The sequence below is a fragment of the Bombus vosnesenskii genome, unplaced genomic scaffold (genome assembly GCF_011952255.1).
Source record: "Bombus vosnesenskii isolate JDL3184/JDL3185 unplaced genomic scaffold, Bvos_JDL3184-5_v1.1 scf7180000013625, whole genome shotgun sequence".
Lineage (NCBI taxonomy): Eukaryota > Metazoa > Arthropoda > Insecta > Hymenoptera > Apidae > Bombus > Bombus vosnesenskii.
In genome coordinates this window covers 1-53,392 of record NW_022883155.1, presented here as the reverse complement: position 1 = coordinate 53,392, position 53,392 = coordinate 1, and the positions used below count along the sequence as shown (strand labels likewise).

General features: G+C 41.9%; 4 protein-coding genes across 4 annotated transcripts; 1 reads left to right on the top strand and 3 right to left on the bottom strand.

Moving 5' to 3' along the window:
• Positions 1-21,922: 21,922 nt before the first annotated feature.
• On the bottom strand, positions 21,923-22,857 carry LOC117238835. The gene is made up of 3 exons (XM_033504043.1): positions 22,556-22,857; positions 22,302-22,316; positions 21,923-22,212 (listed from the first exon to the last, which is right to left on the bottom strand). The coding sequence occupies exons 1-3, from the start codon at positions 22,824-22,826 to the stop codon at positions 22,058-22,060; spliced, it is 441 nt and encodes a 146-aa protein (XP_033359934.1). The 5' UTR covers positions 22,827-22,857; the 3' UTR covers positions 21,923-22,057.
• Positions 22,858-23,429: 572 nt separating this feature from the next.
• LOC117238832 lies at positions 23,430-23,918 on the bottom strand. Its single transcript, XM_033504041.1, has one exon. The coding sequence runs from the start codon at positions 23,916-23,918 to the stop codon at positions 23,430-23,432; it is 489 nt and encodes a 162-aa protein (XP_033359932.1).
• Positions 23,919-38,940: 15,022 nt separating this feature from the next.
• Positions 38,941-41,463, bottom strand: LOC117238831. The gene is made up of 5 exons (XM_033504040.1): positions 41,384-41,463; positions 40,887-41,134; positions 40,702-40,785; positions 39,451-39,575; positions 38,941-39,054 (listed from the first exon to the last, which is right to left on the bottom strand). Exons 2-5 carry the CDS (start codon positions 40,903-40,905, stop codon positions 38,941-38,943), a joined length of 342 nt encoding a protein of 113 aa, XP_033359931.1. The 5' UTR covers positions 40,906-41,134; positions 41,384-41,463.
• Positions 41,464-41,550: 87 nt separating this feature from the next.
• Positions 41,551-43,130, top strand: LOC117238833 (nuclear transcription factor Y subunit gamma-like). Its single transcript, XM_033504042.1, has one exon. It carries the CDS (start codon positions 42,159-42,161, stop codon positions 43,113-43,115), a length of 957 nt encoding a protein of 318 aa, XP_033359933.1. The 5' UTR covers positions 41,551-42,158; the 3' UTR covers positions 43,116-43,130.
• The last annotated feature ends 10,262 nt before the right edge of the window (positions 43,131-53,392 follow it).

The following is a 53,392-nucleotide window of genomic DNA, read 5'->3' as shown; positions in this document are numbered from 1 at the left end:
GGAACGGATCCATACTCATGCATCTCTCCATCACCAATTTTAAACATTTTTCCCATACTTTGCTTAGTGCTGATAGGTCTACACGCATTGGCTAATTTCGGATCTTTACCCGGCTTTGGTAGTAAAATCAACCTTTTTTTACGTGGAGGAAATCCTCACGGACGCCGCACCGCTTCTGGGGGAGAGAGAAGCGGCGCGGTAGTGTCGGACTCCAACCGACTAAAACCAACCTTCCCTGTTGCGATCTAGGGTGGCCCAGGAACTGTAGGTAAGCAACAAACACTGAGCCTCCACCGCGCGCGTGATGATCCATCCATTCGCTGGTGGCATGATGTGCGGTTATGTCACACCGCTGCCCGTCGCTGGGACCGCCGTGCAAGGCCGCTTGGATCCCCAACCGGCCTGCGTGGCGGTCCCTGGGCGCTGAGATTTTCAGCGCCTAAGTTTAAACCCCAGCGGGCCTCGCCGAGGTGCGTCCACGGCCTCTGTCGCCCGTCGATCCGCTCCGCGTGGGAGTCCCTCCCTCACCCGCCCCGCCGCCTCCTTCTGGAGTATAACCTGCTCGCAGAAGGAGGCGACGGCACGCCTGTCTCTCTCGCTCGTCAGTATCGCGTTGAAGATCGCCGGCGGCGAGAGGTCCGGTGCCTTTTCCACAGTGTGGGCATGGCGCGGCACAGCCCACGCAGGGCAGTGCTCCAGCGTGTGCTGCGCCGAGTCCACACCTGCGTCGCAGTGGTGGCAACGCGCGGTCGCCTCCTTCCTGATTCGATGTAGATACTCATCGAAGCACCCGTGCCCGGTGAGTACCAGCGTCACTCTGTAGTTAAGGTGAGGGGGCGCCACCGTTCAACCAAACATCCCAGATCGGAAGGACGGCTCCTAAGGCCCTTAGCCACGGCGAGGAAAATCAACCTGGCTACTTTCCATCTCTTTGGAATTTGCTCTGTTTCGTTGAACCTGTTTATCATTTCCGTTATTATGTCGTTTCTATGACCTACAATTAACTTAATGATGTTACTCCGTCAATCCCTACCGTCCTCTTAAAGCTAATTTTCTCTGCGATTTCTTTTACATCGTCCTTCTCTACTATTAAATCGTGTTCCTCTTCGTCGGTCGTGTCCATTACTACAATATCCTGCTGTAACGGTCCGTGCGTCGAATATAAATAGCTCATTTATGATTGTCCTTACCTTATTAACCGGCATATCATCTGGCGGAAATTTATTCTTGCCATAACCGTACTTTACATACATTCTTGCCATAACTCTTTCTAAGACCTCACAAAATGCCGTTTACTCTCTCTTTTTGCTTTTGCTTTTTGCTTTTCGTACTTCATCTTCCTCCTCATTTCCTTGAATTCCTTTATAAGAACATCTATTGCTATATTTACTTCTCTCTTCGTTCTCGTCACGTTCCTCCTCGCTTTGGTCACGTTTTTAGGGACTAATTTCGTTGTCCCACCAATAGTTTCTGCATTTATGCTTCGCCGCGCTACCTGCTTTTTTTCAATTTTTACTTACATGTTTTTTCTATGCACCTCCGTATTCTTACCGCTCTGTCGGCTAAGTCAGTATTATTTACAATCTCGTCTGTCAACATTTCGTCCAATTTCTCTATAAAAACATCAGGTTCGAGTTCCCTTGTCGATTACTTAAAATATTTCAACTTGCCGGTGCAAATATTAGTCTTAAATTTGTGTAAAACGTATAAATGGCCTGACGAAGAATAAATACTTAAAACTTTGCTGCCCACATGTCTTACTCTTTAACTTTACTATTACTATTTTACTACTTTATTTCAACATAGCTCTCCAGTTCCGTCCTATCAAGGGATTACCTAGAGCAGTGTAACAACGCATGCTCCGCGTCGTCTATTTCCGCGTCGCAATCGCAGCATTTGAAGTGAACCTCTTTGCTAATCGTCCTAAGATACGCGTTGAATATCCCGTGTCCGGTCAACAGTTGCATCGGCCAATGATCAGCATTTCTTTTGTACTTCTTAAAGGCACAAGCCTCACACATTAATTTCTTTATCCGATTATCTTCTCTGTACACACTCCATTTATCCCTACACCTGTCGTCTATACGTTCTTCCACCGTCCTCCTTGTTTGTACAGAACTTTCAGCAATTCCTGCTCTAGATAGAATTTTCTCTGATTCCCGTTCCCATCATATTCTCGTTGATACATCTTTAGTTCGTAGATCTCAGCCCGCAGCCGCACAATTGGCATTGTGCCCGTCAATACGCACAGCGCTGCTTGCAACACAGTTCTGTAGGCCGTAGACGATCTTATGAGTGCGGCCCTTTCTGCCCTCTTCAAGATGTTTCTGTTATTCTTGGTCAACAGCGGTTTGGCCCATACCGGGGACGCATAAAGCACCACTGGCTCTCATACTCCATAGTAACGCTTCCTGACTGAGCCAGTACCACAAACTTTCTCAAAGTGAGCCCGATACCTCCTGCCTTTATCCAACTGTACCCCAAGGTAACTGATCTCTTTCTTAGTTTTCAATTGATGGTCCTCAATGTGGATATCCATGACCTTGTAATACGTTTCCCGGTGAGCAGGATTATCTTCGTCTTTTCGTGTCCTATCACTTGTCCACTGTCAGCATACCACCTCGTCGCCATATTCATTGCCCTGCCCAAGCTTATCCCGATCTCCCCCAGGCTGGCCACGTCAAGTATCAGTGCCAGGTCGTCGGCAAAGGCTACGAGGAATATCCTGAAGCTCTATCAGGAGGCCGTCGTAGACAAGATTCCATAACAGGGGACCTATCGTGGAACCACGTGGGACTCCCGCGTAAACGTTCCTCTTCAACGTCCCTCCGCTGTTACGGACTACAATCTTCCTGTCTTCTAGGTAGCTGCCTACAAGACATGAAATTTACCGGGGCATCCCTCTCGCCTCAACCTCCAGATAAATCTTATTCCATCCGAGAGCATTGAACGCATTCCTGATATCTACCGCTGCGAGCACTCTTATCCGTTTTCTTCTCTTAGAGCTGTCCATCAATTTACCTACCCGGTAGGTACTTACTACTACCACCATAGTCTTCCTCCTACGAAATCCAAACTGATTTATATGGAAGTGTTCGAGCTCCAGCCTTTCCGCCATCAGATTCTTGAAAGTGTGTTCCCAGACATTACTGAGCGCTGGCACTATACTGATCGGCCGATACGATGATGGTAATGCGGGGTCCCTATCCGGTTTTGGAATAAGTACCACCTTCGCCACTTTCCACATCGCAGGTATCCTTCCACTGACATTTACCGCGTTCAACACTCTCAGCATCTTGTCAATCCTCTTCTCAATTAACTCCTTCACCACCATTCCCGGTATGCTGTTCACGCCTACCGCTTTATTAGGGTTTATCCCCGCTCCAGCATTTAGTTTCGCTTCCTGAGTAATCAAGCGGATGTCCTCGCCTTCGCTCATACTGATACTCCCGCCGATTCTGCAAATAAAATCTCTCGATCTCGTTAAGAAGAGCTCGTGAACAATACCTCGCACTTTGTCCATACGACGACCATCAGTTCGGGCTTTCGGGATTAATTTTTTCATGATCTCTCTGTATGGCCTTTGATCCCTGTATGGATCCCTTTCCACCATAGCACAAAACTCCTTCCAGCCCTTCCCCTTGTTGGCTCGTATCATATTCTTCGCCTCCTTCTTCTTTTCCTCCACTCCTGAGCTCACTGTGCCGCATCGCTATTTCCTCTCGCCATTGCCCTCTGAGCTCTTTTTCTCGTCATCATCGTCTCCTTTCTTAATTTTGCCAATTCCCCACTCCACCAGTAACTATTGTTAGAATTTAATCTCGAGATTAATAATCTGTGGAAGACACAATGTTTATATTGAAACAATATTATGTGATATTTATTAAACAAAAATTACAAGAAATATAAGTGAGCGTTGTGGAATGTTGACAGTTGGCTAGTTATTCTCAGACTGACTGACTTAGTGACCCATGGCCCTTGAATAGGTTTTGAACCCCACTCTCTATACAGTAATAAGTGTGCCCTGTGTGGATGCTGTGTGGGGGCACGTGCCACGGAACCTTCCAGCAGCTTCGCGAAATAAAGCGCTACGCCGCCAAAGCGCGACACCGACGTGCCCAATATTCCATATCCTTACGTTTCTTCCGCCGAATTCTCGGAAGAGCATGCACGCGCCAGTCGCCGCGGTACATCTAACGAACGTACGCTAGTGGGGATATCGCTGGGCAACGAAGGGAAGAATCCGTCAATCACCTCATCTATATGAGATTAATATCGTTGTATTCCAACAATTATGATTTTTCTTGCACATCGGCGGGTAAACCTTCTTTAATTTGACATGCTATTTCCACCGTAAACTGTAGTCTCTCCTCATATACCTTCCGTTCTAAATCCGTATTCCCTCTAAATATTTATCGTAAATTCCGTCGATTCTTAAGACAACTTTCTTTAAATAAACATCCTTCGACGTATAAGTAAAATTTTCTAGGTTACGCCTCGTCTTTTTCGTTCTAAAATCGTGCAGGGCATACATGTGGTCCGACGCTGTCCACACTTTTGGTATTTTCCCTCCCACGTATTTCTTGGCCTATCCTCTATCGGTACTTACCACGTCGATGAAGCTTGTCCCTCTGTTCCTACAGAATGTATAGCTTTCCTTCATGTTAATGGTTACAATGCCGTTCTTTATCAACATATTCATCAGGCTCGTACCCCTGTGATCAGTTCTCTGGCCACCCCACGCATTAGATTTTGCGTTAAAATAGCCGGTTGTCATCATCATTTAAATTTATTATTAGGATTTTTATCTCCTGGATGTATTTTCTCTTCTCATCCTATCCTTCACCCCTAGGCATGTCAGCGATTCCGTTATACGTCTCATGTTGGCTCTTCTCTCCGCCGCGCACATCGCACACCTTGGTTCCTTACCACATCGGTTTATAGTGTGATCGCCATCGCCACACCTCCAACTTAGCTCCTTCCCTGAACTCAATATCTTGTACCTCGTCGCGTTATGTCCCAGCATATGGCTTCAATAGCATCTGAAGACATTCGGGATAACTCTAGCTGTTGCTATCGACAACCCTATCCTAATCCTGATAGTGGGTTTCTTTCTTGGAATGCTATTCGCCGGAAGTACCACCACCGTTTCCTGGGTTCCCCAAGGTGTCATCGCAGCGATTTTATCTGAAACCAATTTTTGTCGTTAATCTCCAACTCAGTAGCTATGCCCTCAGTCAGCGACTGAGTCTAGAGTCTCCCTGTTTGCCAACGGCAAAGTGTCTATGTCCTTCTTCATGGCCGTTGTCAGTTTCTTTGCGATCTTGTCCGCCAATACCTTATTGTTTATTTCAATTAAGATGTATCCTGGTCTTTTCTGCACTAGTTGTTTCCCTGAGCACATCATTCGCTCCCGCTATTTCTTCTTCCCGCTATTCAAAACTCTTTACTAGTCGCTAAATCGGTGAAACCATTTCGCGGTTCATATCTTATTTACAATTTATCTATCTCGCAACATCGTAATCTAACCCACAAGTACCTACGAACATTTATACTCTATGTGAAACAAGTTGTCGTAATAAACTGTATATCATAACCAGTAAAATCAATGTAATATTCAATTCAACCACCTGTATTCTCATAACCTAAATAGGGGATTATTTTATAGCGTCGATTAAATAATCGTAAAGGGAAGTTACGACTCCCTTGATGCGTTTCTGTGCGATCGAAACATTTGGTCTGAGGTGATAGGGCGTGATAGTGATTGAAGGAACACTCGAATTTGTTTAACAATAAATATTTATTAACGGTAATATCCAAGGAGTGCACTTGGCGAAAACTCGCGGTTGTTACATTCGGTTCGCGGTTCGCGGATACAAGTTCAAGATGCGATAAATACGATTCGACATACGCTTTGAGTTGGGACGATGATTGCCGCAGAGGTCGAGGAACTCGGATTCAGTCTAGCTACTAACTGTCAATTCGGACAGACGACTCGCGACTGACTTTTTTCTCGTGATGATACTGCATAGGAAAACTATGATGGGGTGTTTCTCAGGATACGAGATCATCGGATTCCTTGATGAAGGCGTTAGTTCGGAAAGTGAAAGAAATGGACGTCGCTGTTAATTGGCTAAATTCTGAGCCGTTGGTTGGGAAAGGATGCTAACAATCCTTGAGAGATAGTTGCTAGCAGGAAGCGTCGCACGTGAGGAAAGCAGACTTCCAGCATCTTCTCGTAGTGGGTGATAGGTACAGGGACTGTTGAGACAAGGACTGTTTGTTCCTTTGGAGGACATTAGCTAAATAAATTCTAAGATTTATAGCGGGTCCTTAAGTTAGCTGAAAATGTTCCGAAGGAATGTATCGACATCTGGCAATCACCTTGTCCGAAGGATAAGGTCTTTGTGTAGCGAGCCACGGGACAGAAACCGTTGGAACATTTGCTGTCGAGTGCCGCTACAGGTCCTTTCAGCCAGATCCGTGCCAAGTGAAAAGAGCACTCACCAGTAACTATACAGTGCCACGTGAATCTATGAAAGTCCAACAACGTCCATATAGCAACCACAAGGTAAGGTTGCTCAGATATCGAAACCCATCATGGCTCCTAATCAGGAAGAGCGCATAAAACAATTGGTGCAGAAACGAGAAGGGTTCAGGAGAGAATTAGAGGCATTGCGCGCTGCTCTCAATAATTATGAGGAAAGGACACCTACAACTGCTATCCAACGTAATTTAGACAACTTAGTGGTAGAATCTACGGCGTTTGAGAAAAATCAAAGTGAATTAGACTATAGGGATGAGAATCAAACAATGCAGGATCGTATTGACCTACAACAGATGTTGTATACCATTATGGGACGCGCGATAGAAATCATTGATGCAAACAAGCGATAAGAGCAAATAACTCGAAATATTACAACAAACTTGTCGTGCACACCATTGTCGGATTCCGTCGAGTTGACGAAAATTCAGTTACCCACATTTTCGAAGGCTTACGAAGATTGGCCAGCATCGTTATAGGATTGTTAAGCAACGCAGCAGTTCATTACTCGGCCATTTGGGACATATTGGAACAACGATACAATAAACCGGCTAAAATCGTGAAGAAACCTTTGAAGGAGATGATTGACACGGCCCCCTTAACACGGACATCACATTGAGACTTACAGTCCTATACAACCAAGGTAGAGGCCTTGGAACCACTCGGAAAACCGACCGCCGATTCCTTGCTGCTGTATTTATTCACATCATAAGTTAGATCGTAAAACTGAGTTAATGTGGAAGAACAAAACACAATTCACACCATTCCCTACGTTCAAATAACTCCTGAAGTTTTTAAACGATCGTTGTTAGATCATAGAACCTATAAGAACGACACGCCAAACACGAGGGCATGCATTTATAACGTCGCAATCTCTGTCATTCTGTCCGATTTACCGCGGACCACATAAAATTTAAAGCTACAACACCTTCAGGATGAAACGTCTTGTAGCCGCCGAAGAAGTATCAGCGTATGGTATATCAATTGCTTGCTCACAGGAAACACGCTCCCACATTGTAACGCCGGATCCTGTCGCATATGCGGGCAATGCCATCACACGTTGTTACATGGATCCGATTCTCGGACTCTTCTTGATTTCCTCCTTAGTAGCCGATATGTCTATCACAGTCACTCTTGCTTCTGCGGCTCGGAAGGGTGTCGCCACGCGGACTTTGTTCGGATCCAAGGCCCGGGTCAGCCGTGTCGCGAGCGCAGTGGCCTTCTCCCTCTCCTGGTCCTCGGCGACCTCCAGAATGGCGCCTCCGGTAATGGTCTTTCGCATTCTCACCGCGTGGATGCAGACCGATGCGTAGGGTTAGCCCGATTTATCTCTCAGTGTGATTGTTACCGCCGATGTTCGCGATGTATGTGGAGCAGGGGGGCAGCTTGCTTCCCCCTTTTCGCGCGTTCTCCGATCCTCCCTCTGGGGCTTTCCTCGGGCTCTTCGGCCCTGTCCCGGGAGTTAGCTTCGTCGTGGTGGAGCGCGAGGCCAGCTCTTTTCGGAGCACCTCGTTCTCCGCCTCTAGTGTCGCTATGCGTCCTTGCATTATAGCGAGGGCGCCAGAGACGGGGTCTATTCTTCTCGCCATCTCTGTTGCGCCAGCAGCAGTGGTCCTCGCCGCTTCTCTCAGCGTTTTCCCCTGTGTGACCTTGAGGTTGGGAGATGTCTCTGCAACCTTGGTCACCTCAGAGGCTCGACGGATCAGTTCTGCTCCTATGTCCGCCGTAGTAGATATTCGCATCTCTTCGGCTAGGTACGTGGAGAGCTCGAGGGATCCGCCGGCCTTCCTTTTCTTCGCGCGGGGCGCTTCGCAGGCGGGGGTTTCCTCTTCCTCCGTCGTTTCTTCCGTCCGTAGGTTCCCCGCGTTCAGTGTGGAGTAGGAGAACCCCTCTTTAGGCGGGACCGCCTTCTTCATGCTTCTGGTGCTGACGTGTGTCGGCTCAGCAGCCAACTCCACTTCACCCCCTCCTCTCACGGTTTCCTCTATCTCCTTATCTTTCGCCGCGGTTGCGTCCCTTTTTCCCATTGGACACAAAATGGCCACTTGTTCCGCGCTTGTCACTCCACCAGTTACTGCCATTTTCGAATGGCCCGCGCGGCGCGCTTTCGGCGCACGTGCCAATATGGCTGCATCTGTGAAGTTCCTCGGGTAGTTCGTGTAGTGGCGCTGTTGTCACGCGTCCTAATGTGGCTACCTCACCGTCATAAGCACACACTCGGTTTAATTTCGCCTTTAACGTCTTTCTGGACCAGATTTCGTTAGTTCCTACACCCGCTTTACTTTCACAGGCACTAATCCTTCATTCCTGGTTACCTTCCTTGTCCGAATTCTCCAGTTTTTCCGGAGATTTCGATTACGCTCACGGCTCCGTCCTCTCCACATCTGCTCCAGGTGGATGCCCCAACCGTCTCCATGCCGACAGGACCTGAGGGTTTAGAAACCCCCTGCGTCGTAACTTTATTCAATGGAGATCGAAATGCATGGCATCTGCGATGCCAGCGAGAAAGCTTACCTAGCCTGTGTTTATCTCCGAACCATTAAACCTGACGGCCGCGTCTGTACACAGCTTCTAACCACATAATCAAAAGTAGCCCCGCTCAAATCTCAAACCATTCCTCGGCTCGAGCTGAGCGGAGCACTCCTTCTTACATCCCTGATATCGACGTTACAGCAGGCCCTATTGCACAACATTACTCGAACTGTCCCATTAGACTGATTTCACTATCACCTTCCACTGGATAAATACATTACCTCACACGCTCAAAACATTTGTCACTAACAGAGTCTCCGAAATCCAAACAAACACCAGTGTCCGCGATTAGCGCTATATTCCTACCAACGACAATTCCGTGGATCTAATATCGTGAGGCCAAACGCCCGACGAATTTCTACGCCCGACTATTTGGCAGCAGGTCCTGACTGGCTCCAACAGTCGGAAGACTGCTGGCCGACATGGACACTAACACCGCAAATTGAATTGCTGGAACAGAAAAGGGCGATTTATCTGTCCGCGACTTCCGCCGATTACAACTTGTTGCAGAGATCATCACTCGATAAATTAATCATAAATTCGATGATTATATTATACATACGTACATACATACGTAAATATATGTCGCGTTAAGATCGGAATTTTGGGCGCGTGACAACTCTTGGCGTGGGCTAGCCATCGTTTCACAAAGCCGAGATTATATTTACACGTATATACAAGACTATCACAAAGCATAACAAATAATAAGTGTAATGAATAATAAGTTTGATGAACAATGAAGTTAGTGAATAATAAATTGTACGAATAATTAAGTTTAACAGATAATAAGTCTAATGAATAATAAGTTTAACGAACAGTAAGTTTAATGAATAATATGATTTACGAATAATATATTTAATGAACACTATTAACAATGTTTTTGGGATTCAAACGAATCCACGGTCAACGAGTTAACTCTTTACTAAGCGTAAAAAAATAATCTAAAGCGAAAATACGATTGACGAAAATACTCGACGTGTCACTCTCCAAGACAATCGCACGAATGCCAGCCTCGTGGAGATTTTTCTCGCTGTACGATTGCCTTTTGTTTTTGTATACTCGTTTGGAAGCATCGAGAAGGTTCCAAACGCTCGTTGCTAGGAAACTTCTGCCTGGAATTTGATACGCACTCGTTGAAAGCATCGAGAAAGTTCCAACCGCCGTTGCTAGGCAGTTTCTGCCTGGAGTTTGTTTATTGATACAATGTATGTTCCATTGTATCGGCACCTCCGAGGCAACCTCACACGTGGCTAGGCCCGCTCTCGAGGCGGCACGCCGCCACAATCACACTTCTCGGAAAACCCATACAACCACTCCAGACCTCCGTTAGGCAAAACGTTTATCTCGTGACCGTGGCTACGTTCGGCGACCAATTGTCACCTCGAACCCAATCTCGCTATCACAAATTTTGAATAATTACAGCTATGATAAAATCTAGGCTAGAGTACTAGAGGATGTTCCCAAAATTTCCAAGGAAAGGCTTCGGCTTTCCTTTCATCTCCGACATATATATTTATATCTAATTAAATTATGCCTCGTACTAATAGAAATAAGTACTTTTGATGCGTTGTTCATTCCTGCGTTGGGCATTCCAAAACAGACAATCGAGAAACTTTCTTGAGGTTCTTCAAATTCTTCAGAACCTTCTTCAACCGAATCACATCAATCGTACAATGACACACCGTCCAACGTAAATCAGTTATTAAAATTAAATATTTTGTTAACTCCGTCTCTCATCCAAAATAGCATCCCTCCCTCTATCCAAAATATTTTTAACGTGAGACGTCGTATCGATATAGACCGCAACGAAGACCTACCATTTTCGCTGGCCAAGTCATAATGACCGTAAATCGTTTCGTCGCGATTGCGTTAAAACAGGCAGTTAACGATCATAAGATTAACGAGGCAGTATTCAAACAGACTGGTGATTAAATATTAATAGATATGAGTACCCGGTACGTCATTTTCCTATACTCTTCCGGTATAAATGACATTACTTCATCTACTCAAGTACGATTCAGCAAATTTGTATCCAGTAATCGGCGATCGAATGTGGGATTCCCTTAATTAGGCCGGAAATACACTATTTCATAAAAAAAATCCAAATAACTGTCCAATACTCTATAAATATATATGTCGGGTTTACATTAGAATTAGGGTTAGGGGCGTGAAACGAATCTTCGTTTGGGTTACACGTTGTCGTTATGCAATAGAGAAGACATTGACTAGTGCAAATACGATTATTATAGAACCGGACAAGTAACCGCGGTAGTTAGGTACTCGAGAAACTAATGACAATGATCCTAGGTTCAATAACGAATCCGCGGTCGACGGGATGATAGATGAACGTACTCACAAAATTCACTGGTCGTAAGGGGTTACTCTTTTCGTCGATGAGATCGCGAGAGAGAATGACTTTCCCGTCCCGATGATGCCACAGAGGAAAAATATAATGGGGTGTGTGTAAGGACACGAGATCATCGGATTCGTCGAGAAAAGCCTTCGTTCAGAAAGTAAGGGAAATTGGCGTTGCTGCTAATTGGTCAATCTCCATACCGGTGGTTACAAAGAGATGCTAGCCGCCCTCGAGGGAAAGTTGCTAGTGGAAGACGCCGCTCGTTGAAAAATGGGTCTCCCCTATTTTCCCGTAGTTGGGACAAAGACTGTTTGTCTGTTTGAAGGACTTTAGTTGACTAAATCTTAAGATTTATAACGGGCCCTCGGGCTAGCTGAACATGTACTGCGGAGACACATCGACATCTGGCAATCATCTTACTCGAAGAATAGGGTCTGCGTGTGGCGAGCTACGGGACAGAGACCGTTGGAATGTTTACTGTTGAGTGTTACAACTATTTCCTTTTCAAGGAGAGCTATAGAATTATTCCATGCCTTTGTTAGACAAAGCGTTCATCCCGTGACCGCGGCTACGTTCGGCGACTGGCTGTCGCTTTGAGCCCAAGCTCATTATCACAACTCGCGAACAATTACAATCGGATTGGATGACTACAATTGTTTAATTACAGCTATAGTAGACTCTAGGTTACAATGTTGCGGGATTAACCAAAATTCCAAAGACTCCGGTGTTCTTTCATCTCCGACATATAAAAATCTAATACTCGTTGAAAATCACAATATTCCGTTGCACAATCATTCTCCCTGCCATTGTGGAATCTTTCCAGACCAATTTCAATACAAACTAGCACTTACGGCTGTACAAAGTATATTTTCGACCGGTAAGTAATTTCAGAGAGAAAAATGACAATGTTCAAGCTTATCGTCCTGATTGTTTTCGTACTGGTACTACACTAAGTGTTTATTCCACTCGGTAATTTGCCAAATTCAAGTACACTCGACAAATATTCGAACTCGTTTTTCTTGAAAACTAAATCTCGCACGTGAGAATTTTATTTTGTTTTCTGCTAGATGCTTCCACAAGGAATTACCTCCGTATGATAGAATTACAATATTGTTTTCACAAACGAAATGAGTTACAAGATTTATTTATTATGAAAATGTTTATTTACATTTATTACAGTTCACGAAATTATAAGAATCTTAAAAAATGTTAATATAGTGATCACGATTCGTTATATCCGAGGTTATCGTTGATACAATCGCACAAAATCACTCAAAATACCAATATTGTCTAAGAAAGGTAATACACACGGCTTCCGGAATTCCGCGGCTCATTCTATTACTATTGCTTCCTACGCTTTAATTTCTCTAATTCACTCTGTTGCACTGAAGCTTCGGCAAAGATTTCTTTCACCTTGCGCTTACGTTCTTCATCGCTGTTGAGGTCATTCGATGTGTAAGCAGAGAAAACACGTGGATAAATTGTAAGGCAGAAAATATATTTAAATAGAAGTGTAATAAGTAAGAATACAATTTGAGCTGGTCCAGATCCGCACGCTAGCTGTGTTACCCAATAACTAAAAATCCCGGAGCCAACGTCGCCTGTTTACTGTTTATGACCTGACTTCGTCGCAGTCTTTTGTCTACGCGTTGTCAATGGCTTCAGTGCTTGAGAAAACTAAAAAAGGCTAGATGTAGAGTTTTCTTAGAAGTGGTAACCACTTCAACAATCGCTCTTATTCTGCTGTCATATTTGTAATTTAGTTAAGAAAGTACTGTTTCTTCGTATTTCACGCATAGTAGCTTTTATTTCTTTTTCATTCTTGTGCAACAATTTTTCTGGTTCAGCTTTCTCACTGGACACGGTCTTATGTTTCTTACCGTCCTATTTGTAAAGAACATAGGAAACTTCATAACAATTCTGAATTTATTTACACACACTGCTTCAATTCGCGGCTTGTATAGTCTTAATGGTTTTGGTTTCTTCTTTTCAACCAGAATGTATTCTAATTTTTTGATCGTGAGATCTTTCAAATCTTTTCGTAATCGCATATGTTTCTTCACGTTCGAATCGCTCGAGTGGGCAGGAATGGTGGTGACGGGTATGTACATCTTGCCCAACAGCGGACGGGCTGCATTCGAGCAATTCTTAGACAGGGTTGGCAATTGCGTAAGCCGATTCCTTCCCCACCAAGTGCTCATCCTGGGGGATTTCAAAGCTCACTCCATGGAATGGGGGAACCCCAGGACGAATGCATGCAAGCTGGCGCTGTCATAGTTAGCTGTGGAACTCGGGCTCCTGTTGGTGAACAGGGGTTCCACAGGGTGAACGACACCCGACCCGTTTACACGGGTCGCAGGCTGGAAAGTGGCTGAGGAGGTTGAGTCACTCTCGGACCATCTCTATATATTTATGTAGGTAGATGATATTTTCAGACCTGGGATGGCGTCCGCAGGTGACGACCGCAGTCCTCAGAGCGGAGGACGTGTACACTCATCATCAAGGTGGAAGGTCAAAGAGAGGGGCAGAGATCCACTCCAGGATCCAACCGCTATAGCGGTTACCTGGGGTGGATGCCGCCACGAGGGAATCAGGCATGGATGAGGAAGCTGAGAGCCTCCGTCTAAACATGGCGGTGGTATGCGACACATACATGCCGCGATCCACACCTGATGTAAGGAGGGGTGCCGTTTATTGGCGGACCCTTGATGTAGCAGAGCTGAGGATGGGATGTGTTCAGACTGAAAGGCTGTACTAGAGGGTACGCCGAAGACGCCTTCGCAACGAAGAAGAGATTTCTCACTGCTACGATGCGAATCGCGAGATGTGATGCTTGTTGTAGAGGCAGATCAAGATTGCAAAGGCCCGGGCTTAGTTGGACCTCGTCGAAGCAGTCAAGTCCGATCCGTGAGGGATCCCATATAGAGCAGTTATGAGAAAGCGTCGCCCGATCCTCCGCCCCACCCTGCGCTCCAGGTGACGGCAGAAATGGAGTCGGCGCTGCTCCTGGAAGTCATTAAGATGCTTTTCCCCCCACAAGATGACATCGCACCAGGGCAAACACGAACAACATATTGGACAGTGGAGTGAGAGGACAAATGGCAAGTCACGGAGGAAGAGCTGCAGGAGATGATCAGAAGAATGGCCTTCCGCGACGTAGCGCCGGATCCGGACAGACTCTCAAGCCGGGTCTGGGTGAAAATAGTGAGGGTTATGTCTTCCAAATTTCGTCGCCTCTATACGAGGTGTCTAAAGGAAGGAGTCTATTCCCAGGCGTGGCGGATGACTGGCCTTACTCCGTAAAGAGGGTCGGCCGATAACCTCGCCATCCACGTACCGTTCGATATATCTGCTGGACGAGGCACGATAACATCAGCTAAACGCAATAACTGTCAGTAACCGTGCCATATAAAATGTATAATATATATCTCGGAGATGAAAGGACACCGGAGCCTTCCCATTGAAATTTTGGGAAAACCCCTTCACCCTTTAACCTAGATTCTACCATAGCCGTAATTAAGCAATTTTCGTCATTCAATCCGATTGTATTTGTTCGAGATTTGTGATAATAAGCTTGAGCTCGAGGCGACAACCAGTCGCCGAACGTAGCCGCGGTCAGGGGATGAACGTTTTTACCTAATAGAGGTATAGAGTAATTGTATAGCTCTCCTTAAAAAGGAATACTTGTAGCGGCATTCGACAGTAAACATTCCAGCGGTTTTTGTCTCGTGGCACGCCACACGCAGACTCTATTCTTCGGGCAAGATGATTATCAGATGTCGATGCATCTCCACAGTACATGTTCAGTTAGCCTGAGGAGCCGCTATAAATCTTAGGATTTTGTTAACTAAGATCCTTCAATCGGACAAACAGTCTTTATCCTAACAGTCCCTGAATCTATCACCTACTGCTTTTCTCATGAACGACGTTTCCCGCTAGCAACTTTCTCTGAAGGGCAGTTAGCATCCTTCTTCAACCAAAAACATAGAAATTAACCAATTAACAGCAACGTCCATTTCCCTCACTCTCCGAACGAAGCCATCTCTCCACGAATCCGATGATCTCGTGTCCTTAGACACAACCCATTATAGTTTTCCTCTGTGACATCATCGGGACGGGAAAGGCTTTACGACCAGTGAATATTACGCGCCCGACATGGATTTTGTGAGCACGTTCATCTATCATCCCGTCGACCGCGGATTCGTTATTGAACCTAGGATCATTGCCATTAGCATTTCGAGTATCTGATTATCACGGTTACTTGTCCAATACTGTATTAATCATATTTGTACTAGTAAATATCTTCTCTATTGCATGACAGCAATGTCTAATCCAAAAGAAGATTCGTTACACGTCCCTATTTCTAATCATACTGACAACCTGATATCCATATTTTCTTATTTGGAGTTAACATCGCAAAAAGTGTCTTCTTGCTTAAATTTAATTTACGATAAGTATCTTCTGTTTGTTCTTCAGTCATAATCACAGAAATAAGTGGTGAAAGTGGTAGTGTGCATCGAAATATAATATAATATGCTCAAACATACTGCAACTGCTAAAATATTCAACAAGGTCGGTGGCAGAGACAATTGTCATCGAGAACAGATGATCAGCAACGGTCTCATCGTAAGTAGCTTGTTTTTTCTTGCTCCTTATTTTGAGATTTAGCTTCTCTTCCTTACATTCATCAATTCTTTGTATTCTCCTTATTTCCCCTTCCTTTTTCAACCACTTAGGCGATCATTTCGTCACCCGCGAACAGAGTACGTAACTGATCTTCGTCGAACAAACTTGTCCGAACGTCGCACCACTTTACGGGTACTTGAACATAACTTTAATACGCATCTTCATTCGTCACTTACTCATTGAATGGGTTTGAAAGACAGCGATCCTGGCGTGTTTTCCTTCAAACATTATCATCTTAGGAGTGTTCCTATTATAGTATATATGTTTCGTAACGGTAATAAATACACCGAGTTCGATGGACTTTCTTCATACGGTGCAAATGTCTGATACCTAGATTTACTACTATAAACTAATGCTGAGTTTAATTTAGTAGGACCGACATTTTACAGATATCTGTTAGATACGCGGGACAGCGTGCACTATATATTAGGATAGTTTAAAATGATATCTTATAGGATTCTCAAATCCAAGTCGAAACTATAGTCGTGAGCAATTGCAGTTTTCATACAGGCATGTATGTATGTTTTCACTTAAAGCCTTTTTGACTATGTGGCATCAGCGTTTTCTATGCACGTTGTCTATTGACAGTCTTGAGCGCAGTGAGATCATATTTGAAGCTCTAGAAAAATTAGTGAATAAAATAATTGCCAAACAGATTGAGAGAAAAGGAGCGTTGAATACTCCTCTTATTAAATAATCGGACGTTAAAAATTGTTTATTTTCCCCTTTTAAGATTTATATTACTTATACTATTGATGTTATATCAGTCCTTCTTTTTCGGTAAAATTGCGTAAAAGAGATCAATGTTTGCTTCTCTCCAAATATCTATTATGAGAATTATCACAATCTTCATCAAGAGAACCATCACTTTTTTTATTTCATATTGAAAAGTTTTTCGCCGTAAATCCTAGAAGTTTTGGAAGAATGGAATATTTCAGTTGCGTGAAAGATGAAGAAAGGTTGTGGAACAAAATGGCACTTGTATAATTCAATAAATGTACATAGAATCGGAATGTAAATTGGAATGAATTCTCCGGGCAACCCAATAGTAATTTCAAATGAACCTGTATTGCCTCCATCATATTTCTTGCTCTCATCACTGAAACTATCATATAATATTCGTTTGTTTTTCATTAAGGATCTTCCAGATATGAAAATTTACTTACTCATTTGTGACGGTTATGTATTATATTATGATAATATATATCCTAGACTACTTACATATCTGTTAAGCAACTTACATATCGGTTATGAAACAAAATGCCGATAGTCCGAAATAACTAAAAAACATCATATTCGCTGTTATCGGTAATTCCCAGTATTTCTATAAGAAAAAAATGACCATGTTTTAGATATGTTATTTTTTTCAGCGACAAGATATGGTTTCATCTAGACAGACATATCAACTGGTAGAATAGCCGAACATGTACCACTAACAGTCTTGGAGAAATTTGGGAGATACCAATGCATGCGACTAAGATTGATGTATGGTGCGCTATATTGCGGAAATGAACAATTGAAGGAGCACGAAAGATGTTGCTGATATTACAGACTCGGAAAGTAATAATAGTAAAAGTATAGTATAAATAGTAAAAGTAGTAAATAGTAAAAGTAGTAGTAGTAATGAAATAATAAATGTCCTGAATATCAAGGTGGGCATATTTCACAATGTTTGTAATTATTTTTAGGCATATTAATTGTAGGTAATCCATCCTTATCAAGACCACGAAATTACGCAATCAACCATTATCGAGATCGCCAAACTTCAAAACGACGAAATTTTCGGCTCTCTCGTTAAGTGCCGAAAGAACTGAGTTACAGTTAAAGGTACGCGAAATTACATTAGAGAAATTAATGCAACGTGCAAACGACAATTAGTAATTTAAGAAAATTACATCGTAATTATATTTCAAGTATGCATGAACCAAAATACTAATCATAAAAAGAAATTTGCTATATGTGGCGAAGAACCGCGTTACATCACGTGAGATAATCCTCACCCTCGTTGCCTGGCCGTCGAAGATCCACCTATCGTTATTCAGACACTCAATGAACCTAAGCATCCATTCTAAGTTACCCTCACTTTTCTAACGAAAAATGTGATCAACGAATCCGCTTTCTTTGTACTTTAAATACGCCCATAACAAGCTTCCCTCCGTAATAGCACGACAGTCGGTCAAAACTCAGTCACCAACGCGACTCTTTCCTAGACGCTAAGTTACTGAACTCAGCTTTCGGTTGATGAACGCGACGAGGGTTGTTTGCATGGTGGACAGGGAGTTAGGACGGAGATGTAGATGTGATCTAAATCTCCAGGAAAACTGGAGAATTTGGAAAAGGAAGTTAATCCGAGTGAAGTGCTAGTGCCTATGAAAAAAGTAGGTATAAGAATTAGCAGAATTCGGTCTGGAAAGGACATTACAAGTGAAATGAAATCGCGTGTGACGTTATGGCAGTAAGGAAGCCATATTTGGAATCGCAACAATAACGCCGCTGCACGAGTCACCCGGGGAACTACACGGACGCAGCCATATTGGCACGTGCGCCGAAAACGCGGGCCGTTTGAAAGTGGTAGTGACTGGTGGTAGTGATAAGTGCGGGTAGAAGTGGTCATTCTGCGCGCCCAATGGGAGAGAGGATCAGAGAACGTGCCAAGAGCAGGAGAGAAGCTACCTTCCACAAACACACCGCAAACATCGGCAGTGACGATCACGCTGAAGGATATATCGGGCCAATCCTACGCGGAGGTGTCGACCACGGACAAGGACAACATCCCTTTGGTTGAGGTCGATATCCAAGCGGTAAGGATGCGTAAAACTTTGACCGGACCTGACCTTTCAGGACCTATGAGGACCTGAAAAGGGAGAAGGCCGCCGCGCTCGCAGCACGGCTGACTCGGATCCTGGATCCGAGCCATCTCCGCGTGGCGACATCCTTTCGAGCCGCGGAAGCATGTGTGACCAGAATAGACATTCCGGCCACCAAGGAGGAAATCAGGAACACCCTGGCGAAGGAGGGTGGTTGCAAGACGGAAGACGTCCAACTGGGAGAGATCCGCTTGGCTCGAAGCGGTTTTGGATCTGTGTGGATACCAGGGCAGGGAGGGAACTGGCTCAGGCTGGGGAGGTCGCCATAGGATAGTCGATAGCGAAGGTCAAAGCCATCAAGCGGAGACTTTTGCAATGCTACAGATTCCTGGAGATTGTGTGCATAAGCAAGACATGCGCCTCCAAGGAGGATATGGGACACCTGTGCTACAGATGCGGTGACTCGGGATACCAAGACAAAAGATGCACTGCCGTGAACCCGACGTGTCTGCTGTGCGAGGCTCTCAGGGCACCATCGGTACACAGGATGGGGGGACCGGCCTTCGCTCCCCCCCTCCTCGCCGAAGAAGGAAACACGAGGAACCACCCGCGGATCTGCGGTCGCAAGTGGCAACAAAGAAGGCTGGTCGCCGCAGGGAACCCCCGACCCTAAGCACGCGAGCAAGGAGGCTGGCGCGGAGGAAGCCATGGGAGCAATCACTTAAGAGAATTAAGAGAATGTGCATCCTTCAGACCAACTTGGACAAGACAGGCGCAAGACCTGCTCTACCAAGCCATCCAGGAGAGCACGGTCGCTCGAGTGGTAGTAACAGAACCATACGGAGTTCTGGATGCTCCGGACTTGGCCGGAGACACGGAAGAAATGATCGCTGTCACCATGACATCAACACTTAACGATATTCGATGGGAAAGTTGCTCAAGATCTAACAAGTCCCAAGTCCAGCTCAATGTACATAATTCGTCATAAAAATACGAAAGATTTCGGTAATACTGGAGAAAATATGAAACAAAATTATAAATATGGTCTTTCAGCATTTATTATTATTAAAATTTATGAAATTTTTTTACATTTAGATTGCGACTTATGTTTGCGAATGGAGCTTTAGACTAAAAATAGAGGAATTAGGAATAACCCGGAAAATAAACAGAAGAGACAAGATAAGAAGCTAAGGATTTAAGATTAATTTAGGGTCCAGTTTGTTTGAATCATTGATAAACTCGCATGAGGATTTGGGTAGAATAATAATGGCAATATCGCCCGAAAATTTTTTGAATATCCAGATACAACATCAGAAATTACCGGAGTAGATATAGGAACTTTACAAAAAAATTTCGGACAATATCAAATGCACTTTTTTGCTATTTTTCAGTGAATGCAGAAAAATCTGACATACTTGAATAATCCCGTGTAAAAATTTATATGTTTATGTAAAAAAAAGATTTTTTTTACAAAAAATGTCTCAAACCAAAAAATTGGGAAAAGAATTAATGGGAGTGCTAGGTAATTAATAATTTCAATAATAACCCTGAAAATTTTGGAAAAGGTTATAATGGAAGAACGAAACGAGCTACGGCAGAGAGGGAAAGAAGGTCAATTTTGCTTAAAATTTCGAATATAGTAGTTTCCCTTAACAAGATCAAATTGGATGTCGGTACAAAAGCATCATTTTCTTGCTTATATTAATTTGTAATTTCCAAATTATTTTTATTACGCGGTGTGGAAAGCTCTCTTTTTCGAGCTTAAGGAAAGAAATCCAGCCAGAATGCGTTCAATGCCCTCTCTAAATCTTTGAATACCTAATCTACCTAATCACTCACGTCTCTTGCCCAAGAGATATATGATGAATTTTGTAATTGCATGTATCGTTGAATGTTTAAATTTTAAAGTTATGTTAATGTTATGAATGTTAAAGTTATGTTAATGTTATGAATGTTAAAGTATAAAGCCAAATTGGGTGAGCGGAATTAGGTTATTTTCAATGTATATAGTGTTATTTATCATAGATTCGGGTACTTTATTAATGTTGCGTAAGAGTCTAATTGATCGGTATAGCTGGCAGGATCACTGTTGCTTTTCCTTCTTTTTTTAATGCTACTGCCTTTCTAGTTTTCCAGAATCGAGAAGTAGTTGGCGTTTAGTCAATTGTTAAATATTATACTGCAGGAGTAGATGTGTGAAAAATGTGTAAATGTGGTAGGTAGGTTCTTTTAAATCTATCCTACCAAATTCGATAATCTTTTTTTATTGCTCATTTTTGAAGGTTAGTTCTAACTAATTTTAATTTGTGGAAATGTTAGATAGGATTAAATCTGGCTCGTCAACTGCGTATGCGTTGCTTCCGTTTGTTCGTTGTTTGTGCGATTATGCTGGTTACTTGATATATTCTTATATGGCTATTTTGTGTGTGGACTGTTTCAATGCGTGCTCTTAGTATAGACGATTAGTTTATGACTTCCCAAATTAGCCTTTTTAGGCCCTTTATTTGGAGATACTCAAGGTTTCGTCTATGTAACGCGGAGCGTGCCCATGCGGCCCAGCAGTCACGTACCCCCAAGTAGACTCTGACCGTTTTTCCCATTCGGTATATGCTGAATATTTCAGTTGGAATTCAGTCGTCTTTGCCAATATCCTAAGCTTTCTCCTTATACTTTATAACCATCCAGACAATAAATGTTATTTCTCTATGTTAGTATGTTTAGTATCTCATGGTTTTCGATAATGATTATCTTATTGTCTTCGTCGAATTGTGTGACGGTACATGTCGGCTTTCATGAGTTCCTATTTGTATCCGTTCTGGTTGTGTCAGAGTATATCACTTATGTTGTGGTTTTTTGGGCGGAAGACGCAGTTAATCGATGGTGAAAGTTCTTTGGGTTTTTATTTGGATATGTTTTGCATTCTACTTTTCCAGTAGTTTCTTATGAAGTTGTGGAAAGCTTTCCTAATTTCGTATTCACTCTCTTTGTTTCTCTGCTGTTCTTTTTCTTTTCCAGCAACGCTAGTAATTTTTCACCGTTGCGTTTGATCTTTTATTTTAATGTACTAATTCTTTGTAGGATGATTGGTTCCCCATGTTACTATCCTTTTTTCTTGTTTTTATCTTTTGTGCTTTAGATGATTTCTATAGGTATGATTTCTATAGGTAATCCGGGTATGGAATTTGATCTTTTCATGTTTTCGCTTGATTTCAAGAGTATTTTCATGCACTGTATTACTTCCACTTCGTTTAATTCTTCTGTTATCCGTTTAGTCATTGGTGTTAATCCTATGTGAGAAAACATTTGCGTTATAAAAACTAGGACTTTATTTGAATATAACAGAATTTTTGGTCAAAATCCAGGAAAACGTATTTACTTTTGCTACGTTTATGTAGTATCGTGGAGAAAAGGCCTGTGGTGGTACTCGATAGCAAATACCACCACTTGACGCTAACTAGTGTCGGACGACGGCAGCGCAGTGGTTAGCGCCATAGGTTGCGAACGTTCGGAAACCGGGTTCGAATCCCGGCGACCGGAGTCCGATTTTTCTTCCACAATACAAAAAATGAGAAAAAAGCGTACCCAGCAGCGGCATCTACAGCGCTAAGCAGCTCACGATACTACATTTATGACTCCTTTCATATTCTTGCACGGTGTAGTATTTTTCGAAGCAATTGCGTGTATGCAGGGCCGGTTTAACCAAACGAGTGGCATAATAGTACATCGATTCTCTTCTTCTACCTTTGATTTTCCGATTGCAATATACCACACGATCTTTACTTCCTTCTGTATCATCTCGCCGAATGACATGTAAAAGGCCGTTTAGTCTTTCTGCTGTTCCAGAAGTTAATGAAGTATTCTTGGGGTCGGCGTCACGAAAATGCCCAATTAATTGACCCATCAAGCGACGTACGAATTGCAAATGCGTTACTTTGTTTTTTTCTTTTTCTCCTGGTTTGCGTTATATAATAAGTAAGAATTTATTGTTGATCTTTCCAATTCGCAAAAAAGTAATTTCCGCCACCATTTTTGGGACTTTCGTATAAAACAGTATGTAGCTGTATACTGGTCTGCTTTGTCGACACCGCCTATATATTTGTAGCGGCACTCGACGACGGAACTCCTTCCGACAGCGGACTCCTTCGCGACACAAAGCGTTATACCATGAAAGTGTAAGGCCGACATGCCTAATGTACCATCGATATACCTACGGTCCTTCCGTCGAATATTTGGAAGAAGACGTACGTGGCAACGGTCGCGAACACCTAACGAACGCGTGCGTAGTGTGGATATCGAAGGGGAAGAAAAGAAAAGAATCTGTCCAAAGATTCATTAGGTCTTGAACAGCGAAGTACGAAGGGTCCAGTGTAACAGCGAAGCAAACATAGTGGAAAAACATGGAGCGTTGATTGTAGACTGTTGGTTATTAAATAAACTATATTGCTGAATATCTAGAGCATTTCTTGAGCACTTGCATATTAAACCACCTCATATTTATTGTAATTTATCCGACATTTGGCTTCACTATATTGGTTCCTTTTCTTCGTGTACTTTTAGTGATGTTTTTCATAGTTGTGGTAGTACAAGTGCTACAACATTGATTCGTTTGTCTCTCCAAGCCAGTAGTAATATGTCTGCATCTGTAGGCAACGATATCATTTTCCGCAATTTTTCGATTTTTGATATTGTTCGGAATAAATTTTCCATTAGTTTGAATAGGTCCAGTTATGTGACATTTCGTGCTTAATAATGCATCAGCCAAGGGAATACAAATAAAATAATGGTCGGTATAAATATGGTATCCTGCAGCTTCAGGGTTTGATTGTGATAAGTTTTGGCACAACTGTAAAACTATTCTTGTACTTATTGGGAGATTAGGTCTGACTAATTTCTCAGTCGTGAAAATGCCATAACATGGCAAAATGGTTTGTATGTAACCAATATTGGTATCCGCAATGAACATAAATTTAGTTTTTGTGCTTTTGTGCTTCATTTGTTATATCATTTACACGAAGCATCCAAAATATTTGTAAAAGTCGGTCTTTTCTAACGGACAAAACACAAGATTCATTGCAAACAAAATTAATCGAATCTATATCAAAACTCTTAGAAGTCCTTTTACATGCAAATGAATATGCAACAAAATATTAAAGTTAGAATTATTATAAGGAAATAATATAGAAATAATATAAGGAAATATATATAATATTATAAGGAAATTTTATTGTATTATGTATGATCCATTTTGTTCTAACTGTAGAATAAAAAATAGAATAAGAAGATATGTAGAAATAACTGTAGAACAAAGTAGATCAGACATAATAGAAACTTTTTGGATAACCTAATACAACCTAATCTGTATTCTGTTGATGATATAGTCATCAGCCGTTTTGTAACTATATAAGTGTACGTTTCGTTCTGAATAAAGCGTATCTTAAACCTTTCTTTGCATCTTGAAAGATAAAAGGTAAAAAAAGCGATATATCATGCTTTAAAAAAAGGCAACAGTGTTAAAGGCATTGCATATGACTTATATCATGTCAATAAATGTTTAGGAAAAATACAGTATAAAAGAAGATTTGATTGTACGGGAGTGCCTTTCATCCCTGTCGTTGATATAGCAAAACGTAGGAGAAGTTGTGAAGTTGCTAAGTAAGCTTTATGATTTTGTTTAGGTAGCATTAATGCGAAAAATTCGTACCGATAATTAATAATTTTGGGTTTCAATGAACATGATGCTTTAGGGAGAAGCTTTGTAAAATTGTAAATCTTGTTTCAACGTAACTTCGAAAAGCAGAAATCGATGTTAAAATCATTGTTTGTGTCCAAGATAGCAAAAAACAAAAACTATTTAATCTCATAAATGTAACGTTGAAGCGTTCTCGTTTATTCAATGACCTCGTCTTATGAAAATCTGGTAGCTGAATTGAGATCTTGCGATTAGATATGTGTATATAAATAACGAAATTATAATTCTTTCCAAAGATATACTACAAACTGGAGAACTCGATAAATCTTCTAGCACACCGAATTTATTAGACCGCTTAACAGATAATCAATGATTTTAATCTTAATCTTCGGTGATTGTTTTTATCGATGCCACGTCAGCCGTGGCGGCGAGTCCTTTCGTCGATAGTCGGGTTGTTGTGTCGAGGAGCCCTTTGTTGCAAGGGTCTTGCACATCGGCCACTACAAAACGCCATTTGGAAGCTCGGCGTAGCGATAAATTGAGGGGAACTGTAATGGTACCGTATGTCGCGATCCGCGTTCCGTTGGCCGCGAACAGTTCGTAGTCGGTTTTGTTCGTGTGTCCGCGGATCTTACTACGTGGATAAACACAAGTGTCAGCACCGGTGTCCACTAAATACGAGGTGAAAATATTTCAAAACAGGAATTTTTATTCCAATTAGCTACGGAACTCGCGGTTGAGTATACAGAATCGTGGGAAGAAAATCATGCTATAAAACTATCAACAAGTTCAGATACATTATCACGAAAAACTTGTTAAGTAAGAAATTGTAAAGTTTACAAAACTACAGATTTGAAAATCTGTTCAACATGCGGGAAATATGTATGCGGCAAATGTACATTTGATAATAAGATAATTTGTAAAAAATGCAGCGGAGTTGAATAAGATATCTCTATATAAATTAAAGTGTAATTTTATTTAAGTCTATAATTGAAATTAAATAAAAGTGAATTTGGACGATATTTTCTGACAGATCATCATTTTATATACATTCGGTTATAAATTAACCATTATTTAAGTTAAATTATAAAAACAATTACTTTTTAAATCAGCGGTCATTTTAACCGCGCCTGGTAGGAATAGGTAACACGAAATGTCGGTAGGTTTAGTGTTAAATCTATCGATTGTAACTAAGATTATCTTCTAGTTATTATTCATTATAACTAACGCATCTGCATATGGATGGCGAGCACGAACTCACGTTGTTATTTTCAACAGGAAATTTATCTGTTGAAGATATCGTTTCCATTGCTCGTTCAATGAGACCGAGGTCTATGGCAAAGTACCTTAGTGGTACTGTTGAAGTCGCCCTTGGTTTAGTAAGATTCTATTTTCTGTAAGACACGCCATGTCTTTCATTCTTCCGCTCTCGATTCTACCGTTTGTACCGTTTGCGAACTATATGTGGTTGCACGTTCTTTCTCTTTAATATGGTCTATACGGTATTATTGCTGACATCCTCCTCCGCGGCAATAATCCGGGTGATTAGCGTATGGTTTTCTTCAATACGCTGTAATATCCTGTCCTCAAAGTTCGGATCGTCTTGTTGTATGCGATCGGGAGATTGCGTGGGTTCTGACTGCATGGTAGAAGCTGAGTGCAATCGATGGTGTTGGTTGGATGTCCTCCTCTGGTTAGCTTAATACCTTGATAATCTTATAAGATTTATATATGTCGGAGAAGGGTCAGGAATAAGGGCATTGTGGGCATTTGATGAATCTTCATTGAAATCGGCCATCGTCGTGTTATAACGAAGGTACGGTCTGTTAATACGAGTATGGATGCTACCGACACCGCAATCAATCGCGGCGATTGGACACTCGCGATACTAGTGATGTTGGTCTTAGGGTCAATAACGAATCCGCGGACAACGGGAAGATAGATGTACGTGCTCACAAAAATCTAAGTCGGACTCTTTGCGAAAACGTGGAATATCCACCGAGCGTACAGACTCTACGAGACTCACTAATACAACCTCACGAGAGAATGACTCTCCGTCGCGATGATGCTGCAGAGGAAAACTATGATGGGGTGTGTCTGAGGGCACAAGATCATCGGATTCGTCGAGGGTAACCTTCGTTCAGAAGGTGAGGGAATTTGGCGTTGCTGCTAATTGGTCAATCTCCATATCGGTGGTTAGAAAAAGATGCTAGCCGCCCTCGAGGGAAAGTTGCTAGTGGGAGACGCCGTTCGTTGAAAAATGGGTCTCTCCTATCTTCCCGTAGCTGGGACAAAGACTGTTTGTTTGAAGGACTTTAGTCAACTAAATTCTAAGATTTATGACGGGCCCTCAGGCTAGCTGAACATCTACTCCGGAGACGCAATTGACATCTGGCAATCATCTTGCTCGAAGAATAGGGTCTGCGTGTGGCGAGCCACGGGACAGAAACCGTTGGAATGTTTACTGTCGCGTGTCGCCATGAATATTTCTTTTAAGGAGAGCTATAGAATTACTCCATACCTTTGTTAGGCAAAGCGTTCATCCCGTGACCGCGGCTACGTTCGGCGACTGACTGTCGCCTCGAGCCCAAGCTCATTATCACAACTCTCGAACAATTACAATCGAATTGAATAACTACAATTGTTCAATTACAGCTATAGTAGACTCTAGGTTACAATGTTGCGGGATTATCCAAAATTCCAAAGGCTCCGGTGTTCTTTCATTTCCGACATATATATACATATACATAACTGTGTGCGTATATATATAATATACGTATATCAGCCAAAGTTCAGCTCTCAAGTGTACGCAAAACTGTTATGTTCATTTTACGCTATACCAGTATGTTTCATGAATTTGTTTGCTAACAGTATCGAAACAAATAACAAGCAGAGGACGAGCTATTCATGAATTGTTTTGCCAGCGTGTACGCTCCCAATATTTTCTATTTGAGAAAACATACTTGTTGCTATTGCAACTACAAATATTTTTACAGTCGACGCTTTTGCCGTGAATCATTGGCTAACATGTAAAATCGAGAAAAAACATGGTTTATTGTGATGGAAGTGTGGAAAACCGCAAAACCGATATAGAAGGGAAAATAAAGGAAAGGAAGGTAGGGATAAGTAGAAGCTTGGGGCCAAGTTTAATTCACTGAAACCGAGCTGCTTGTATTATCACAAAACAAAATTGCCAGTACGTCATTTCCGTACTCTCGTCCTCGCGAAAGTGGTTTTGCTCGTTAAGAAAAAACGAAGAGACAGGGAAGAGAGGAAAAAGCAAACGGAGGGCGCTTTTAAAAAGCTGGCGAACCGCGTGTTACCACAACGAGACACGCGGTGCTATTTGTCGCTTTAAATTGTGTCGCAACTCGTTTTTGACATCTTTGCCAGAGACGCGTTAAAACACGCTGCAAATATATTTCTGACTTTTCTGGGGTTTAACTGAAATATGACAAATAACGTTGTAAAACATATGTACTTATGACTTACAGAGTAATTGAGTGTACAAAATATAATAGCCAGCGATTTAGGGCTTTAAAAGATCAAAAGAAAAGAAAAGAAAAGAAAAGAAGAAAGATAATATGTTGCGGCAGTTTAAGTCGATCTAAGAAAATAGATAACGGGAGGGGGGGAGGGCAAAGCTAGTTAATCTGGAAAGAATCCAAGCGTCAATTTCAAGCATTTACAGAGAATCAAGCGGGCTGGTTAAGGTCGTGAGTTGAGCAATTATCCCGCGTTAGGTTCAATCAGGTTAGTCCCACGCGAAATTGATCCAACCATGCGAAAACGAGTGTATTCTGATTTCTGTCGCAGATACTTCTGGCTAGTGCACTTCTTTTACGCTTCTCATCGCGACTTCTGACGACTAACGAAGATGTTCGGCATTTTGACACTCTACATGAAGATGATGATAATTGCGGTCTGTGTACCGCCTACCCTTCTTTCTATTCTTCCGTTAAAAACTGGTAAGTTGATACTGATTAATTATGCGATCGAAATCCTATATAATGGCTACAAAAAATATTTGCATCATTATTCTCGTTTCCTAATGAATCGCTGTTTTAATCAAGTTTTATATTGCATCAAATTTCTGTAGTTACACGAAAGTACTAAATTATAGAAAACTTGATATACACGGATTTAATTAATTGATAAATTAGTCAATATATAGGCATTATTATTTATTATATTATATATTATAGGCATTATATATTAGTAATGTATATATACACTTTTGAATTTTAGCTTTCTATTATTCTTATATCCTTTAAACGTCATTTCAAGCTACAAGCGACTTTAACTCAAATAGCTCGATTTCAAGTTCTAACGTATACTGTAAAGCACACTTGCGAAGTGAAACAGTAAACACGATATGAAAACTCTCTCCCCAGTAAGAAATCGAATATCCAATTTCAATCGTGCTTCATCGATGAAGCATCAATGCTACGTAGAAGCATCGTGGCAGCCGCAATGCGGATCCGTTGCGGATCCGAACAAAAATTTCCTGGCACGATCGTTTTCGTAACGCTATTAACCGTTTCAGTATCAGGGATGTTTTAAAAATCCGTATCGGATTGTACCATGAAGCGCAATAGCGCTTCGTTTATTTATTTACGAGAAGTGCCGATCAACTCGATTGCACTGCTCTTTTTTTTTGTCGAAACATACCGTTCAACGCGTTCACGCTTCACTTCATCAGCTATATCAGAAACGTTACACTAAAGAGTCAAAAGGTTGCCAAATATTCGTGCTTTACCTTTTGTTTGTGTGACGTTCTGTAATTGGTTTTCCAATTCAAGAGGTAATTTATACATTAGTTTTTTCTTTATTTGGTTTACGATTATTTGAAAGAAAAGTAATTACGAGAGGAAACTCTGATAGACTAGCGGCAAGCTACGTTCGGAACCGAGCGCGTTGTGAATTGACAATCGTAACCAAACATCGCGACACAGTTCACCACACTACGCGTACAGCATGATCACGCTGAGTGGCGTTGAAACGGTTAACGTAACTGCGCGTACGACCGTCGAATGGCAAAGATATTCAAGCTGAGAATCGTTTTCAGATGCTATAAACAACAGCTGTGCTGACTTTCAAGGAGAAACCATTCGACATAATCTTACGTTTGAGCCGGGACCTTCGGTTTGCAGTTTCTGCGTCTGCTATAATTCGAGGCTGAAGTGGTGCCAGTCGATCGTATGCGACCCGCCCGTAGTGAGTATATGCTCATTACTTAAACACTTAACACAACCAGAGAGAAACTAAAGCACACCGTTAACGCTTGCACGCTGGTCGTTAAAGCACATGCTACGCGAATAGGGTACACAGCGATTCATCTAACTTGCCTTGAATTACTTTTACAAAGAGAAACATGGACAGGAATAATTTTTTGTTACGAGTCGTTTAATTTATTCGTTCGTTAGAACGATTGGTCTGACAAATTCAAAGTCTTGTTCCGTATAAATATTTTTAAACAAGCACGTCATAAGCTTTGTATATTTTTTTTATCGCAACGAAACTGTTCAGAGAAATGTTGAAATTATTAATTACAAAAGAAGACATTTACGTTGTAAAAATGTTAGCGAAAACATTTGTGAAAAAGTTACTTTGTTATAAATTCTACAAAAAGAAATATTGAAAATCACGCCCCATTTATTCAGTTGCACGTATGAAAAGTATTTTGCATTCGCGCAAAAAAATCCCTTAAGGATACATATTTTATAATAATTGGAGTGTCAAAGTTATTACGCGGATTGGCGTACACGTGCCTTTTAATGAAACTAGGTTATTCATTTGTTATTCGTTCCTAACTTTCAACTTTATGATTTTTGCGGAATAAAATTTTATATTCCGGTTCAGTTTATAAATGATTCATTTTGAATTTAATAAAATTAGAGTTACAGCAGTGCAATTTAATAAAGAACAAATAATCATTTGTACTTTATTAAAATGTTCTTTTAGCGTCTCGTTTTAATATTTCTCTAATAATATTTTGTTAACCGTTATATTTAAATGAAGGTTTTCAAAGCAGAGACGTACTTTAACGTAGGAAATGGACGTACATTTATAATGAGAATTCAGAAGCAAAAATATTTCATACAAAAATAAATATTCCCCATGTGTAAATAGCTACGTTATGACTTTTATATGTATCTAACGTTTTTCCATGCAAGGTAACGTATATTTGCTTCTTCGCTTCTTCGCTTCTGAGTAGTAAAACCTGGCATTCATGCGGCTGATAGGTAGTTACGCGCTGACAACGAAAAACATAAAATGAATAAAAAGCATGAGCCATCCTATAAAAAAAATAAAGCTGCTTTTATCTTTCATTACATATTCGTCAGAATATTGTTAATAAATATTTAAGTTCAGATTTCAGCTTAAATAAATGCATAGGATTGGACATTTATTTATATATGTATCTGTGACCGCTTTTTGACATAAAATTTTTATAACGACTAAAATGATATATTCCGATATTAAATTAATTTGATGAGAATAAAAACTGAATTTTTTAAACGAGATTTTGTATGAAGTTACATTTATTGGGAAAATTCATTCTTTTATAATATGATAAAACGAGACTCATAGTCTGTATAAATCATTTCATGGAATATTATGTGTATGTACATGTGTTCTACGCTTTTATTATAAAAATGCTAAATGAACATAACGATCAAATGCATCGACAAATGCATTGAACATATCGATTGTTATTTTGAAAAATTGATTATCTTTTATTTGTTTCGAACTACAAATTGATTGAGACATTCGTGTTTGCTAAATTGCGAATTTAACGCAATGAAGTCGTCTGAATCCCTTGCGAGCATGTAAATATAGCGTCGAATTAACAGGTCAATTACTTGAGGTTGGAACTGAAAGAAAGAGAAAGATGGAGGAGGTCTTGCCTTTAAATGCTGGACACTTCTAAAGCCCACAGTTCGCTGAAATTGCCAGAGAATTCAATTAAATGGCAAATTAAACCATTGAACTGAATCTGTTTCCAATCGTGAGCTTGGAGGTTCTACCCTTTGAATTTTTAAACCAGTCACCCTTCTTTTGTACGTATGGTAACGAATATAATTCATAAACTAATGAAGTGTGTAATTCAATTGAAAGCTCTTTTCACTGAATTCAGTTTAGACTAAGAAAAATGATATAATAACGAAATTATCAATTTACAATTTATAGAGCGTATACTTTATTCGAAAGTGAAGTTTATTACTGCAAATATTAGTTGGCTATTTATAGCCTGTTTGAAAAGGTGATTTAATTTCGATTGATTTTCGATAAGTTTTTGTTGGTTTACTCAGGTTAATTAATCTCCAATAAAATAGAAATACCAATCCGGTAGTATAATTGCTTTCTTGCTTATTACTTTTTTACTAATTAGCGATGCACGATTCCAGACCAGTAAATATTTTTCCATCGGGAGAAGTCAGGTTGAGAGATGCAAGATTAATACGCTCGTTCTGTCAGTTATCCCAGTGTCTGTTACGCGATAGAAAATGAACGAACTGAATAATAAATGCATTATCGGCATGAAGATTGCTTGATGTAAGCCACCGCTTTTTTTCTATCCTTCCGATACCATTTCTCTTTTTTTTTTGCGAAACACTTTGCTAGTCGTGAGAAGCAGCAATTCCCTTCTGCGAATCAATTACGGTTCACGAGAAATTGTATTATAGCCCGGAACGTATTCAAATTATCTTCAATTATTCTCGGCTGTTTCCATTTCCATTCGTCTCTTACGTAAGTACTCGTTTGATGTACGTATATAGTGAGACAATAATCGTTAACACCTTTAATGTCTTCAGTATTATAGAATAAGACGCGAAAATACGTTGAAACCTGACTTTTAGATTCGCGAGACTCTATAAGGCTTCGAAAGTCTCTTGTTTCAGGCCGAATAAAAAATTGTAGATGAAGAATTACATTGCGAGGTCTGTTAAGGAAAATTTTAAATCGTATCGTTGTAATAGGATTATTTCAGCGAGGGAAATTACGTGTTGCGTGCGAAGCCACGAGCTTTCTTTCAGGCTAATATACATAATTGTCCTATCGAACTTTCCATCTAAACCGTTGCGCTCACACGTGGATTTTGCATTTCAATTTTCTTACTTACAGTCCAGTCCAGTGAGACCAAGTTAAATTTTTCAGCCCTCCGAGGTAGAATATGTTTTATAGAGAGACGTACAATGCCATGAAGGGGAGACAGATCAATAAATTGGGTTATCTTTAAATTACTGACAATCATTTCATCGACGCGGTTTCACCGACACCGAGTCCCCCGGCAACGTCTGTCAAAGCTTATTTACCGATACACTGAAATCAACCACAATCATTTTACCGACCTCTTCCTTTGCTGACAGTTATTATACTCGCTGTCATATGTTATCGTTGATTATACATCTTTATTTACAAATTCGTTCCTGTGTATAACGAAACAAAGGAAGAAACGAAAATGATACGTTTCATGACGCATTGTTAAATTATTAATTAACGAGAGTTACATATCTACATGAATGCTTTGAAATGTCAGTTATAATTCATAAAAATGGATACAAGCCATTTTACTATACATAAATAGAATTATAAAGACATGTTACGTACTAATGCTTTTACGAAATATATTTCTGTATACGTTTGACGTTTCTGTATTATTCCTTATGTGCTTTCTGCTCTTGTATTTAGCTCGTCGGAAGTAAAAATACGTTAAGCAAATCAGCTAAATGTAATGGTAAGGAAGTAACTATAAGTGGCTGTTAAACTATTTTTATGCTTGAAAAGTAATTCGCAAAGTAATGTAAAGCAGTACTACTGAGTTGTACATAACCTCTTTCAGAATTTGTTCTTAACCTCTTGCTTCATAACTTCCTTAATTATACTCTTCAAACTTATTGACTACTTCGATGTTGTTACGAACAGAAACTGATAAAATATTAATCTTAAATATAGATTGAAATGAAAGCTTGTCACGCAAATATATATATGTCGGAGATGAAAGGAAAGCCGAAGCCTTTCCTTGGAAATTTTGGGAACATCCTCTAGTACCTTAGCCTAGATTTTATTATAGTTGTAATTGCTTAAGATTTGTAATAAGCGAGATTGGGTTCGAGGTGACAATCGGTCGCTGAACGTAGCCACGGTCACGGGATGGATGTTTTATCTAACGGAGGTCTGGAGTGGTTGTATGTGTTTTCCGAGAAATGTGGTTGTGGCGGCATGCGGCCTCGAGAGCGGGCCTAGCCACGTGTGATGTTGCCTCGGAGGTGCCGATGCAATGGGACATACATTGTATTAGTAATCAAAACTCCAGGCAGAAACTGCCTAGCAACGGCGTTTGGAACTTTCTCGATGCTTCCAACGAGTGTGCCTAGCAACGGCGTTTGGAACCTTCTCGATGCTTCCAAACGGGTATAGAAAACAAAATGCAATCGTACAGGGAGAAAAATCTCCACGAGGCTGGCATTCTTGCGATTGCCTTGGAGAGTGATACATCGAGCATTTTCGACGATCGCATTTGCGTCTAAAGTTTCGATTAGTGAGGAGTTATCCCGGTGACCGTGGATTCGTTTGAACTCAAACATTGCTAATAGTATTATTTAATTTAATTATTCGTAGATCGTATTATTCATTAGGCTTAGTGTTTGTTAGACTTATTATTAGTTGTACTTATTATTTGTTAAGCTTAGTGATAGACCTGTATATACGTGTAAATAAAATCTCGGCTTTGTGAAACGATGGCTAGTCCACATGAAGAGTCATCGCGCGCCCAAAATTCGAGTCGTGATCCGACATATATATATGTACTACTTACTCAAACTATGCATCACATAACCTATACAAAAAAAAAAAAAATTATTGTACACTATAAAGCAAGAGGTTAAATCTTTAATCTGTTAAGAATTAAATTTTTTATTGTAACTGCGAAAATTATAAAAGTACCAAGCGAAGCAAGTACGGAATATATGCGGAATATGAATCGCTCAACGAACCAAAGAGCGGCTCAGTGACAAAATTAGTAAAGTAAAGACCACAAATATTACAACATTATATTCTACCACAAAATAATTCTCTATACAAAAAAGGTACACAACGAATCGATTTTTCACAACGATAAGAGTCAACAGAACCAATCAAGACCAGGCGAGACTCTCATAAGACAACGATATCAGAGGGATCAAATCAGCGACTTCAATCTATGTTACAGAGTATAGTTATCAAGAAAAATTGCTCTTTTCATGAAAAGTATGGTAATGATACTTTTATAATACATTGTATATCTGGCAGTCGGATGTGCCCGTGGCCATCGGAAATGTAAAGACGACGCTTTTAGAAAGTGATAGCGTCATCGCGTTTTAAAAACGCGTTAGAAGAAGGACGGTTTCGCTATCCAAGGCGAATCGAAAAGTGTGCGTGTTGCGAGAATCAGAGTTGATCGAGACGTCGAAGCATAGAGTCGTTAGAATTGAGTTGCGAGTGTTGTCGAGTGTTAGAGTTGCTAGTGAGAGAGAGAGAGAGAGAGAGAGTTACCAAATAGTTGTCAAGTTATTTGTTGTAAATACGAGCGTTGCATTTAGTTTTCCTGTTAATCAAACATCGTTTCTCTGTCTAACTAATATCTGTATTTTCAATCCATTATTAATATATTCCGATATTACAAGTGGGGGCTCGTCCGGGATTGAATAAGACAGAGAAACGATACGATTTAACGGAGCTATTTGTGCGGGAGTAGAAAAGAATAGAATAAAATGGCAAACGTTGAAGACGAACGATTGTCGGGTGAAGAGGATTTGACGCTGGAGGAGCTGAGGAGTAAGCTCGCACAGATGAATCTGCCTATATCCGGTGCGAGATCAGTGCTGGTTGCCAGGTTGAACAGAGCGTGCAAACCTGGTCGATCTACTCCTAAAGATTCGAAGCGTGGCGAAGAACCAACAAACCAGAGAGATCTAAGAAGCAAGCAGAGAGCCGAACGCAGTCAAGAGGGAGAGGAAGACCTCGAGAAGCTGAGGACGAAAGAGCTGAGAGCGTGTCACGACCGGCATACTTCAAATCCGACGGACTGACGATAGAGATAAAGATGTGGCGGCACTCGGCGACAATGTATATCGCTGAAGTGCCTAATGAACCATCAACATCCCAACGGTCCTTCCACCGAAGGTTCTAGAAGAAAGAGCACGTGGCAACGATCGCGGACGCCTAGCAAATGCATGGACGGTGGGGATGTTGAGAGATGACAAAAGAAAGTAATCGGATCCGATCGAAAGTAAAATCATAAGAGTCAGTCTTAGAAAGTCACGCCTAGAGTTCGGAAGTAGATTGTAAAGTGTATTGATGTTAGAAAAAAAATAAAGTTTTCTTTTTTTTATTTTTTACCTCAAATTCCTTTTTTATTTTGTTATTTTACGTGACAAGCGCGTCTCGTTAGCTTGGGGTTGAAGGTAACGGGAAGAAAATCCGAACTACGCGCGCGGCTACAGGCGGCCCTAGAAGAAGACGATGTATCGTCGGAAGAAGAGAGCTCCGACGAAAGTGAAGGCGAGGACGATAAACAAGGCGCGCGAGAATACAGGAGAGGCACGCGAGCGGTGTATCAGGACCGCGATGAGTATCAGCAGAAGGTATGCGTCGGTTCGATGTTGAGTCTTAAAGACGTGGAAGACTCATTAGAGAAATTCAGCGGGGATGATCTGCTGAGTGTAAATCAGTGGGTGGAAGACTTCGAGGAAATGGCAGAAGCGTGGGGTTGGTCAGACGCCCACATGGTGGCCTATGCTAAGAAATTACTCGCATGCTCCGCTCAGGCCTTCGTACGACAAGAGCGATGCGCGACGTTCTGGGCAAAGCTAAAAAAGGCGTTGAGGAATGAGTTTGAAAATGTAGTAAGCGACCAACAGATACATGGCGAGTTATCCCATAGAAAGAAGAAAGCAGATGAGAGTCTGCAACAATATATGTATCGCATGTGCGGGATTGCAAAGCAAGGAAGGGTTGATACGCAATCCTTGATAGACTACATTATTCAAGGCATTCCCGACGAGGTCGCGAACAAGACTGTGCTATACGGAGCCAGGAATATCGAGCAATTAAAAGAGCGTTTCAGGCGCTACGAAGCGATAAAAAGAGATATGGAGATGAGGACGAAATTTGAGGAGCCGAAGAGTAGCAGGGTAAAGCCGGTGGCGAAGCTGTCCGAAACCGAGAGGAACAAGGAACCCGGTCGATCTGGAGATGCGAGGAAGGCGCGATGCTACAATTGCGGTGATGCGGATCACGTGTGTGCGGAGTGTCCGAGCAAGTCGAGAGGACCTAAATGCTTCAAATGTAGGGAGTACGGACACATCGCATCAAGTTGCGACAATTTGGGTGAGCCCTCAAAAAAAGTTTACAGCGTGTTTCGGTCGTTACAAACAAGGCGTGGTAAGGATGTTAAGATGGAAAATTTCGAATTGAGCGCGTTGATAGACACCGGTAGTGAGCTGACTTTAATGCGAGCAGATCAGCATGTGAAAATCGGAGCGCCCAGATTAAGTCGGGAAATCGTTGGGTTTGGCGGTGTCGGTTCCGGAAGGAATTTTACGCTCGGGAAATTTTCGACGAACATTATTATAGACAATGAGTCGTACTGTATAAAAGGGGGAGAATCTTTTATTAGTAAAATAAAGGACGAAAATCCCGATGAGTGTCCGGAAGGCCTCAAGATAGATGTAGAGACACAGGCGAGTGAGATAGATTTGTCACACGTTAAGGACAGGCACGGCAGACTGACAAAAATGCCAGAAGGTTGCGTCCCTGCTGAGTTAGACGTCTGCGGTGATGACAACGGCGGTGATAATAACGATGCAAGTACACTGACCTCAGAGGATCATTAACACTGCGTTGTGGTCATAGTAAAACACCGAGTGGTTTTATATGCATTTTGTTGTAAACCGTTGAGTGGGTTTACGTGCTTTTTGTTCTAAACCGTTGAGTGGGTTAACGTGCTTTTTGTTGTAAACCGTTGAGTGGGTTTACGTGCTTTTTGTTGTAAACCGTTGAGTAGGTTTACGTGCTTTTTGTTGTAACCCGTTGATTGGGTTGATGTGCTTTTTGTTGTAACCCGTTGAGTGGGTTGATGTGCTTTTGGTTGTAACCCGTTGAGTGGGTTTATGTGCTTTCTGGGTGTAATGCACCCAACGTGGCAATATGATCCAACAGAGATTCACCAGTGTACGAAATCGAAAATGATCTGTTGTGTCATTACGGTCTGACTGGCGACTCACAGAACGCACCTAACACTTTGAATACAAATTATAACATTACAAATTCCTATTCTGCGTGTGGCGAGCCACGGGACAGAAACCGTTGGAATGTTTACTGTCGCGTGTCGCCACGAATATTTCTTTTAAGGAGAGCTATAGAATTACTCCATACCTTTGTTAGGCAAAGCGGTCATCCCTTGACCGCGTCTACGTTGGGCGATAGACTGTCACCTCGAGCCAAAGCTCATCGTCACTAATCTCGAACAATTACAATCGGATTGAATAACTACAATGGTTTAGTTACAATTATAGTAGACTTTAGATTGCAATGTTGCGGGCTATCCCAACGTTCCGGTGTCCTTTCATCTCCGACATATATTTAACTATATATATTAACTATATATTTTCCCTAGGAACAGTAAGATTTTAACGATACAACTTTATCAAGAGATCTTAATGTCATAAACGGTATCGAAACTTCGTAATTAATATTGTTAAGGAAGAAAATATTGGTAATCTCCTCGAACGACGAGCGCTTGATATTCACAATTAGAACTCGATATCTTAGCTTCTTATAATATCCTAATAAAATGTTATTTATCGATTACAATTGTCCTGTCGTATTTTATTGTGTTTGCTTTATAAATGTGAACTTTATTCAAAAAGAGTTCATCGATATAACGGTATTGAAGAGAACTACTCGAGAAACTATATCTAGCCCTTGGATGGAGGGATTGCTTGCTTCTTACAATCGAATAATTGGAGTGTAACTAGAAACACGAACGGTAGTTTAGCAATGGAGAAGAACTTTAGAACGACGGCAATTTTCTTCTTGTTTCTTTGAGAAAGGCACCGTTCATTTTATGTTTGACGAGAATGGGTTTGTTGGGCGAATTTGATTAAAAAGGAAAGATCTTTAACAAATATTCTTCCCATTGATACATTCCTATATTTTTGATTTAATTATTTGAAAATGCAATTTTGCATATACCTATGTGCAATTATATACTATAATCGCAGGCGTTTCTTTAAAATGATGTACCATTGAAACAAGGCATCGTCGAATTCTTCTAGATTCAATTTCTCAAAAGAATGGCTCCATTGATTAACCAAACATAGTTCCCATAAGCATATACGTACTTCTCAGAAAAGATAGTTATATCTAGATCAATATTACTCCCCACAGTGACCTATATGTCAAAGAAAAAAAAGACACATCAAGTATTAAATCATACTACTATTACGTCCACTATCTCTACAAATCCTCTACTCTTGGAAAAGTCTATCTTATTCAAACGTAACGTAACTCAAATTAAATCTTTTCCATCATCATAAATACGAAACATTTATAAAATTATCATCTTCGATTATTTACTCAACATCTAGCTAACAAAATCTTCTCCATCGCCGTACCCCTTAATCCTGATCGCGTACAATTAACGTATGAATAGTTAATTTATTAAAGTTTAAACGACCATTTTACGCTCTTGTACTCGAATGATTTTAGGATCTTGCTGTATCTCTTGCACAGTGTTATACTGACAGGCGAGAAACATAGAAACGTAACTTCCGATCCATTGATTTACCCTAAAGAGACGATGATAGGTTATACGCTGGACGCAATACAGAAGCGTTTCCGATGCAATTCGAAGGTGCGTTGTTACAATGGAGTTCATCGATCCATAATGACTATTTCCCCGCCAGCTACAGCCTGTAATAACGGAATAGCCAATAAAGTATATCCTGTCGATTTAATCGTACCCCCACGGTGCACCGTGCGCACGGAGATCGGATCGGTGATTTTCACGTGATGTTTCGCAAATCGTGAGGCGCTCGCGTGATTCGCGCGTTTTAAGCGTTCCCGCTCTTCCCGTCCGATAGAAAGAGAAAGGGAACAGGGGGTGGAAGGAAGAGGGAAGATACGTGATGCGGGTTCAACCTGCCGCGGGAACCTCTAAAGAAGGTCGGTGCAACGGCAGAGATGTAATTTTAATAAATTGGAGAACAAGTCATTGTAAAAGATGGATATTCAGATGTTGGAGATGCAGCAGATTTACGACTCGCTGGAATTAAGTTAGTTAAGGTGTTGAAAACCTAACGTCTTTTCAAAGGCGTTTGCCGCGTTTCTTTTCAAATCAAAATACATACATACGATACGTACAATGTATGCGCCTAAAGTTTTAAAGTTAATTTCTATTCAAGGAATGGACTGTTTTATTATAGGTTTAGGAAATTGAAAAGAAGCAATTGCTTGTTTCTAAGAAAGAATCGCGAGAAGTACAGTTAGAAACTGTATTGTGAATCACTTTTCCTGGTTTCCGTAACGAGGAAGTGAAAAAAAAACGCAGACAAGTCAGCGTTTACCGTAGCTAAATGGAAGATACGCAGGTACGAGTCGTTACAGTTTTGTCGTTGCAACGATTCCCGCTGCGTAATTTGATAATGAATGAAAGTTGAAAAATAGCAGCGTTGTGTCCGTACTCTTTAATATCCCATTATATGGAAGTTAACGACCGGAAAATACACCGCTCGACTACTTGAAGGAAGTAGCTCATGAGCAAGTCTTTTGTATCCTCGCAATGGTATAATTCCTGTAACGTCTCGTTCTCGGAGGATTTATTTCGTTGATTTGTACTTGTTCATTGCTTTTGTGTTTTCATGAATGGAGCATGTCGCATGCGAATCGCAATATGGTTTTAATGGCGTTTCGACTTCAATGATATCAGCGGCTGATTGCGCTTCCCGTAAGAAGCTTCCAATCATTATGTATTTTAGGAACAACAAATAAGGATATTTAGAGAACGAATTAATTATTCAATTGTTCGCGCAAGAAATACCTGTCTCTTTTTCGAAAGTTATAAATGCTGTTTCCAAAGAGTTCCTTAGCTCACCATAAACCAGATAAGAATCTTTGGTTCCGTCTAGAAAAAGAAACCTTCAGATCAAACCGAAAAGGGTTCGGATTATATTTTCTAATCGTATTTGTATATTTCTTTTTACGGTCAGCTTGTCATCCACGTACAATCGAACAGAGAGTCCATTAATTATTTCCCTTCGACTTGTTTCAGGGGGAGCATCTCGGAAGCCATGCCGGCTGACGAGTTCGCTGGAAATCGAAACAGAAGCAAACCAAGACTGCAACCACCTTAACGAACCGCTATTATCACTGGCAAGGTCATCGGGCAGACCGGATCTAATCATGCTCACGCCGACCATGCTTCCTGTGCACTCGTTCCTCTTTCTTAACGACGTCAACCAGAAGATCGGGTGCTAAAAAATTCGAAATCGAGTTGATTGAAAATCTCAAGGAATATTAAAAAAAAAATACGAATAAACAATTTGATATAGAAATCATCCATTTTGGGCAAAGAAAAGAAACAATCAGAAAAAGAAATAACCACAGAAGCTCTGAATTTCATTGCTTCCTAATGGTACTTCCTTGGATATTTTTACATTCTGGAGGCGTGAACGAACTCTGAAAAACAGAAACGACTTCTATCGGATGATCGAAAGAACTACCTGGACACTGAGTATAATTATTCACACGTGCGGATGCCATTTCCGGCATGTTTCTCCATGAAGAAGGTCAGCTTCAGTTTGTGCCACTTGTAGATAGAAGTTGAAGTGGCGGACGTCTTAACGAGGTTGCTAGAATGTCAAAGAAATAGATGAGGGAAATATTATGAAGATATATTTATGAATATCTAATTGAGCATTTAATTAAGAACTTAATCGAAAGACCAAAATAAGTTGGTTCTTGAGACCAAGTACCTATCTAAGTATAATAGTCTTTTGTACTTACGGTTTAGTAAGAGGACTCGAGTAAAACGATTACTCGTTAAAAGGAACAATAGAATAATCATGCCTCCGCAGACGGTGGTCTCTGCTTTCATGCCTCATCGCGGAGAATCTCAGCGAAAAAAGTGTCCCGAAGCGTGAGCTAAAAGGTGGCTATGTAGGCTGCCTAGTGAATGCCGTCGCCATGGTGGAGCTGGCGTGTAGCAACTCCCTAAGTCCAGGAACCTAATCCTGCGTCAGAAAGACAAAATTCGCTACGGAGAATAGTAAACAAAAATATATATATAGGGAAGAAGAGACAAAGATTAAAGATCGTTAAGAATTAAAGGTAATTTAATGATAAAAGGGAGAAAGAATTGTGTAAAAATTCTACTGGGAAAGAAAAGAAAGAAGAAGCCTCCAACGAGAAAGACGTGCTCAGAAGCGAGTCCCGCGTAGCGCCATGTAGAGGAGCAGGAAGAAGCGCAGTCTTCCTCAGGCATTCCAGCGTCGAGTAATGCTGAAGCATATCCTGACGGGGCAACCGTCGTCAGCGGGCTCCAGGCACCAGCACAATGACTACCAGGCGAGCTCGGGCTCGTTGCACGGCGGCCACCACCACCACCACCATCATTCTGGTCACCAACAGGATCAACAGCAACACCATCATTACAACCAAAACAGCAACGTTCGTGGAACGACAGGGGGCAGCCAAGGACGGGGAGTCGACGTTTACGACTCGGTGGTCCATCAAAGAGCCAACGTGCATCAGGCTGCCACCACGCCATCTTCCACTCACAGACACCCTTTGAATCATTCTCAGTTGAGCGTGAACAATCTTTCTCAACGATTGAATCACTCGCACGCTCTTAATCTGTCCACGTTGTCCACGTCGAAGCATTCTGTGAACAGCGTCAGTCCTGTTGCCGGTGGGAATAACAATAACAAAAATAATAATCTGACGACTACATTGGGGGTGATATCCCCGGCGCCGCTGCACCAGGACAGCAGACCTAAAGCGAATGGAGGCTTTGATATCTCGAGACTGTCCAGATTACCCAGTCAGGCGACACCTTCGCCTGCACCTGCTCTTCAGGGTACGACTACCGGGGGACAGTTAATCGGTCCTGGTTCCACGGCGTACCCCTTGAACGCTTCCTGGTCGTCGTCCCTGTCAAGGAATCACAAGGACCACGAGGTTGGCGCGAAAGAGACGTTGACCAGTTTGGGTTTATTGTGTCTAGTGTCGTTGTTACTGGCGCTACTCTCGTTGATCTTCTTGCTGAAGATCTCACCGTTAACGGTGACGCCGAGTAGCCTGATCAACCCGGAAGAGTATACGATTGTCTACGAGGTGACGTTAGCGCTGTGCGCACTCGCCCTCTCCCTAAACCTCTGCTGTCTCCTCGTGTGCGCTATACAGTTCCTCTTCACTGTGAAATTCGTCAAGACTTCGTATCAAGGACATTGGTGAGTAGAGTTTTCGTTTTATGCCACGCTGGGTAAATCTGTGATTTATAACGCTTTAAATACCTTTGTACATAATCCGTACTTTACTCAACCCGAAGGTCGAACAAGGTGTGAAAAATATATACGTTTAAAGTTTGTATCCTTAAGATACTGTTATCTTTGAAAATCCGGAAGTCAAACAAAATACACAAAGAGAAACTTCTAAAAGTGCAAATAAACATTGAGATACAAATATCTTTTAATCCGAACTATACATATGATGGAAAGAGGACTCTCATAGTCATCGACATTTTCCCTCCTAAATGTCAACAGCACCCATATTTACATTGTTGCTGTTGTACATGTAAATTTTCAAACTTACTTAGGTATTGATAAAGAAAAGAAAAACAAGCATTTTCCTGGTAGCTGGGAATTCGCGGGATTCGCGGTCGAACGATGATTACCATTAATTTCTATAATCTGGCGACGCTATCCTCAATCAAGATTATCCTTGTGCCGGAATATAAGTTCTCATTCGTCCATGCGTGGCCTATCTGTGTGCGTCTGGAACAATGGCAGTGTCCCGTATCCCGTGCGATATATCAGAGGCCTGTCTAGTGTTTCTTCTCACGCGGCCTGGAGGACGAAACGCAAAAATTCACGTCCTGTACTTGACGTGCAAGCGTTCACCGACCGCGTGTCCCGTTTTTACCGATCAAACACGTGTCTGCAATCACAATACGATACTGTATGGTGAGATGTATCCGTAAATGCGTATGTTTCGTGACGCGAACCTTGAAAATGAAAATTACACTTTCGTTTATTCCTCGAGCGTCGTGCACGCAGGAAATCGTATAATAATTTTATTACTAAGATTTTTTTATATAGACTACGCTATATTAATTTGTGACCAAGCTGAAAGATCGTGACACGCCCTTTGTGTAGAAATTGCAATATTCTCCGTTTTACCTAATAATTCTCCCAGCAAATTCAGCACGCACGTTCGCGAAAAATATTATCGAATACACACAGTGCAGTGCAGATCAAGTTACAAAGGGAATATAGATATGCTCGCCTCCCGTGACACGCAACTCGAAAGCGAAAATAAGGCTCGTTAAAGACGATACATACTCCTCGAGATGGGATCTGTGGTTTCTGCTCGGAAGTTCCCTTATCGTTGGTCAATCGGATTTCTTTTTTATCTTTTTCGTTGCCGACCGAGACAAAGTAAGCATCGCCGACTCTAATTACTAGCGAATGGAAACGCGCGTTAAGTTATGCAGATTGGCCTGTGTGTTACGTCGCGTAACACTCTACCTAGCCGAGGCCACACACCGCGGGCAAGATGGCAACCAGATGTCTTCGGATACTCACTGCGTACCCTCAACAGTCTCAAGTACCTTCCATAAATCTCATAGATTTCCTAGTAAAGGTCCTTCAAACCAAACAAACGTCTGTTTCCGAAGAATTTCTAAAGACTATTGTCTACCCCGACTGGACAAGGGAAAGTTAGTTTTTCTCACGTATGCTGCAACTTTCCTCCCACTAACCACTTTCTCTCGAGGGCGGTTAAGACCCTTCGTTAACCAATTAACAACGAAGCCACTTCCTTCACTCTCCTAACTAAAATCGTCACCAACAAATCCGATGGTCCCGTGCGCTAGACACACCCATCCTTAGCTTTCCTCCGAGACAGCATCGTCTCCCAAGACAGTTCTGATTTCACATCCTTCGAACGGTCAATATCCTTCCACCGGGTAGGACACACCCACAGATCAGTCACTCATTCATCTCGTACATATTCTCAACGCGAGAATTGATTGTAATTTCAACAAATAAATAAATAAAAAATCTCGTACATACGCATCAGCGTAACTGCCTTCGTTATAAGTTGTTGGAATAAACGGTGAAATATAACTGACTATACTGTGTCATATTCATTTAACCACCTCTTATCTTAACCGAAACAGGGGAACGACTACTTCGTGGCGTCGATTCACCGAATCGTAGCGAGAATTTACGCCTCTCGCTGACGCGTTTTCCTCGCGACCGCGTCTCTCCGCGAATTGTCGTAACACTGTGATTACCCTCAACGGACACGCCGTTTTGAGTTTTTTCTTCGGTTCTTTAATTCCGTCCTTTTTCTTTCGCTCAGTTTTTTGGCCAGTGGCGGGTCTTTTATCGCGTGGCGAGTTTGATTCGCGTGGGAAAATGTCGTGTGCTCTTCGGCAGATAGAAAGATCATTGTTTCTTAAAGCATCCAGACGTTGTGCGTGATTGGCATATTAAAGTTTCTTGCAAATGTTACCGTGTGACCATGTCTCCCTTGTGAACGTAATCGTGCGACGATGTTTTCCTGCAAATATTACCATCTAACAAGTTTTTCCAATGAATATTACTGTTCGATCAGGTTTTACTCGAATCTTGTTCTTCCCTTGATAGGGTCCTTTCCTTATATAGGGTGTCCCAGGATTTCGCAGTCAAATCTATGCCACTATATTCCACTGACTATTTTAATGTACCAAACTACGAAGATGCGGCTGATATTGTGCGTGTTGTGTTATTCCACGACTAAGCTTGATTGGCAGGCCATTGGAACGAGATTTGTTCAAGCTGTTCGAAATGTTGGAGAACGAGCCGTTAACATTGTAATGTATGCAACTACAGAGACGTATCGTAACTTTTGTTTCGAGAACAAATAACAGAGAAGAAGAGAATAATGAAGGTTGGACACGGACGAAATTAGCTGTCGATCTTGAAACTCGTGCACTGCGATTTCAGACAATCAAATTAGCATAGAATGAGATTTGGGAACGGGCAGAGTATATTCCGGAGTTTGGATATATATATATATATATATATATATATATATATATATATATATATATAGATGTCGGAGATGAAAGAACACCGGAGCCTTTGAAACTTTGGATAATCCCGCAACATTGTAACCTAGAGTCTACTATAGCTGTAATTGAACAATTGTAGTTATTCAATCCGATTGTAATTGTTCGAGAGTTGTGATAATGAGCTTGGGCTCGAGGCGACAGTCAGTCGCCGAACGTAGCCGCGGTCACGGGATGAACGCTTTGCCTAGCAAAGGTATGGAGTAATTCTATAGCTCTCCTTAAAGGAAATATTCGTGGCGACACGCGACAGTAAACATTCCAACGATTTCTGTCCCGTGGCTCGCCACACGCAGACCCTATTCTTCGAGTAAAATGATTGCCAGATGTCGATGCGTCTCCGCAGTACCTGTTCGGCTAGCCCGAGGGCCCGTTATAAATCTTAAGGTTTAGTTAACTAAAGTCCTTCAAACAGACAAACGGTCTTTGTCCCAACTACGGGAAGATAGGGGAGACATATTTTTCAACGAGCGGCGTCTCCCGCTAGCAACTTTTCCTCGAGGGCGGCTAGCATCTTTTTCTAACCACCGATATGGAGATTGACCAATTAGCAGCAACGCCAATTTCCCTTACCTTCTGAACGAAGGCTTTTCTCGACGAATCCGATGATCTCGTATCCTTAGACACACCCCATTATAGTTTTCCTCTGTGGCATCATCGGGACGGGAAAGGCATTCTCGCTCGCGATCTCATTGATGAAAGGAATAACTCTTTACGATCAGTGAATATTACGCGTCCGACTTAGATTTTGTGAGTACGTTCATCTATCATCCCGTCGACCGCGGATTCGTTATTGAACCTAGGATCATTGTCATTAGTTTCTCGAGTACCTAACTACCACGGTTACTTGTCCGGTTCTATAATAATCGTATTTACACTAGTCAATGTCTTCTTTATTGCATAAGGACAACGTGTAACCCAAACGAAGATTTGTTTCACGCCCCTAACCCTAATTCTAATGTAAACCCGACATATATTTAGATTAAAGATTGGTTCTTTGCGAGAAACGTTTTTAAGCAACATATGAAATTCTTCGTCTATTTATAGTATATTTCATTTTACTATAGTGGGAGCAGTATTCTATAAATCGGTTTATAAGAGTGCGAATTTATTATCTTAACGCTAGCCTTGCTAAACCCGGTCAAATGACCGGTTTCAAAATTTAATTTGAAATTGTGCGTTCGTCGTTGTTTCTTTTCTTCCTCCAACTTTATGTAAATTCTTATATTATCCGACTAATCAATTTCTCAATTTTTGTTAACGTAAGAATCTACATAAAGTTAGAAGAAGAGAAGAAACAACAATGACTGTACAATTCTAAATTAAATGTTGAAACACGGCCTTTTGACCAGGCCTGGTAGAGTTAGTGTTAAATCATGCTTTGTAATTATTTATTTTGGCTGGTGGTAAGCAACGGTAACGCAAACACTGATCGAAGTAGACAGGTGTTCGTTAGACAGGTATTCAGGCCCCAGAATTTCCAGGTCACCGATTGGGGCCCCGGTTGTAAATTTCTGGTGATTCGCCCAACTATTGGTTAACTAAGAGTAAAGAGAAGAGGACAGTTTACATCTGAGCTACTGCTTCGATTAACCACATCTGGCAGAATGGCCTTTAGGGAAGAAAGTGTACCGTTTTCTGTGGTCGATCATCCTTTGTTTTCTTTTCTGAACAATAGATCTAGCTTGGACATTGATAACTAGCGGTTTATCGATCGTTCGATGACACAGGACACAGCCATTCTTTATGCTACGTTATCACCACGACTAACTTTTACAGCTGTCTGCCAAGTTAATATTACCGGTTGTGTCACACTATCGCAGTGTGCCCAGAAGAGATAACCGGAGGACGATTAAAATTGCAACGTCACCGGACGCTTCTCGTTTCCCTTCTTTCTCTCTTTTCCTCGTCCTTTCGCTCGACGGTTGTTTCCCCTGCTTTGCTTCCGGGGCTTCCAGACAATTCAAGATTCTGCTGAATTGGAATGCTCGATTTTCTCCTAGAGAGCTGTTTAGCTAGAAGGAATAGTCCGAGTGTCGACGGGTATGCGAAGAACTGTCTTCTTGTGCTCTTAACCACTTAACTACGTTCGACGTGTTTATTCGTTATTGCTTGATTTTACCTGCTCACCCCATAGAGGCATTTTTGAAATTAAACTTTAAAAAGTTAAAAATTAATTGTTTCCAAAATGTTTTCAAATACTCCGAAGATCATTGGATATTTTCGTGTTAAAATTACAAAGTAAAATATGCACAGCTGTATCCGTATTATTAATAATGGAGGCTGACTCCTACGATATTTTTCTACCATAAAAATTTCTACCATAGACCTTCCCCAAATGTAAGGAAATAAACTCCGCAGTTAACAAATTAATTGTTTCCAAAATGTTTTCAAATACTCCGAAGATCACTGGATATTTTCGTGTTAAAATTACAAAGTAAAATATGCACAGCTGTATCCGTATTATTAATAATGGAGGCTGACTCCTACGATATTTTTCTACCATAAAAATTTCTACCATAGACCTCCCTCAAATGTAAGGAACTGCAGCATAAGTTCCCTAATAAACAATAGGAATTTCTGTTGTAAACTACAAATTACAAATTACGAAACCTTCCGCTCTAAATTAACTAAAGATCACCAACAATTCTCCTTCGTTCTGAAACTAATTCTCCGACAATGGTGTTCCCTATGAATGAGTCAACTGGCAACGAAAGACCAAAAGCAAGAGGGTTCTCGGTCAGTGTCTCTGGTGCACGCCAGCTAGGAAGCCTTAGCCGAAGGTCGTCCGGCTGAAGATAACTGCGAAGCCTGCAAAGTGGCATTGTTAGCGAAGGAGAAGGAGCCCTGGGGTGTGCAGACGTGCTCCGAAAGAAGCACGAACTTTAATGGTGGGTCCCAGTAGTAGACGGCCGTTCCTCTTCGCTTGCTCATTGTCACTCGAAGCTCGGTGCCCGTCCCTCCTTCCGTACCACGCTACCGAGTCTGAGACGCGAGGATGAAAGGAAAAAAAGCCGAAGTATGACACAGATCCAACGACGACACCAACGACGACACCAACGACGGCGACGACGATCACAGAGACACGAGAAGAATGAAAGACAAGCGGCGCTGCTAAGTGCCGGCTCATTACTTAAATGGTCCGTGATAAGGGATCTCTGGTGCTGCTGGCGCGAACACGCTGAACAGCAGACTTTTCGAATAAAGCCACTTTTGGACAAAGTAGTTGCTGGCTCACGAAGTTTTCTTCTTTCGTTGTTGGATGGCGCAATCCTAAAGTAGGCGCGCATTTTTCTTCGCGATCTCACGTTTCGATCGCGGATTTCGACTTATTGGGGAAACAGGTTAATTGGATTATTACTGGAGAGACGTGGATGGATGAACGTTTTCATCGTTTCGTTCAATGACGGGTGAAACGTGTGAAAAGAGTTCGTAAGGTTTAAGCTGGGTGAGAAAATACAGCTTTGAATTTCCTATAAATGAGAGTTTAACAACGACGTGTCAAACACGACGCATGGAGCATTTGTACTAAATTTCTTATTAAATCTTGTTAATTCACTAGCTAAAAAACCAACTATTACATCGAATATGATACGACCAATAAAAATAAAGATATCGATACGAAGAATACGAAACGTAGATTCTTATGAATATGTGCGTTTCTTTAGGTGTATCGCTCCTCCAAACGACAATTCGCCGAAACACACATCAACTTTAACCAATGTATGAGAAATCGTCTCTAGCGCGTTTTTATGCCAAGATGAACGCTACTGTGACCCCGAACGAACCGTGAAACTGAACGATTCGATCTGTCATTGAAAACGCCCATCGGTCGCGAAAGTCTTGTTCGTTTTTCATCGACGGCCCGGTTTTACGTTACACGCGTGTCTGGTTTCTGTTCACGGGCGGTTCTTCGTGCGTCAGAGCGTCCGAGCATACGCGTGCACCCGTTCGTCTTTCCACCAGAAAGAGAGAAGAGGGCTCTCTGTCGTGGCTGTTGGCATTCCACGCCTTCGAATCCGGCATTTCAAACTTTTTTCACCGACACAGGGCACTACGGAACGGGAATAAATTTGGCGGGCCGTGACTGCGCCTTAATATTCCAACAAGCAGACAGAAAAATAGAGAAAGAAACGGGCACTCGCGTGTCTCAATGCTTGTAATTTATTTTTCGATTAATTCCCAATCACCAGCCGATAATTTTGATGTTTCCAGCTGATGATAAATCGAAAAAGTGAATAGAGGACTTCCAGTAGAATTTGCGTGATTCATTCTTGGCGTTGATTGGCGTGAATTGTTCGTCAAGACGTTATTTTTCCAAGGGTATAAAAATCTGTCAGTTAGGTGGAAACTATCAATTTGTATACGAAAGATACGATCGTATTTGAAGATTGTATCGTAGTCATCTGATTTATCGTGCAAATTTTGCACGTGACAATCTATATTAAGTTTGTTGTAGCATTAATTAATCACAGAACGTTACAAGAAAACAAATTTGGTTTGGCAAATATAATGGCCGATGTTATGTAGATATGTGTGGCGGATCGGTATCAATAGGACGCCGACAGGTCGAGCCGCGGGTACCAACCGCCAACACTAGAGGGCTACGACGACAACGAGTCTGTCTGTCTAACTCTCTAGGGGTCGAATATACGAGCGATTGATATAAATACCGCACCTAGCGAGACTCACTCTACGTCTAAGGCAGGGACTACCGAGCATAGCCTTACTGACAAGTCCACCGGTAGTCCCAGGACGAAACGCTCTCTCTCTCTCTTTTCTTCCGTCACATATGTAATGTTCGAATTTGTAAACTATTAACTTTTTCGACAAGGAGGTATAAGGAACAAGTTAAAGTAGACGTCATGTTATGAATCATCTGCGAGATATAAAAGACTTCTTTTATGAGGGATCAACACCTCGTGAAGTCAGATTTTATTTATAACATACTTTACGATTTTGATTTATTTGTTTGAGGTGGTATGTCGTGATAGGGTCGGAAGGAAAACTCAGATTTTTTGAACGATAAATGTTCACTCTAATGTAATTCACTCTAATGTCAATGAGTACACTTGATACAGGATTCGCGACTGTATTCGGTTCGCGAATGCGCGGTTATAAGATAGAGCTTGGAGCGTCATGGCGTATAAATACGTATGGTGATGTTTCGAGCTCGCGGAACACGAAGGTTTTCTTCTCGCCGTGTCGCGTAATCGGGTGAGGACTGATTTTCTCTATTCGCTCCTTTAAACGGTTCGCGAATTCCGAGTTGGCCTGTTGCTTCGTTGGTACGAAGAATTCTGTCGGCAATCGTATGCCAGTACCGTAAACCATTTCGACTACCGTTGCGTTCAGGTCCTCCTTGATAGCGGTTTTTATGCCTAACAAAACAATTGGTAGGACTTCTACCCAGATGCTCGTATTGTGACATTTTATTGCTGCTTTTAATTGTCGATGTAGGCGCTCTACCATTCCGTTGGATGCGGGGTGATAGGCTGTTGTGCGTAAATGCTTAATGCCGAGCAACCGGCATAGTTCATTGAATAGGTTTGATTCGGACTGGCGTCCTTGATCAGTCGTTATTTTTGAAGGTACGCCGAAACGAGCTATCTATGTAGAGAGGAGGGCCGAGGCAACGGTTGTCGCTATATTGTGAAGTTTCTGCCTTCTAAGGCGTGTCGAAAATGTTTGACTGCGGTGTATATCGCGAGTAGTTCGCGATCGTACGCGCTATATTTTTGCTGAGCGGGGGTCAAAGATTTCGTTGCGAATCCTAGCGGTTGTAATTGGTTATTCGCGCGTTGTTGTAATACTGCCCCCATTGCGTAGTCGGACGCATCTACCGTGAGGCTGATAGGCGCACCTGGTATCGGATGCGCCAGCATCGTGGCGTCCACGAGTGCACGTTGCGATTCGCGAAAGCTGTTTTCCTACTGCTCCGACCACTCGATGGGCGCGTTGCCCTTTTTCGCGCCTTTTAACAGGTCGTTGAGCGGCTCAAGTGTTTTTGCGGCCCCCGGTATGAAACGTCGGTAGAAGTTTATCATACCGAGGTACCTACGTAGTTGCTTGGCGTTCGCGGGCTTCGACAATTTTACAATCGCTTCGACATTTTCGGGCGGCGGCTTAATTCCGTCGGGGTTTACCGAGTATCCGAGGAATGTGATTTCGTGCACGCCGAATTCGCATTTCGTGGGGTTTATCACAACGCCGTAATTATTGAGACGGTTGAGCAAGATTTTCAAATGTTCGCGATGTTGGTTTTCGTCGTTCGAGGCTATGAGAAAATCATCGATGTACGCGTAGACGATATCGAGCCCGCGTATGATTTCGTCGACGAACCGCTGACATGTTTGCGTGGCGTTCCGAAGTCCAAACATCATATTTGTTGTTTCGAAAAGTCCGGTAGGCGTTGTTATCGCGGTTTTTTCAATGTTCTCGGACGCAATCGGAATTTGGTGGTAAGCGCGGACTAGATCGATTTTTGAAAAGATTCGCTTACTATGCAGATGTTGCGCGAAGTCTTCGATATGTGGCGGTGAGTATCTGTCGGGTACGGTGCGGGCGTTCAACGCACGGTAGTCGCCACATGGACGCAGGTTTCCGTCCTTTTTCGGCACTACGTGCAGGGGTGATGCCCACGGGCTTTTCGATGGTCGCATCACGCCTTGCTCGATCATGTGTTCAAATTCCGCTTTTACCTCTTTAAGTCGATCAGGTGCAAGCCGACGCGGTTTGCTGTAGACTGGTGGACCAGGTGTAGTTTCGATGTGGTGTAGCATACCGTGTCGAATTCTCTCTTTTCCGAAGATCCGTGGGCGGGTGAGGTCCGGGAATTCTGCCAGGAGTTGGTGGTATGGTGATTCGCCGATGACGGTCTTGTCGGACGCTTCGTCTGTTGTGGCGGTGTATCCCCTTGATGACGTCTGTGTTATCGTATCGATAAGCCTTTTGTTTCGCGGGTCCACGAGCAACCCGTAGTGGCTTAGAAAATCCATGCCAATGATGGGTGTTTTGACGTCGGCTACGGTAAAGTCCCACTTAAATGCTCTGCGTACCGCGAACAGCTCGTACTCGCTTCTGTTCACGTGTCCGTGTAGCTTGTTGCGCGGGTATACGCAAACATCTGCGCCGGTGTCGATGAGGTAGGAGATCCGCGAGTTCTTGTCCGTTACGAATATGCGGCGAGATGCCAAACCGTCGTCGTTTGCCGCTTTTACGGACGGCTGGTCCGGTTTTCCGAGTTCCAGGAGCAAGGGGGTGTGCACTTTCTCGCGCTTTCTCGGAACTGTGTGTGATAGTAACACAGCCCGTCTTGCCGCAGCGTATCGCGAGGGCGCGAACGGCGGCGGGATCGTGTACGCGAGCGTGATTGTACTCGTGCCCTACGGTGTTC

Bases quoted from the DNA above. Each gene is read 5' to 3' on its own strand.
- LOC117238835 (XM_033504043.1), bottom strand. From the start codon at position 22,826: ATGGGTCAATTAATTGGGCATTTTCGTGACGCCGACCCCAAGAATACT.
- LOC117238832 (XM_033504041.1), bottom strand. From the start codon at position 23,918: ATGAAGCACAAAAGCACAAAAACTAAATTTATGTTCATTGCGGATACC.
- LOC117238831 (XM_033504040.1), bottom strand. The intron at 39,576-40,701 runs GTATTTCTTGCG...CCGTTATTACAG, and splicing joins AACTTTCGAAAAAGAGACAG to GCTGTAGCTGGCGGGGAAAT. The intron at 39,055-39,450 runs GTAAATCAATGG...TTTGACATATAG, and splicing joins CCTATCATCGTCTCTTTAGG to GTCACTGTGGGGAGTAATAT.
- LOC117238833 (XM_033504042.1), top strand. From the start codon at position 42,159: ATGCTGAAGCATATCCTGACGGGGCAACCGTCGTCAGCGGGCTCCAGG.